The 60,948-nt window shown below is 40.5% G+C and overlaps 1 protein-coding gene across 1 annotated transcript; it reads left to right on the top strand.

The window, feature by feature from the left end:
• The first annotated feature begins 2,422 nt into the window (after positions 1 to 2,422).
• On the top strand, positions 2,423 to 33,704 carry hat1 (histone acetyltransferase 1). The gene is made up of 11 exons (XM_034186484.1): positions 2,423 to 2,508; positions 4,674 to 4,745; positions 10,782 to 10,857; positions 12,269 to 12,389; positions 26,116 to 26,292; positions 26,477 to 26,598; positions 27,174 to 27,278; positions 27,614 to 27,720; positions 28,875 to 29,026; positions 30,081 to 30,197; positions 33,165 to 33,704. The coding sequence occupies exons 1-11, from the start codon at positions 2,502 to 2,504 to the stop codon at positions 33,333 to 33,335; spliced, it is 1,227 nt and encodes a 408-aa protein (XP_034042375.1). The 5' UTR covers positions 2,423 to 2,501; the 3' UTR covers positions 33,336 to 33,704.
• Positions 33,705 to 60,948: the final 27,244 nt, after the last annotated feature.

Here is a 60,948-nt window from a genome sequence, read left to right as displayed (position 1 = left end):
TACAGGAAAATGGCCAATTTTATGGAAATAAGTTCAGATATACTTGACTGGTTAAAACCCAGTGAGACATTTTCTTTGTATGCCTTACACACTGACACTACAACAAAATTGCAATTAGAGTCAGGATGGGAAGTGAATGAAGTGCCGATTTTTTCAGCTTTAATTCAAAGGGTTAAAAAAATTCCAGTAACGTTACTGTGATATTCGTGGATGTAACAAGTTGTTGTATTTCTGCAGGAGTCTCTCTTAAGTTTCAACCCTAAACACCTATGTCATTAAGCATTGCCACTGAGCCGAGCACACCTCTACATTTAGGAAATAAATTGACTTGACTGCAACATTCTATTTTCCCCATTTCCAGTATTTGCGGGGGGGAATTGAGTACTGGAGTTTGAAGTTCAGAGATTAAGTAGTCTGTGTTGCCTCCATGCAGACAATTTTTTTGCCTAAGGAATGTAAAAGCAATGGTATTGTTGAGAAAAAGGGATAATCTAGTGCTGACAGTGTAGAAGATGTAAAATTACATTAATTAATGAATTAATTCACGGTGCATCCAGAAAGTATTCACAGCACTTCTCTTTTTCCACATTTTATTATGTTACAGCCTTATTCCAAAATGGAGGAAATAATTTTTCCCCTCAAAATTCTGCTCACAATACCCCATAATGACAACATAAAAAAAAATTAATTTTTGCAAATGTATTGAAAAAAAAAAAGAAAAAGAAATTACGTGTACATAAGTATTCACACCCTTTGCTCAATACTTTGTTGATGCACCTCTGGCAGCAATTATAGCCTCAAGTCTTCTTGAATATGATGCCACAAGCTTGGCGCACCTATCTTTGGGCAGTTTTGCCCATTCCTTTTTGAAGCACGTCTCAAGCTTCATCAGGTTGGTGAGCATCTGTGCACAGCCATTTTCAGATCTCTCAAGAGATGTTCAGTCGGATTCAGGTCTGGGCTCTGGCTGGGCCACTCAAGGGCATTCACAGAGCCACTCCTTTGATATCTTGACTGTGTGCTTAGGGTCATTGTCCTGCTGAAAGATGAACCGTCACCCCAGTGTGAGGTCAAGAGCACTCTGGAGCAGGTTTTCATCCAGGATGTCTCTGTACATTGATGCATTCATCTTTCCCTCAGTCCTGACTAGTCTCCCAGTTCCTGCTGCTGAAAAACATCCCCACAGCATGAAGCTGCCACCACCATGCTTCACTGTAGGGATGGTGCCTGGTTTCCTCCAAACATGATGCCTGGCATTCACAGCAAAGAGTTCAATTTTTGTCTCATCGGACCAGAGAATTTTGTTTCTCATGGTCTGAGAGTCCTTCAGGTGCCTTTTGGCAAACTCAAGGCGGGCTGCCATGTGCCTTCTACTAAGGAGTGGCTTCCATCTGGTCACTATACCATACAGGCCTGATTGGTGGATTGCTGCAGAGATGGTTGTCCTTCTGGAAGGTTCTCCTCTCTCCACAGAGGAATGGTGGTGCTCTGACAGAGTGACCATTGGGGTCTTGGTCACCTCCCTGACTAAGGCCCTTCTCCCCTAGTCACTCAGTTTAGACAGGCGGCCAACTCTAGGAAGAATCCTGGTGGATCTGAACTTCTTCCATTTACAGATGATGGAGGCCACTGTGCTCACTGGGTCCTTCAAAGCAGCAGACATGTTTCTGTACCCTTCACCAGATTTGTACCTCATGGCAATCCTGTCTCAGAGGTCTACAGACAGTTCCTTTGATTTCATGCTTGGTTTGTGCTCTGACGTGCACTGTCAGCTGTGGGACCTTATATGTAGACAGGTGTGTGCCTTTCCAAATCATGTCCAATCAACTGAATTTACCCCAGGTGGACCAATTTAAACTGTAGGAACATCTCAAGGATAATCAGTAGAAACAGGAAGCACTTGAGCTGATTATTGAGCCTCATGGCAAAGGCTGTGAATACTTATGTATGTGTGATTTCTTAGTTTTTAATCACAAATTAGCAACAATCTAAAAAAACAAAACAAACAAACAAAAAAACTTTTTTCACATTGTCATTTCTTAAAAAAGTTTTTGACTTATACTCTGTTGCTACTTATATATTGAAAAAAAAAATCACACATAAATACAACCCTGTTTTCATATCAATATCATTTAAGTTGAAATTCATCACATATTTCATTTATTTATGAATATTTTCATAATTTTAATGCTTTATGCATTACATGTGCCTAAACATTTGTACAATACATTTTGTATTTGACATTATCACAAGAAAATGTCTCGAATATTATATAATATGTGTATCCTTTTTTAATATTTGTATGTAATGTTTAAATTGTTTTTTGTATTGTTATATTCGTTTTTCTGTCAGGACTTTCTTTTGTTCGTGGTCATTTTGTTCAATAAAGATAAAAAAAAAAAAGAGTTCCTTCCGCAGAAACACCCGGAAGTTTGTCTTCAGATCAGTGGATTCTCCGCGTCTTTTTGGCATATCCAGAGAACAACAACAGACACTCAGAAATGGCGGGTGAGTGGTTAAACACATGCAGTAGAATGTTATTCTTAAACTAAATTCAATAACAAGCTAGTGTCACTGTTACTTTTTCCTCTGTGGAATTTTTCAAAGTCGTAACGTTGGTTATCTTTCAGAAACAGAGCCAGCTAAGCTAAGCTAGCAGTGAGAGCTAACAGGGAAGAGCTTCTTGCTAAATAGTTTTGCATCTGACTGACAGGACAGATATTTGTGCTTCTTCATGCGCTGTGGCGACATAAATGTGTTACTGTGAATGGATGTCAGCATGGCTGATTTTATTCCACCTGCTCGAATGAACCAACTGCTACTGCTTTGGCAAATTAAGATGAAGTTATGTTTAATTATGGTGATGGAACAATATAGTTGACTTACTAGAGAGAAGGAAACGAAATGTGTCCAAACTGCAATGACAGACTCTAAAAACCTCAGGAACGGGAGAGATCCCGTTGTCAGCATGGACAGACTTGCTGTATGTGGAAAAAGTACAGAAAAATAAGTAACAGTGTAATATTACAGTAAGAAGAAATGGTTACATTACAAAATGCAATGCAGGATGCTAATATAGAGTTTATGTTTTAATCCATGCGTGGCTTATGTGCCAGTAATCTAAGTAAGTTGGTAAGTGTATCCACATACTTTCAGACACGGTAATGTCAAAACTAAAAATGCCAGCATCTTACTTGCCATGTCACATGTTGCCCTGTAAGAGATGATATGATTAACCTATTATCAGTCAAACCAGATCAGCTGCCAACTACATATACCCATATTATGTAACCACCTTGAATTACAAAGAGGAAAAAGAAAAAACAAAACAAAACACGGTCCGTACAGTCCATAGGCTTGTACTTTTTTTAAACTTTTTTTTAAATGGGTCATATTAAACACATTTTCAGCAACTTAATAGATTGTTTGAGACACAGATTTCTGTGATCCTTTTTGACCCAATTCCAGTCCATCATTGTTGCAAGCTAACCAAAGTGTTACATTCATGCATACAAGTGAAAATGTGGAGTTATTTTTTCTGCAATTGGTTGCTCTCATAAATGCATGTGACAAGAAAATGAAGAATTGTTGTGGCATATAGAAGGGAAAACATTTTATTTTATTAAATGTTCTAAGTCTGTATGTGAGTGGTAATCAGTGACATTTATGTTTGTGTACTAATTGCAAATTGTGTGTATACAAAGTCCTCCTTTGCCCTTACCGGAGCCCTTGTTCCTGTTGTCCTGCCATTATATATGTCCTGCTAACCTGATAGCCTCTTCCAGAATCATCAGTTTCAGCCACGTTTAATAATAATAACACAGCCCTCCTGTATTATAGTTTCAGCACTTTCATTTTGTTGGCCCATACATAATGTGAAAAGTAACAAGTAGTCACAAAGTGAGAAAGAATATTCTTTATGCAAAAAAGATGCACCGATAATCATTTTATAAATATCATCATTTTATAGTCGAATGGCAGCCTTCTGAATTGTAATGCAATTGTGAGTTGCCTAAAGATTCCCACCTCTAGTGTGTGTGAAAGGCCAAAATGGATAGGTAATTAGTAGTTTTTCTGTGAAAAGGTAGCAGTGTGTATCAGGCCTGAATCCTGTTGAGTGACCCTTGTGAGTGCCGTATCCAGCACAGAAAGCAGTGTCATACCTCTGTAGTTGTTGAATGAGACATTCACCCTTTCTTTTCCAGAAAGAGAAGTACCCCTTCTGTACTGTTTTGGGAAGATAACCAGTCTCCCAAATGGATGCAAAGATTGCTTACATTAGTAGGTGAAGAGCATCTCTACCTGCCCTTGAGCTCCTCAAGCTTTACCTACTTGCCTTCAGCTGTTTCGTCATCTTTGCCATCTCACTCAGATTCATTGGTTTTCAGCTATCTCCAGGATTAGCCACAAGAACCCTGATACTGGAGGATGTGCAATGTCTGGCCTGGATGTTGCACATCTTTGTTGCTATGTTCAGTGAGCGTTTCTTTTGCAAATTGCAGTATTGGTCAGTCTAGATCAATCATGATATTTCTTGCTGTCAGAGATTTAGATTGTCACACACTGTTGACATTTAAGTGAATATTGAAGAAAAATAATTTCACAGAACTGTACCTGCTTTTACCATCATTAATGGATCAGTTTATTAATTTGTGTTTTGTGTTTTTCCTCAGATGCTAATATGATGGAGAAGAAACTGGCAGAATACAAGTGCGACACCAATGAAGCTATATGTCTAAAGCTAGGTATATTTATTGTCTTTAATTTCATATATATTGTGAATGAATATGACCGTATTGGTTATTAAAGGAGGTAAGAAATCTTTGAATCCCATAGTGACACAGCAAACTGTTTTACTTGATGTTATTTTTCTTCCTAATCTTAGTTTGTAGTGATATTACCAATTTGTGGGAGGTCTGCAATGAAAATGATTCTTCATATTTGAGAATTGTGATCACTGAGAAGTAGGACAGGTGAATCAGGTTGGATGATGGAAGCAGGTCTTAATATATCTGCCATGCTCATTAGGATGTGCCCTGGTCAAGTGCATCGTTTTGGTCCAGGAAGATGCCATAAAGGAATTTACCAATGTACCCACTTGTAGTTAGACTGGTATAGGCATATTGTCAGACTGTTCACCATTCCGTGAGATAACTCATGATAAGTAGTCGTTGTCAATTGTGCCTTGGCTATTCCATTGAACCTTATATGTAGAGCTTGATGCCTTGAAGGTCTACAGCTTTTCCAGATGTTTGATTCTTGCCTTTTCTTTGAGTTGTAGCATTTATGCCAAGAGTTAGCATTGCTAGCTGTAAGAAACGCCTCGGTTGGCTTTTTGACTGTGACTGGACAAATGAAAGATTCAAAAGACGCAAAGGAGACAATGGCAATTGGATGTTTAACGACCATCAGGTGGAACTCTGAAATATGTAATGTTCTGAGGCTCTGTGAAGCAGTGTTGGACAGCAAGATGATATTCTCTTTGATTACTGTGTGCCACTTAAGAAGTAAAACCAGCGGGATGCAATTGTGTTGCAAGGTATTTATTTATTTTTTGTTACTTAGACCCACATCACACATAGGCCAAATCATGTCTGCATGACACATCCGGCCAGAGTTGGGAAGTGTTGTGGTACGGTCTGAAGACGGACAGACAGCAGTCTCTAAGCAGTCTACATAGTTGGTCCCATTCACTCGGCTGTCACAAGTGTGTTGCACAGTTCAAAACATCCTTGGCGCTGTCAAGATGGGACACCCATCTGACAGTGGTCTATGTGCAGTTTGTGGGCTATCTGATCACACTCAACATATTCTGACGGCGTTATAACAACATTTGAAATGACCTGATCACGGTTGATTGTGCTCTGAGATGGATCAGTCACGGCAAAGCCTGCCGACATGTCCTGCTTGTGCCACATATGTCCACCTCCACTGGATCCCAGGTAGGGCAATGTAAATGTTGATATGTAATAACATACGTGGCACGCATTCATCATGTGCAGTGGATATGAACAGTGCACAATCAAACTGAGCATGGTGTGCCACTGCAGGTCAATTTGTCACGCAGCGCATGCTGCTGCAGACCTGAACAGGCTGTTATATCTATAATCTATATTATTACCTGATCACCATCTAACGCTGTAGGAGGTATGACGTGGAACTTTTTCACCAGCCCATGACATCATTATTAAACATGAATCTCACTTCCAGCACAGTCCCAGGGGTGTTTTACAGCGCTGGGCGGACAGGAGCCAGGGACCACAGCCTGCGGTGAAAAGCCTCTCACCTGGCTGCTATGTACTAGAAACAACCTGCTTCGTCTATCCGTTTGGATGAAGACCACTTTGTCATCCAAGGGTTGTTGGGGAATGGGCCTACCTGTGGGTGCACAGGTGGCTGATGAGACTAATCTGCGTATGGAAGGTGCGGGGACAGTGGGGGCATGGGATGAGGGGGATGGTAGGAGCCTTACTGGCTCTGTCTTTTCTGGCTCGCCTCTTCTGTTCTGCTGCAGCAGTTCTGTTTGCCTCATACAACTGGGCACCTCTGTGGACTGAGGAGTGCCATCTGGTTCGATCCATGGCAGTCACCTCCCAGGAGTCAGGGCTGATGTCAAACACTTTCAGTGATGCTTTCAAAGTGTCCTTGAAGCGTTTCTTCTGTCCTCCCTGGGAACATTTGCCCTGCTAGAGCTCACTGTAGAACAATCTCTTTGGCAGCCGATCGTCGGGCATGCAGGCTACGTGACCAGCCCAGTGCAGCTGGGTCTACATCAAGATGGTGTAGATGCTAGGCATGTCTGCTTGCATGAGTATCTCAGTGTCTGGAATCTTGTCTTGCCACTTGAAGTTGAAGATTTTCCTGAGGTACGTTGTGTGAAAGTAGTTCAGCTGTCTGGCATGGCGTTGGTACACCGTCCAGGTCTTGTAAGCATAGAGCAGTGTAGAAAGCACTACTGCTCTGTAGACCTTCAGCTTGGTCTTCTTGCTGATGCCATTTCTGTTCCAGACGTTGGTGTGTAGTCTGCCGAAAGTTACACTGGCCTTTGCGATTCTAGCATTCACCTCATCATCACTGGTGATGGTCTGGGATAGCGTGCTGCCAAGGTAGGTGAACTTGTTCACAACGTTGAGCTTCTGCCATTCTGTCATGTGACATGCTGTGCACCGATAATCCAACCGGACATCGCAGTTTACAGAGTGCATTGTGCTGCTTATGCTGAAGTGAGAAAAAAAAAAATTAAAGTTCACTGGAAAGGTTGCATCTGACAAATGGTGTGCGCATGGGAAAGGTTGGCCCACTGCCAGCAAACTTTAGCAGCAAAAGGTGTCCAGTGGCTGACAGTGGCACACACATGCACCCCACGCGGCGACTCATTCAGCCGTTATGAACACACACACACAGCTGAGTGATCATTTCATCACCTATTCTACACACGTGCGGTCCCCTGCTGTGAGGTCATTGAGCACTGGGAAAGAGGGGACGAGCGAAGATACGATTGCGTGAGTGAGTGAGTGACAGCACCAATACAGGCTTTAACACATATGGTGTGAGTCTGATCCATACGTTAGTTGTACTCTGATGTCCAGTACCGGCAGGGCCTGTGCAAAGGGAGGACAGAGCGCGGGCTCCCACTCCAGTCCCGTTTGGACATCAGGTAGTCTTCAGCGCTTTTTATGGCCGGCTGACAGTCGTTTGTGCCATCTAACTGTTGTCTAAATATGCCTTGGAAGTGATCATGCAGGTGTGAACGAGGCAGTCTGGATGGGATCCCCCCACAGTCTGCACATCACTTTCCCTACCACCTGCTTCCGGATTATGGCCATTTTTGCCATGTTGGCCTGGTTCCTGTGTATTCTTACTATGTGTGACGGGGGTCTTAGTTTGTCCATTCTGGTTTACACCTTATTAAATGTATTTGTAATGCTGGCTACACCAGTTAGAGCACAACCAGAAAATGGTTGACTGTATATCTCTATAAAATAAGATAAATAATTATGTGGCCTGGATGATATGCAGTAGGGAGAATTGGTATTCATCACTGGATGCACTTCAGCATTTATTTATGAAGATGCAGGTGCAGGCCTGCTTGGATGGGGATCATCTTTCTTTTAATTTGGTTTCTACAAACTGTACATATGCATTATTGCATTCTTTGTCATGTCTTATGTTCTTCTTCTTTCGATGCTCCTGTTAGGCGTCGCCACAGCAGATCAGTTGTTTCAATCTCATCCAATCCTCTGTATCTTCCTCTGTCACACCAACCACCTGCATGTCCTCCCTCAGCACATCCATAAACCTCCTCTTTGGCCTCCCTTTTCGCCTCCTGCTTGGTGGCTCCATCCTCATCATCCTTCTACCTATATATCCTGTGTCCCTCATCTGCTCGTGTCCAAACCGTCTCAATCTCGCCTTTCTGACTTTGTCTCCAAGCTGTCCCATCTGAGCTGTCCCTCTGATATGTTCATTCCTAATCCTGTCCATTCTCATCACTCCCAAAGAGAATCACAACATCATCAGCTCTGCCACCTCCAGCTCTGCCTCCTGTCTTTTTGTTAGTGCCACTGTCTCTGAGCCGTACAACATAGCTGGTCTCACTACTGTCTTGTAAACTTTGCCCTTCACTCTTGCAGATATACTCTCTATTATTTTGGACAGTTGAACCCAAGTATTTAAACTCATCTACTTTCACCACTTCAACTCCTTGTAACTGAACTATTCCACTGGGCTCCCTCTCATTCACTCACTTTCCTGTGTGTTAATGTCAGTCTTGCTCCCACTGTCTTTCATTCTCCTTCTCTCCAGACCACATCTCTAGCTTTCCAGGCTGGACTCAACCTGCTCTCTACTCTCACTACAGATCACAATGTCGTCTGAAAATATCATAGTCCATGGGGGACTCCTGTCTGAGCTCATCTGTCAGCCTGTCCATCATCATTGCAAACAAGAAAGGACTCAGAGCTGATTCTTGGTGTAATCCCACCTCCACCTTGAATGAGTCTGTCATTCCTACTGTGCATCTCACCGCTGTCACACTATCCTTGTACTTGTCCATCCTCACATGCTTCTCTGTCACTTCAGACTTCCTTATATAACACCACAGCTCTTCTCTTGGCACCATGTCATAAGCTTTCTCTAAATCCACAAACACACAGTGTAACTCCTTCTGGCCTTCTCTGTACTTCTCCACCACTAGTCTCAAAGCAAACATTGCATCTGTTGTGCTCTTTCTCATCATGAAACAATATTGCTGCTCACAGATCTTCACCTGTTTTCTAAGCCTATCTTCTGCTACTCTCCCTTAACGTCATGCTGTGGCTAGTCAAGTTTATGCCTCTGTCACTACTGCAGCTGTGCACATCACCCTTGTTCTTAAAAAAAAAAATAGGAACTAGCACACTTTGTCTCCACTCTTCAGGCATCCTCTCACTTTCTGAGATTTTACTAAGCAATCTGGATAGAAGCTCCACTGCCATCTCTCCTTTCCATGCCTCCACTGGAATGTCATCTGGGCCAACTGCCTTTCCACTCTTCATCCTCTTCATAACTGCCCTCAATTCATCCTTGCTAATCTCTTGCACTTCCTGATTTACTCTCTTCACATCATCCAACCTTTTCTCTCTCTTTATTCATTCATTCGATCCTCAAACATTTCCTTTACCTTCTCAGCACACACTCCTCACTTGTCAGCACATTACCATGTGCATCTTTTACCAACCTAACCTGCTGCACATCTGTTCCAGCTCTGTCCCTTTGTCCGGCCAATGGGTACAAGTCCTTTTCTCCTTCCTTACTATTCAACTTCTTGTACTTCTACAGCTTGCTATATGCTTTTTCCTTAGCTTTCGGCACTTCACTTTTCGCGTTAAGCCACATCTCCTTGTTTTCCCATCTTTCTTCATCTCTCCGACTATCCCAGTTCTTTTTTGCCATCCTCTTTCACATGCTTTCCTGGATATCTTCGTTCCACCACCAAGTCTCCTTATCATCTTTCCGCTGTCCACGTTACACCCAGTACCTTCCTTGCCATCTCTCTCACCACATCTGCAGTACTTTTCCAGTTGTCCAAAATTGCTTCCCCTCCATCCAGTGCCTGTCTCACCCACTTGCTGAATTTCACACAACAGTCTTCCTCCTACACCTTCCACCATCTGATCTTTTGTTGAGCACTTTCTTCTTCACCTCTAGATTCATCCTACAAACCACCATTCTATGCTGTCTAGCTACACTCTCCCCAGCCATCACCCTAGAGTCTCCAATTTCTTTTGACTTGCATCTCCTACAAAGAAAGTAGTCCACCTGTGTGCACCTTCCTCCACTCTTATGTCACCATGTGTTCCTCTCTTTTTCACCACAGCCATTTCCATCCTTTTTGTAAAGTCATCTACCATCTGCCCTTCCACATTCCTGTCCTTGATACCATATGTACCCATTACTTCCTCATCACCTTTGTTCACTTCGCCAACATGCCTGTTGAAGTTGCATGCCCATTTGTTTTGTCTTATCCGTCAGTCAAAAATAAGTCACAGCACTACACTGAGTTCTGTCTGTCAGGTGCTATTGTGGTACAGCTCACTTGCATCATATCACAAAGTATAAAATAGGCAGTATTGAGCCTGCTACACCTCAGAGCATTGTTCCATGTTACAACGTGCTCTTATTTAAGAAACTCTGTAATTTTTTACAGTCTCACTTCTGTGGTACATTGACAGTTTGTAATAAAAGTTTTTTTTTTTCTTTTTCATTTGTCACTATAATTGTTTAACCCCCTCCTTTTTCAGTTCGTTTTCCAGAGGACGTTGATGATGATGGTACTACATTTCATCCTGAGTACAGTCACCAGATTTTTGGAGATGAGTGAGTTCTTTTGCTTCAATTTTATTTGTCTACTTGGTAAAGAGAAATGCATATTACAGAAGCTATTGGACACTGTTTTTACTTCTCCCTTGTTTTTGGCTTTACCAGTTAAACAATCAACTATCAAAAATTTTGCTGACAGTATAATTTTATTGTGATGTAACTGTTGTTTCTTGTATGATCACTCTTGGCTCAGTCCAGGAGTTTTAACTGGTCATAATGACTAACAGAAGTGAGCCAAAATTACTTCAGGTAGTATGTTAAAGATGTATGACTTTAATTTTTCAGAAAACTGACAAAAATGTGTCATGTAGGAATCATCGTATTTGGGCATATGGTCAGTAAATGCATGTTGTTGTTATTATATTTATCATGTGACTGAACAGCTGTGGAACGTTTTTCTTTTCACTTGTACAACCAACTTGGTGACTTTATGAGGCTCTGAGATTGAGACAACAGCCAAATAGTCAAAGACCACTTCTTCAGACTTTTATACACCAGTCTTTCCTCAGGCTAAAGATGAATAATTGGAATAGCAATTTGAAATTGTGCAACATTCAACATGTGATTTTTAATTACGCAGGTTCTCTACTAAGTTAGATTAAGCCCTCTCCCAAAGTTTTGAAACAAGGCCAGTATCTTAGATTTTGCTACCCACTAAAGATATTTGGATTTCAGATCAGAATATGGATGAGAAAGTGGTATAAAATGTCAGCATTTATTTTCTGTTATGTTCATCTAGTATATTTACTAGACCGCATATCATTTTGTGTTTGTCATGCTTGTGTTCCAAATACATACTTTTGTTGATCATCAACTGAATTCTGAACATAATTTGATCATAATTAATTAAAACCTATGTTTAAATGTCATCATTACTTTTGAACCACAAGCAAGTTGGTAAATATATTGCTAACTGCAAGCTGGTCAGTTTGGCTAAGCTATATTTGTTCACATTTTGACTTGTCCATTATTTTATTGGGTGTTTCTATTGTAACTCTAACCTCCAGATTGTACCTGCAGTACTACAATTATACTGCAAGGTATATTCTGATTTAGCTTATTCATTCTTAGCCAGTGGTCTGGTATGGATTATCTGTTACTGTGACCTCATAAAACCTATGAAATATAGCTTTATTTTCCTCTGAAAGAAAACAAATGCAACACATACACACAAGTAGTTACACTTTTCAGTTTATAATTCACTTCAGAGATATACACGGATTTGATTCAGGAAGAAAAGTCACTGTCTTGTCTGTGATTGGTCTCCTGTTATGGAATTATCTTGGAGCATATACTCTTAAATTATAAATGTTATTTTTAACATTTTCTCTTTGTAAATCACTGTCCAGGTTGAAAAATCTCACACTTTACTAAGCCATACAATGATTGCAGTCATTCTTTTTCACAGTGAGGTTGCTTTTGGATACAAAGGTCTGCAAATACAGCTCTTCTACACTGCTGGAAACCTGAGCACCCTTTTCAAAGTGAAATATTCTTCGAAAGTCACTGAGGAATTTGACTGTGTGGAGGTAACCTTATGTTCCTTTATTTCAGAAGCTCTGCGTTTTGGTGTTACTTGCTCACAGCGTTGTCAGTCCTGCCGGGAGGACTTATTTCTTTATTTTATTTTTACATTTCTGACCTCAACCCTGCCTTTCTGAGTGTATATAGGCAACAATTTGAGTTGGAATATGTTTCAGCACATATACACACAATTGCTAATCTGCTATACCTTAATCAATGAAAAAATGCACAACTTCATTAGTTTCTTTTCAGATCACCCATTGGTTAATGACACTTTACAATAATTAAATATCTACAGTGAAGGTCAGCTCCTTCAGAATAGCAAACAAAACTTCTCTGCTGTGACATCTTGGCTCAGTCATTAGGCCTCTTGTCTATAGAGCATGTTTATGTAATGACTGAATGAAATGCCTTCATTTAGAATATAGAAAAATCAAAAATTTGATACATGAGAAATGATAGCAAAAGAACACAATAGAAATGATAATGCTACAAATAACATATAACAAATTCCATGTTTGAAAAGGAGCAGAAAAAATATGTTGCTTATTTATTCCTACCCCTTTTTCATCTATTCGCCATAAATCCCGTACCATTCAAAAGCTCAACCATTATGAATATTATTCCTATTTACAACCACATACAACAAAACCTTAAACATTTATCTGACTTTCTATACACTCAGTCTAGTATGTCTATCATATTTCTATATACAGCCCTGTATATTACCTATATAAGCGCAATAAACACCCTTACTTTTTCATATGACTTTAGTTTAAAAAAAAAAAAACTTTTATACGGCTTTTTAACAGATTAATCTTTGTGCTGTGAGCTCCAGCTTTAAATTCTTTCACAGATACTCCACACACTATCCTGGTTGTTCACACAGTTATTTAAAATTTAGTTCTCTTAAATTCTAAATACTTTCACTAAATGTTTCTTGTATATAGTTAGGAAGTAGACTATTACTTGCTTTGAAGATTGTGTGGTATTAAATTTTTCCCAATCCATAAATGTAACATGTTAGTGTGTTCAGTGTGTCCTACATTGTTTACTGTCCTTATGGTTCTTTTTTTGGAGTGTGCATAATGGCTGTAGGGTGCTTTTGCAGGTATTACTCCAGACAGTCACAAAGTATCTTAGATATGGTATCACCATTGAGCAGTACAGAATATATAGCTAATGATTTGTGATCCAGAATGTGCCTTGTCCTCCCTAATACAGCAGTGCATTTTATGAGCTTTGCTTGACTGCCGCAAAACACTCAATATCAGCACTTTCTTAAAAAGAAAAAGCACTTCTCATGGAATTTGTTTCTGTGATGACAATAAACTGTTTGACTCATAATCCCCACAGTGATAAAAGCACTCACCCTCAGTAGCAACATGTTTGCCCAATCTGCTACCACAGATGAGGTTTTTGTTTCTTCTGGGATAGATTTTGTGTGACATATCAGCTGATTGTTTTTTTTGCAGTCTCTGTGCACAAACTTCTCATTCTACGGGGGTCACACGTTTTGCACTTTCTGAATGGTTTCCTGAAAAGGCACTGCAGCAACATGGCATTTTTGTGTAAAGTTCAGAGATTTTCAACTTAACAACACTTGGAGCAGCCATGCAAAAAAAAAAAAAAATGAAGTTGATTGGGGTAAATTCAGATGTGAGGAAAAAATGTCTGTTTACTTGCAGGAGCTTTTGCTGTTATTACAAAGGGTAACGGTTATGTTATTTTCACTGTCATATTGCTTCTTCAGAAAAAATCTATAAAACTAAATATATTAAATCTGCATTTCTATAATTGTTGTGGCAGTTTGTTGATATGGTGTAGTACCTGTTATTTTTAAAAATTACGTTAAATGGTTGTAATGCCACCATGTTACCAGCTGTCAGTTCTACATAGAGTTGACGCGCAAAGCTTTGGCTGTTGGTAGCTTTTATATGTTTCTCATTCTCTGATACAAATTGTGAAAAATGAAATTGTGTAGTTATCCGACACCCACTCCATGCAACAGAGTAGAAATCAGCAAACATCCCATAGGAACACCAGAATTCACTGGGAAGAAGTCTGTCTGCACTCTGCTCAGTCCTCGCAGTGCCTGTGTGCTGGGTCACACTGATTAAAATGTGCCAGAAGGTCATAGTGTTGCAGCTGACATGCCGTCACCTCATTTGTGTTTGACTGAATGCTCGTATATTTGGCCTAAAGGCCATGACAGTATTTCTGAAAGATTTTCCAGCTTGAACTAAGATGAAAGGCACTGTATTGCATCTCTGATTTGTGTCTGTACAGTAAGACTGCAAACTCTGAAGACTTGAGCCTTCATGCACCTGTTAAGGTATCAGTACCACCATATGCCAGCATCTAATGAGCCATGTGTCACAAAAGTTGTCGGAAAGGTCCAGCCATGCTGATAAATGAAGTGTTGAAAATACAGCAAGAAAAGATTGCACTTTTTCAGTTTTCATTTGATGCAACTTTTTGTTTTGTTGATGTTAACAGAAGCTGATTGCTTTGGAGACTGTTGCAGGTTTCTTTTTTTTTCTCACCAACTGGAGTAAGTCAGAACCAGTCTCTGGGTGGTACCATTATTCCAGTAAGGGATCTCCTGTTTTGTCAGACTAATCTCACCTCTGCATGGGTCCTTGTGCCCCTACACTAATCCCACTCCTCCCTGTCTGAAGAGTGGGGCTTTAAAGGTTTTGTGGGAGGGGTCGAACATCAGGCATTGATTTTTAGTGGTTTCTGTGATTGAATCAGCAGGAGGAGTAATGTGAACCTGTTGGATATCATACATATATTTCCAAGAGTGAAGTGTACTGCCGAGGACAAGAAAAAGCCCCCTCCCAAATGTAATGGTGAACGTATTTTTCATCTATCACTCGGCTAATGACTTAACAATTAGTTATAGTTGACACGTAATCAGGATGTCTGAAGAACAACTGCCGTGGGACCTGCTGTTTTCTGAGCTGAAGGAGGGGACAAGGCCCTGTGGTCGACTGCATTTTAAGGACACGGTAAAACGTTGTCTTGGTCAGACGTTGGCGAAAGACCGGGTTAGATGGCAACAGTATTGAGGGAAGGTACCGAAGCAGTTCACAGAAACTGGGAAATCTGAAAACGAAAGATGGCGACGGCATGCCGCTGACTCAACCAACCAAACATCTGGAAATGAACTCTTAACTGTTTTTTTTTTCCAGAACATTTGAGCTGTATTTTCGAACTTTTGAACAGTTTTTTTTTTTAACATTTTGTACTTCTAGTCCTCTTTTCTGTCTTTCTCTCTTTTCTCTTTTGTGGTGCAGTATTGTCCTAGTCTGTAATAGACTGACTGACAAGTAATAGTGTTCCTCTGAGTGCTCCTGCACAATATGGCTCCCAGTAATTACTATTTTCTTTGTTGTTTACGCTTATTATTTTTAATATTGACTGAGTTACTTGACATATAAAATGTCACAATGGTAAAAAGAAATGTTTTCCCTCATTTCAACAGCACTTGGTTACTGTTTCAAATGGCTTTTTTTTGGACTGTCCTGTTCACAAATCAAAACATGTTCAATTTATAGATACATAAGTAAAGCAATATCAGGTCACATTTCATCTACTCAGTTTTTGATGATTTCTTGTTTTTTTTTTTTTTTTTTTTCTCAGTTATTTATGAGTGAGTCTGTAAAGAGCTTCCACTGCATTCATGTTTAAATGTTTTTTTTTTTTTTTTTTTCTGTGACAACTATTTCTTAAAAAAAAAAAAAAACTTTTTATCAATGTAGTATACATAGTTATTCCTGTGAGGGCCCAGCCACACGGCACATGACGATAGCTAAACGAAGGGAAAAAAGTCACAAGTCGTTGAGGAAAAAGTGGACGAATGAGCCGGCACTTCTCCCATCACCGAAAAGTCTGCGAGTCCAGAGCACATAAGCGAACAAAACAAAACCGAAACTAACAAAAGAAAAACGAAGCGAACGGCGACCTTGACACTTTAAACAAAATCAAAACAAAACATGCACTATGACGTGACTTGACAGCGGGTATCAGACTGAGCACCAGCCTGTTATCATTTCTGCAGCCAGCGTGTGGTGTCTGCAGCCCCTGCATGTGTGGGATCTGGTTGTCTTGACAACAGGTTTGTCTTCACAACAACGTGTGTGTGCATGGATAGTTAAAGTAGTTGATAAACATCCTTGCCGCTATTGTTTCTGTATGAAAATGTTGCTGTTGTTCCACATATGGATGAGTCACATTCAACTTGTTGGATCTTTAGTTATTGATCCGTTCAGATATCATCAATGTTCGTGCAAGACGTCGGACTTGGGAGGTTAGGCGGCAATCAAAGGGAACGCTGAATGTTCAGGAACTATGCAAATGAGGAACCGTCAACACAGAACGCAAAACGGAATATGACCGAATTGAGGTTGTCGTCAGGATTCGTTCACATTTTTCAACAGTTTGAAAATTCTGACAAAGCACCAGCTACAGGAACAAAGCTGGACGACAGTTAAACAATATCTCTGAAAGTCAATGTAAGTCCAGATTTCTTGTTTTGTTTTGGCTTTGGTGTCCTTCGCTAGTACCGTGTGACCGGGGCTTGACGTAGCCAATGCACAGAAGGGTTTACATGCCTACATACCTTGACTTTACATGTGATATATAAAGGGCTGAAACGATTAGTCGAGTAACTCAAATAATTCAAATACAAAAAATGTTTGAGGCAAATTCTGTGCCTCGAAGCACCGTTTAACGTTGTAGTACATATGCCAAGCCTGTGTCTGGTGCTATAACGTCCCCAGAAAAAAACAGAAGACTAGAGCATGCGCGTAAGAGCGAATCAATGTTGCGCCGAAAGCTAGTTTTCCAACGTGTCACAGAGTAAAATAATGCTTTTTAAGAGAAAGAGGGTCCACGCTGATCATCTGAAATAGCTTACTTTGCAATTAAAGCAAAGCAGTGTGTTTGTCTATTTTTAAAAAACATGGTTTGGCCCGCTGGCTGTGCTCCCGTTCGCTCTATGTGCACTTTAAGTTAAGTTTTCATCGACAGGGTGCAGAGCGGATTTATCAGTGTGGCTTTTGCAGAAAAGCTGCATTCCAGAGCCCAGTCTTTCACAGGGTGTGCTCAGGTTCATGTGCAGCCTGACAGACTGCGCTTACGGTCTGGTGTCAGGGGAGTGCTGAGCTCCTGACACCGGGAAAGATCCAGAACTTATAAACACGTGAAAAAATAAATAATTACCCAGGAAAACAGGAAGGGATACACTAACTTTGACAATCTACTTGACGGTGCAGTAACATTGTGCCATTACTTAGGGAGAGCCCTGGACTATTGATGTTGTTTAAAAATGCAAAAAGTACTCTTTATCCAATTAATTGATAGAATACTCGATTACTAAAATTATCTATAGCTGCAGCCCTAATATACGAGGTCTGTCCAAAAAGTATCGGACCTTTTTTATTTTTTGCAAAAACCATATGGATTTGAATCACGTGTGATTGCATCAGCCAAGCTTGAACCTTCGTGCGCATGTGTGAGTTTTTCACGCCTGTCGGTTGCATCATTCACCTGTGAGCAGGCTTTGTGTGAGCAGTGGTCCACCCCTCTTGTCGGATTTTTATTGCGAATAAATGTCTGAACGATTTGGAGCTTTGCTGCATCAATTTTTTCCAGAAACTGTGAGAGACCTCCAGGTTGTAACCATTCGGAAAATTAATATGGCTTTCAGGGACGATTTTATGGGGATTACACAGATTAAGGAGTGCTCCAGCCGGTTTAAAGACCGCCCACAGCTGCTGAGAGCGCGCTGCGCTCCGAGCGCCGATTGACAGGCTCAAACCCCGCTGAAACAACCAGATCATTTCCAACGTGAAGGCTTTGTTGATCCGGGACATCGTCTGACTTTCTCAAAAAGGCAGAAGGCGTGGATATCAGCACTTTTTTTGGCACATTCTACTGTTACAGGAGTTTTTTTTCATGGAAAAAGAAGCAGAGGATTGCCCCACCGTGCCGCTCATGGCTCGGGACAAAACCACCTCCGTGTTGGTCTCACAGAACGGCTTTCAGAAGGCTTCCGGTTGCTTTTCAGTCGTGTGAATATCCGAGAAATTGAGCATGAGCTGGACATGCCCCAACATGTCCTGTGAGGCTTCATCACGGCGTTGCTTTGCGCCATGCGGCTCTGTCCTGACGCGCGGAATTCCTCCGCACGTCTGTCTCAATGTGCCAAAAAAGTGCTGATGTCCACATCGTCCGCAATTCCTGTGCTAGTCAGATGACATACCGGATCAAGACAGCGTCCAGTTTAGAAATGAACAGCACATTCCACTGTTACAGGAGTTTTTGTCATGGAAAGAGGAGCGGAGGAATTCCGTGCGTCGCGGCAGAGCCGCATGGCACAAAGCAACGCCGTGATGAAGCCTCACAGGACATGTTGGGGCATGTCCAGCTCATGCTCAATTTCTCGGATATTCACACGACTGAAAAGCAACCGGAAGCCGTCTGAAAGCCACCTGAAAGCCGTCCTGTGAGACCAACACGGAGGTGGTTTTGTCCCGCGCGGCACAGTGGCGCAATCCTCCACTTCTTTTTCCATGAAAAAAAAAAAACTCCTGTAACAGTAGAATGTTCCGAAAAAGTGCTGATGTCCACGCCTTCTGCCTTTTTGTGAAAGTCAGATGACGTCCCGGATCAACAAAGCCTTCACATTGGAAATGATCTGGTTGTTTCAGCGGGGTTTGAGCCTGTCAATCGGCGCTCGGAGCGCGGCGCGCTCTCAGCAGCTGTGGGCGGTCTTTAAATCGTCTGGAGCACTCCTTAATCTGTGTAATCCCCATAAAATCGTCCCTGAAAGCCATATTAATTTTCCGAATGATGTCCACCTGGAGGTCTCTCACAGTTTCTGGAAAAAAAATTGATGCAGCAAAGCTCCAAATCGTTCAGACATTTTATTCACAATAAAAATCCGACGAGGGGGGTGGACCGCTGCTCACACAAAACCTGCTCACCGGTCGAATGACGCAACCGACAGGCGTGAAAAAACTCACGCATGCGCATGAAGGTTCAAGCTTGGCTGATGCAATCACACATGATTCAAATCCATATGGTTTTTGAAAAAAATAAAAAGTTTCGTTACTTTTTGGACAGACTTCGTATATGCTGTGATCTTAGCGGAGTGGCTGGATACCCAAACTGCAGCACTTGAGAAGCTGAGTGGGGTATTGGAGTGTGTGGGTTTGCGATTGTCCTGGATGTATTCACTCTGGGCCCAGGTGCCTTGTACTATGCCTGAGCATGAACAGTTACTTAAGGAGACTAAGATGGGGAGTATCGCTTGCATTGTTAGGGAACATCATCTACGACATTTTGGCCATGTGGTGTGTTTGTCTGTGCACGATACAGTTTTAAACAACCCAGTCATTGGGCGAAGGCCGTGGGGATGTCAACGCTTCACTTGGCTGTAGCAAATAGATGGATAGATGGATGAATAGATGTGGGGATGGACCGGATGTCTGCCTGTATGGTTGTCATCTCAGACCCAAGGTGGTTCTGTAGTTTGGTGGATGTGGCAGTGTGCAGCACCGTTGCATGCTACCTGACCTGACCTGACCTATTGTAGCCAAGCAATGACAATACCTAATAACGGCTGATGTGGTGAAACGTTGGAATCAAATGACTGTATATTGTACATATTGGTGTATCATGCACCATATACTCAGCAGTGAAGTGGTACAGTTCACATACAGTTAATATTACTTCTCATACAACGTACACGCCAACAGCCACTATTTTGATTTAGAACCAAAAAAGGCAGTAATTGGTTTTGTTTGTCTGCCCCTTTGAGTTTTCACAATGTGTCACCGGATGCTTTAAATATTTCTTTCTGTTTTCAATTTAACAAACATGCAGAATGAATGAAGTAGTTAGTGAGGGGCCCTGTTGAGGTCATAATAGAACCTACAAAACACCTGGATTTTCAGAAGTACACAAATTTTAAACAGCCTTGTTCAGCATGGGAGGTATTTTCTAAGTGCACTGATGAACACTGTATCTACGAACATTTTTGGACACAAAAAAAAAAGCCCTATATTAAAAATAAAAGTGTCATTGCACTTTTGGAGAACATAGTTTGAAGAGTTACTCATTTCTGATATTCAGCGTGACATGATGGCTGGCTGATTGTCTGTGTGCCACTACTTACTGTGCAGTGTTGACCCGTGAGAGTTCACCTTGTTAAGGGTTTGAGTGCAGCTGGTGCAGAGTTAGAGAGCCAGGGAGCAACAGAGTTCAGGCTGCATCTGAAGAGTGTTTGTCTCTGAGTGCATGTGGACTGCCGCCGGGGTGCAGTGCAGCTGGTGAGAGAAGCGAGACGAGGGGAGGGACTGGTAGAGTTCATGCAGCTGCCACTTTGATACAAGACTCTCATCAAAAAATCACCTTCTCCCCTTTAAATCAGCCAAAAACTCGGTGCTGCTGGACTCCTCACAGGCTGTGCTGATTTGGGCCAGACTTGCTGTCAGGAAACTGCCAAATGCTTGTTGTAGTTAGAATCTGTCCTTCATTATTTGGCTTGTTCCTAATCAGCATGGATGCATATGTTACAAAATAAGCCAATATTTTAAGAAAAACACTGACTTTAAAACAGAAAGGTGTTTTGAGGAAACGTTAAGCTTGACATACAACATAAACCAGAGCAGTGCACAGACAGTAACCATACGTATGTTTAACATATGTGGTTTGAACATGCTGCAAGATGTACGCAGGATACAGTTAGCAGTTAATCACATGAGCTGTTTATTGTGAGCAGGAACACTGTATATCTATTTCATCACATTTTTAGCAGGGCCAGCGGAGGTGTACGCTCTTACAATTGCCTTTGTCTCTGTGTAATTGTTGTGTATATATATGCATGTTGTCGGGTAAGGAGCAATCTGTAGACCTGGGTTAGAATCCTGCACATGCTACCTGTTTGTGTCCTTGGACAAGACACTCTGCATTGTCTCAGTCCACCCAGCTGTGTATGCATATTGGCCTTGGTTGGTGAAGTAACCTGCATTGGACTGGTGTCCTGTCTAAGGGGAGTCGTAGACTTTCATCCAATTCACTCTACAGAATCTGGAGATAAGCACTGCACCGACCCATTGGGCCTATTTTAGAAATGTTTGCTTAGCCTAGGCAGGTACATTGGGCTTATGAATGAGTACGATTGGTTGATGATAAACATCAAAGATGAAGCGCAGTGTTATGCCTTCAAGCTAATAATATATATATATATATATATTTTTTTTTTACTTGACTCTTTTAAAACCTCATGTAGTATTTTCTATACACGCTTGATACTTTGAATTGTGGGTGTTGCATTGCTGTGCTCTGGTCGCTTTTTGTCTCCTGAAAGCTTACTTTAGAAACTTAATAGACTTTAGAATGGACAAGATGATGTGTATTATACAGCAGCCTTTGTCTGAGAAGTTTGGAATTTTCATGTAAAATGTAATTTGTAATTCTAACCATCTACGTATTTTTCTTGCCTCAGAAAAAAATGAGCCTAAATAAATTTTTTACTAATACACCATCACACATACGCCGATTGAGACCGAATGGTGTCAGAATGACATTATCGGGCCACAATTGGGAAGTATTGCTTTATGCGGCTCATTTTTACTGACATTATCTGAATGTTTGTCTGTAGCTGTGGCCCATGAATATAAAACATTTTAAACACAACTAATTAGATAGTTTGTACTCCCTTTGTGTTGATTGTTTTAAATCAAAGACATTAGCTAAACGTTCTAAAGGTATATTGTAAAGTTACATTCATGCCAAACTAAGATATCTATTCTGCATGGCTGTACAATTTAGTGTCTAGTATGTAAGAGAGCAGTTGGGACAATGGGACTTGTTTGTTCTTGGCCTTTTAAGTATGCTTCTTGTTCCTTAGAAATGTGGTTGAACAGTTACAATGGTTAAGAGGCATTCAGCTGCAGGTGCATTACTTCCACTTGGATATTAGCTGATGTCTGAAAGGGGGGGGAATTAGCAGTATGTTGTATTAGCCCTTTGTAGTGCATTTTGCTCAGGCCTTCTTCATTTCCCAGTTCTCAATGCTGAGCAGCAAGGGTCTCTGTGCAGAAATAATGCCCATCATATGTAAATAGTGTGAAAGGACTGCTCAGCAAAGTGTTCTCATGTCAATCCTTGTGGAAATGGATACAATGCAAACATTACAGCTGAACAAACTACACGTTTCACTGAGTAAAATGTCCAAGGGTAGGGCCTCTTTGTCTCTAAAGCTCTTTGAAAATCTAGGGCCAAATTCATTTGATTGGGTTCACTTGGCAGGATTAGAGGAGAGGCCTCCATTATGAATGCCCGACATTTGTTAAGTCGAGATCAATTCATAAGATTTTATTGCCCAGTGAGAAGCAGAATTGTGTTATTGTGGCAACTTCATCACATATTCATGGTTTAACATAAGTAGTAAATGTACTGATATAAGTGTTCTCTCGGCAGGGAAGGAGGGGGCGGGAGGTGCTGCGATCTCTGCTCAGCTGACACTTTTAATTGCCTAATGGATTTCTTTTCACAAGCACAACAAAACATGTACTTTCACTTTTATTTTACTAATTTATATCAGTGTTACACTCAGCTAATTTAATCAAAGCAGTATTTCCATTAATATGTATGTGATTATTTTAAATTAAAATCTCTGTTTATTGAGAAACTAATATACATTTTAGTGGTTAATGCTTCTCTTACCATAACTATAAAAAAATGCATTCAAAGTGGATTTTTTTTAGGGCTGTAACAGTGATATTACTTGCTATTGATATGGATAATTATTTGATCATTTTACAGTCCTGGTCCAAATTATTGGCAGCCCCGATTTTCAGGTATAATGTCAGAATATTTTCAGAAATGTATGCAAAATAACACATTTTTGAATAATTAAAATATTTAAAAAAATAGTTATTGAACAATAACAAAAATGCTTCATATAGTGACATAAAATATACAGGCATAAACTGGACCCTGTACACAATCATTGGTATCTGTTTGTTGAATGTAATTTATCAAAATATAAGACTCAGCTGTTCTTAATTGTCAGTATTCACATGACCTACATTAAACAATGAGTGGTGGTATTACTGCATAATTGTTCTTTACAATTGCAAAGACAAGAAAGCCATCTAAGAGAATCAGAAATGGTATCATAAAAAAAAAAATCACAGTTGCAAAGGTTACCAGCCAATACCCGTTTCAACACTTTGTCATATAGTTTAACAGTAATAAGTGTTAAGATGCTTCCAGGATGCGACGCAAAAAAGAAATTCAATGAGAAAAATCTTTGAAGGTTGTCACTGGTTGTGTAAAGAAGAGAGAGAAATGTGTAAGTCATGTCTGGCTGCTTTCACACCCATCTTGTTTGGTCCGGACCTCTGAACTTTTCAGTTTGGCTCGAACCAAGCAGCAGATGTGAAAGATGCCTCGGACCACGGTCTGGACGAAAGGAACAAAATTTGTCTGACTAAAAATGGTAGTCTCAGGCCAGATCAAAGTAAACCATGATCTGCTGCGTTCGTAATACGAGAAGGCTTTGCGGGTAGTTCAGACTTTCAGATTAATTACAGGAAGTTGTGGCAGATTATTGTAACCTGCTTCATTGCAAAACAGACAATAATTTATAACTGATGATGCAACAGTTTTGGCATTTTGCTCAGCATTATAGTAAAATGGTAAGGTTTAGCTCCGATGGTTGCTTGAAATTGTAACTTTTTGTGAGGCTAAAGCTTAAGTGGTTAAAGTGTTGGGCTTGAGACCAGATGATCCTCAGTTCAAATCCCAGTCTGACTGGAAAATCACTAAGGGCCCTTGGGCAAGGTCTGTAATCCCCTAGTTGCTCCCGGTGTGTAGTGAGCGCATTGTATGGCAGCACCCTCACATCGGGGTGAATGTGAGGTATTATTTGTAAAGCGGTTTGAGCGTCTGATGCAGATGGAAAAGCGCCATATGAATGCAGTCCATTTACCATTTAATTGCTCTCTAATATCACACAAATTATTCATGCATATCTGATTAAAACTGCTTGACTCTGCACTTAAATACTTCTGCTGTCACTGCTTGGCTTTTCTCATTGTTAAAGATGAAACAACATCCCTTTTGTCCTTGTTGCTGCGCCAAGGTGTGTAAAAGAATTTGACATTTTTTACTTTTTACAGCAAGTGGTGTCACATGGTACTGGTAACTATGATTGTAGTTGCAACAAAAGGAATATGTTCATTTTTTTTCTCATTCAAACTAAACTGTCTAAAAAACTGACAACATGGTCAGCATCAGACACACACATCTACAAACCAATCAGTGGCAACAAGTACACGGATGCAAAGCCTACATAGATGATGTCATGAATAGTTTTTTCGTATGAAGGCAACATTGCAATGTGAAACCAAACTAACTAGACAAAATGTGAAAACATGAACTTTAGTTTGGAACTTGTTCCAGACTTTCAGGTGTCAAAACACCTGAAAAAGGTCTATGCACACATGTAGCAATTTGTGGTGGTTTTAGCCTGTACTGTACATCAAGGAGGACATCAGTATTGAAAGAAAGTCGTAAGAAGGCAAGATTCTTTCAAAACCTCCCTTACCAAAAAATAGTACTGATAAGTATATAAAAAGTAAACTAGAAGTATACTTGAAACATACTTGCATATACTACTTTTTGGTAAGGGCTTTCTTATGTAATAAACAGTTTTTCTGGGATAATGTTCTGTGGGCATATGAAATCCAAGTCAGTGTCTCTTAGAATGTAGCACATCTGTTTGTTTAAAGGTGACAAAATGAATCGCAAAAGGAAAACACCACCCTAGTACCTACAGTTAAACACGGTGGAAGTCGTATCATGTTGTATCATGCCTACTTTGCTGCTTCTAGTGCTGGAGACATTGAAAGTATCAAAGGAATGATGAAATCACAAGTTTACCAACTAGGGCATTTTAGAGCAAAATGTGTTGTCCAGGATCAGAACACAAGGGTTGACAAGAAGGTTGTGATTCTTTGAGCACAACTACTACCCAAATCACACATTCAGCAGCACAAGAGAATGGTTGAAAGGGAAAGCATGGACCGTTTTAAACTGGGCAGTAATGAGTTCTGACCTAAATCCCATTCAAAACCTGAGAAGAGCTGAAATCTGCCAGTGCAAAAAAGACTCCTGCTGTCTCAAATGAACTTGAACACATAGCACTGGAAGAAGGGCACAAGAAGTATCTCAATGGTGACAAGAAATGTTTAGAGGATGTCTTTGTCAAACATTCTGCAATCAAACATTAGAGAAGAGAGCCAATAATTCTGTCCAGAGTACATTTTGTAGTTATTTCACTATTATGCAACTTTTGTCTTGGTTTTATTTTTTTGTGGCCGTGGACATTTTTATTAATTATTCCGATTACACAGAATTGGTTCATTTGCATTTATTAATGAAAATATTTTGTCCTAAGTGGTTGAATTTGAGGGGTGCCAATAAGTTTGACTTGGGCTCTGTCACTTAGTTTGCAAAATGGTGGAAACTTCATAAGAATTTTCTTGTTGAAAAGAGATGCGCAAAATAATTCTCAACACAAACTCATGTCATAATGACAAACTTGCAGTTAATTGATTAATCATTTCTGTCCCACTGCAGGATATTCCTTTATCATGCTGACATGTTTTGTTTGTTGTGTTACTGAATTCTTTTTTTCTTACCCAGCCAGATGATATTGAAGGAAAGATAAGGGAAATTATTCCAGCTGGGTTCACATTCAACACTGATGACTTCATCTCGCTGTTGGAGAAGGAGGCCAATTTCAAGCCCTTTGGCACCCTGCTCCACATGTACAAAGTTCACAGCGAGGAAGCGGGAGAGCTCACATACCAGATTCATAAGGTGCACACTGTGGCTACTACTTCTGCAAAGCATCTTCTTACATCTTAAGTTTTTAGAGTTGAAGTGTAATGTTTTATGCAGCCGGATTGGGTTCCGTGTAGTGCACAAATCTCAGTCCGAATTGACAGGCAAAGCTGCAACTTTAAACGGGTTTGTGCATTTGTCTGTGCTTTCTCTACATCAGGCTGACGTGACCTGTCCGGGATTCCTCGAGTACCATGAGCGCCTGCAGACCTTCCTCATGTGGTTCATAGAGACAGCCAGTTTCATTGATGCAGATGACGATCATTGGGACTTCTTTCTTGTGTGAGTGCCTGCTTTAATTGACATACCCCACACACCCCTTTCCCGAATCCTTTATTATGCCATTGAAAAACAAAGCTCTCACCCCCACCACCATTTTTTTTTTTTTTTTTTGGAAGCGCTTGTGACCAATTACCAGGCCAGTTTGTTTCTCCCATAAGTGAATGGTTGATCAGGCAAGAGTTTCTTTTGTGGCCAAAAGCCCTTTTTATTTTTTCCAGGGGCAAGAGCTGAATTGAATACTGTTGTCTTTTGAAACGCTGAATAATAACTTAACAGTAAAAAGAGCCTCTGCCAATGTTTTCTTTACTCTGGCACCTATTAATGCTGACAATGAGGAAAATGGACTGAAGTGATTTTGAGGAGCTCAGTCCCTCCTCTAACCTCTCCTCATCCTCTAAGTTGCAGTACTCCAATTAAGTACATAATGTATTCAGGTTGTAGCAGGTGTACCAATCGGGTCTGGCAGCTCGAGCATGCTGACACTGGGGGGGTGCATGTGAACAGAGAGGCTAAAATGGACACTGCTTGGGAGTGTGCCTGTAATTGACCTGTTTGCCTTTGTGTTTTCTCTACAGATTTGAAAAGTACAATAAAGACGGGGAGACTCTCTACGCAACTGTTGGCTACATGACAGTTTATAATTACTATGTGTACCCAGACAAAACCCGACCACGTGTAAGGTAACTGCTGGGGCAGCACGTGTCTTCCTGTTCTTTTGTATGAAAAGGGAGTGGAAAATTATACATTTCTTTATCCTCATCCCAAAAAGCCCAAATTACCGGCTTATATAGCCAACCATTGAAGCAGAATTTGTTTTATTACAAAACCAGAGTGATTTGTATCTGAAAACAGCTTTATAACTGTGCACTGGATATTTGATTCACAGAGAAACCATATTTGTAATTACAGTACATCTGTTGGTGTGTAGAATTGCTGCAAATATTCCACATAAATTTGTGATGAGTCAGATTTTAGCAAGAAATGCATGATGTGTGTCTGTTCTTTAACTAATCAGTCAAATGCTGATTCTGCCACCATTCCAAGGAGAGGGGCACGGAGCTCAGCTTCTGGAGGCCATACACAGGTTCTACTGCACCCTGCCAAAAGTGCAAGACATTACAGGTAACATCATATCTTTATTGGATTGTGCTGTGTCTTAACGATTCGGCAGTTGTTACATTTCCCCACAAGGTTTAAAGCAGATTGCAGCAGTTGCTGCATATGGGGAGGAGTTCATTTGAAAGACTGACGTGTATACCAGTATGTGCAAAGGCTCCACTGAAGCAGTTGATTTGGATGGAGATGAAGGATGAATACTAAAGAGGCACAGACAAACCCTTTCTAAGGGCCCGGTCACACGGCGCACAATGATAGCTGAACAAAGGAAAAAAGTCACAAATTGTCGAGAAAAGGTGGACAAATAATCCTGCACTTCTCCCATCACCAAAAAAACCTGCAAATCAAGAGCGCATGCAGGAACAAAACAAAAGCAAAACTAACAAAAGAAAAATGAAGCGCGTGCCGACCTTGATGCTTAAAACAAAATCAAAAGGAAACACTCATGATGAGCGTGCGTGTGCGCACAGCCATGGCTGAAACGGCGTGCGCACACGCACCTTCCAGCCACAAACGGCTGGAACGTGTGTATATAGTTAAAGTAGTTGATAAAACATTCTTGCCTCTATTGTTTCGGTATGACAATGTTGCTTTTTGTCCCACACATGTACGAGTCACGTTCAGTTCATCGGATCTTTAGTTATTGATCCGTTCAGATATCGTCAACGTTCGTGCAAGACGTCGGACTTCGGAGGTTGGATGACAATCAGACAGAACACTGACGGTATGGGAGCTACGCAAAGGATGAGGAACCGTCAAGACAGAAAGCAAAACGGAATACGGACGAATTGAGGCTGTCGGGATTTGTTCACATTTTTCAACAGTTTGAAAATTCTGATGAAGCGCCAGATACAGGAACGAAGCTGGACGTCGGTCAAACGATGTCTCCGAAAGTCAAAGTTCAGATTTCTTGTTTTGTTTTGGCTTCGGTGTCCTTTGTCAGTGCTGTGTGACCGGGGCTTAAGAATGAATGGGCAGGGATTTCCGACTAGCAGGGTCATCTGGCTTTATTATTTCAGGACGCTGTGCTCCGTACATATTTAGACACATTCAGATTAGATCAGAAACAGAAAGATGCTGTGTGCGAGAGTTTTAAAACATTATGGATTATTTTGAAAATGTTAATTTCGTGTGTGTGTGTGGTTGTTGTTTCTCTGCAGCTGAAGACCCCTCTGAAAACTATGTGAGGCTCAGAGACTATGTGCTGGTGAAACTGTGTCAGAACCTGCCATCCTTTGGTCCAGACAAGCTGCACCTCGGTTTTTCGGCTGACATGGTTACAGAGGCTCAAGAAAAGCTGAAAATTAACAAGGTGTTGTAACGTGAGAAGACAGTGCAGCCTGACAGCCTTTCCCCTCAGTAAATATTTATTTCCAACATTTTTAGCAAGGGGCATAAGAAGTCTATCTCCATCGTGATTTTAGTACAGATCCAGACACACAGCGGAAACGTATAGAACGTACAGAAAACTTTATAATGACACGTTCTCAGCCCTCACTGAGTATTTATGTCTGTACTAATGTTGGTGTCCATGTCAACGTTATGAATTGTTGGCAAAAATACTCTTTACGTGTTTCAGTACCATGGACAGCGACTGGTATGTTTCACAAAGCCACAGACTGCTGGGAAAGAATGTCCAAATCACACATAGACTATGTCAGTGAAGTCTCTTCTAGGTTTAATTAAGGTGTTAATATGTCAATGCAGCTATTACTACATCTTTCTTAAGTTCTTACTGCCGCCTGATTCAACCATGTCATCCCTACATGCTTTTTGAACGTTTGACCATGTGTTCCATGTCTATTGAAAACATACCATGTCCTAAACTGTTTCTGCTGTGTTCCTACTGTGTTGTAAATGTTCTTGCTGGTTCCACCAAAATTCTTTGCCGACATAGTGGTTACAAGACTGAGTGTGACAGGGGTTCAACAGATTTATTCGTAAATTGGTGTGTTTGAGAACTTCCCACTTTTACCAATTTTCTTCAACAAAATTTATAAACGTTTTATACCTCTAGTAGAAATCATGTACATAGTTTGCTGTCATCCACACCTACGTTTTCAGGAATTGATTCAAGTGTTCATTACGATGAAGCAGTTTAAGTTTGAAAATCCCACATAAATAAAAATAAATATAATATTTCATAATTATGTTGACAACCTGTTTAACTGTACAGTTTCAATTATAATATAATTCCAAATTTATTCATGTACCATAATGATGTAGTAAAATAAGAAAAGATATTCCTTTATCAGCCCTGTAGTGGGGAAATATGCAACTATCATAAAGCTCACTCCAGGAAAGCAGTGTCAGGCTGCTACGGGAGCCATTGTGTTACAGTTGTGTTACATCTGCCTCCCTTTTAGAAACATGCAAGACGAGTGTACGAGATCTTGCGCCTGAGAGCAACAGATATGAGTGATGAAGCAAAGGCCAGAGAATACCGTCTGGAGGTGAAGAAGAGGCTCTTTGGCCCTTACAAGGTGCATTTTTGACCATCACTACTTCAAACGTTACCATAATGGTTAATGTGGAGGGGGTCGTGCATGCATTGTGACTGTAAGAAAGCTTCCTGTGAATTCACAAATAAAACTGAACATCAGTGTGGCTGTCCAACAAGCCAAAAATGATCACTGTGCAGCCTAAACTTGATTTACTTGGAGCTTCTTATTGTCACTGTTTATTATGCTACCTTTCAAAACGGCAGAAAAATTGATCTTCAGTCTTGTGAAAATAGAGGGAATACTAGTGTCTTATTGTTCCAGCCACAATAGGGCGCGCCAGGCGTCTGCGGTTTTGCTGCTGTAGAAGCCTTTTCTATTCAAGCAAATGTTATTCTGGATTTGCATTTCTTTGGAAAAAATCATCTTTGTGAACGTGTGTGTGTGTTTGTGTGTGTGTAGCACTTTGTCAAAAAGCCTCAACTGTTCAGAAGTGTGTAGTCTCCTTATTGCACTGGTTTTTAACCTTCATTTGGAAATTGGTCGAATTTTATCAAATCGTTTTTGTTGTTTTCTCATGAGTTTTGAGTTTCAAGGATTTGGTGGAGCAGACTTGAGTCTGAACAGAATATCACAGGTTTATTTGATTTTGTTTCATAGAACTTGACATTGTTCCATGCTGGATAGAGCTGTGTGTACACCCTACTACATCCGGCTTGCTGGTGACATTTCATATTTGAGCTGCATACTAACCATTAGAAAACTTTCTGTCAGCAGCGTAACCATGCGTCTGAAGAAAAAATGGTAGTATGTGATGAGGGAAAAGACCTCTGTGGTGAAGAAGTAGGAATTCCTTTGCAGAGTGGTTGGAAGAGATCTGGTGGCCAGATGCAGACGGTTTTTCCTTCCCTGAGGAGATTTGGCGTGTATTTAGAGGCCTCTCCTGTGTGAATCAGAGAAGGATTACATGTTTCTGCTGTGCTCTGGCCTCTGGGTTCTGTTACTCAAACTTCTCAGTGACCATGTCTTTGTGCATGTGCAGCAATTTTCATGAAACAGTTTGTGCTGAAATAAATGTGCCATTTATGTGTCTAAGTCCAGCACCTTTCAGCACCCCAGCAGACATTTACAAATGTTGATTTCTTGTGATGTATTATGTCATGGGTTTAACTTTTTGCTTCATGAAGAGCAAATAAATACTTTAGGTTTGACACATAGAATTTGCAGATTTATAGGTGGTTAGGAATCTGTTTGCTCTGGTGTTTATTATTTATTTGAAAAAAGGATCAAGATTAAGATCCAGCCTTTCAGCGACTTCCTTGACTTGGCCATCAGAAGTTTGTCTGTACATCACAAAAATGTTGAACTGGTCGAGATGTTCACTTATCTCAACATTGACGTTCATGATTGACATCAAGCGATGCCTGAGCGGAGGTCACTGGAGAGGGGTATTTGGAGATGCCATTATAATTTATGATGTGGGTGCTTCCTGTCTCACTGTATGGTTGTCAAACGTTGATGTTTGTCAGTGATCTAAGGCCAAACACATTCAGTTGGGGTACCACTGGAATGACTGTCAAACCCATTGTTACTTGGGGGGGGCGGCGGCAGTGACAAGTATCACTTGCATTGTAAGGGAGCATCAGCTATGACATATTGGCCATCTGGCCCATTTCTCTGGACATGATCCAGCTTGAATGTGCCTCAGTGTTGAGGATCCCAGCAGCTGTAAAAGGCCAAGGGGGTGCCCACATTTCACCTGGCTGTGGCAGATGGATGGTTACTTGGAGCATTTGTCTACCTAGGTGGTTGCTCTCCTGGATCCATGGTGTGGCTGATGTTGAGATATACGACATCAAAGTATTCTCCCAGACTTGAGTACAAACAATGCAAACTTGTGGTCAGTACTCCCCGCTGTTGGCTTGATTTCTTCAAAATAAAACAAAATGAGTGCAAGTTGGAAAAAATTTTTAGTTATGTAATATTTGACACATGCATTCCATCAAATTTGATTTAGTTGTCAGTCATGTGTTGACATAGAAGCAACTTTGAGTAGGGCGGCGGGGCAGGTATCATTTTGAGCTTGATCGCACATGGCTGCCAGTAATCCCGAACAGACTACGTCAAAGGCCAAGTGATGGAATACATTTCAGATATTTGCTGTTTCTACACAACTTCACAATAAAATGCTAATAATGTTTGAGAGAGGGAGTAAATCATCTCTGGGCAAACTGTGGCCCTTCAGGCCCGTGCTTAAGTGAAGCAGATGAGGGTTTTTTTTTACTCCTCCCGCATGTGACGCCAGTCCATTGCAGGTTACTTCCCCAACCAAGACCATTTACAAATGGGTGGACTGGCACAATTCAGAAGACATGTCTTGTCCAAAGGTCACAGTTAGCCTCAAGTGGACACACTTGGTCTTCAAGGTGGTAGTTAAACTTCTATGCCACATGTTAATAATGTTAAAGTCTCCACTTTCATGGTGGCTTATACTCATTAGTTCTGTTAGTGTTCCAACATTAGCTTCAATGTTGACGTTACCCTTTTCACAATAACTCCCTTTACTGTGTTCTGAGTGCAGCTGCTATTGGTCTGATGTGAAAATGCTTTTATTGTGAAATACGTTGAAGAGACTAGGAATTGACAGTTTGCTGACAGACTTGTCATTCACCCTCCCAAAGCTATGGAAGGGGAAAACTGCCCAATTTTTCAAGCGTGTGCTAATTATTTTTTCCCCGACTAATATGGCCAAAACTTTTCCAGTCCTTGGTGGTGGGTAATAAGTTCATTAATGATGGTTAATAAACTATTTATCTTCATAGCCAATGGTTGTCCTCTATGCCAAAGTGTACACAGGTTGTATGAAACGTCAGAATTTTTTATGGTCATATTTGTGTTTTCTGTGTTTTTTGATCAAATACAAGTCCTTGTGTTGTGCTTTGAAGCTTCAAGTGTGATCTTGAAAAGATATGCATTTACATGAACCATTATGCTTTTTGTTGCATGTAGAAGAATCAGCGGGAGCTGGCCAAGATGAGGAAGTGCTTACGGCCAGAGGAGCTGGTGTCCCACATGAATCAGATGGACACGCAGAGTCAGCAGGAGGAGCTAGAGAAGAGTTACCAGGTCATCGTCGGAGAGTACAGGAGAATCCTGGAGAAGATCGCGGTGCAGGCCTGATCAGGCTCGAGGTGTTGCCGTTGGCGTGACGACCATGCCGTCCACATGCAGGTGGAGCCGCCCCGTCTGTACAAAGCCCACATACACAGACTGATGCATTGAAATCTGTTTTAACTGCAGAGTTTTTACACATCACATGTAAGAGGTTGGATTTTTTTTTTTTTTCCTCACTTTGCTTCCAGCTGGGAGGGAAAACGTAATCGCTTCTGTGTGAGAATCAGTGGTTCTGTGTTTCACCAGTGATTGGAAGCTCATGACCATAAAGAGAAATGCTTAGTCTCTGTGATGGACATTTCTTAAAGTTTGAGAGTTGTGAATGTTTTGAAGCACTTCAGACTGAGACTTAATAAAAAATGTTTTGTATGTTGCTTAAATTGTTAATATTTTTCTATTCCCCATGGTTTATAATCATTTAAGTCACAAACCTCTATATAAATGACACTTCAAACCCACCACATAAATGAGTTCACTGTGCCATAATGTCTCTGTTGGGCTACATGTAAAAAATTCTCCAGTGTTTTTTACTGAATTTATTTTAGCCGTAGTAGGCATGTAATTTTTCCAGGCAGCCTCTCATGGTTAATGCAACTTCTGATTGCCATTGATGTTGAGTGTTGAGCCTAATGAGTATTGTGGTTTTCAATTGAAAACCTTTGTGCCGCAGTATTGGCCCTGCTTGTACAGATCACTGTGATGAATACCAATCATACTTTATGATACTTTAGCACATAGCCACTAAATGAAGGCTGTTAGGTCAATTTTCAATTTTTTTTTTCTGCTCTCCCATCACTTGAAGTGAGACAAAAGCTGTCAAACCCTTCACCAGCTATAGTTAACTCATTGAATCTGCTTGTGGAAGGGGCCTAATCCTACTGTAGTTTTCTGTACAGTTTTTTGCATTGTGCAAACACACACACGCTGTTATTTTAGGCAGGTGTTTATGTGATGTCTCAAACATTTAGTGGCATGTAATAATTAAATAGTCATTATCTGTTTTTATGTCACTGTGCTGCTTTCAGGTATCACATATCTGTTGGACCGGTGGAGTCCAGCAGTTGTGTAGAAGTGGTTTTGACATTGTGCAGGCGTAGAGTTTTCTGAAGGTTGTGGAAGCCCTTTTGCTCCTTCAGACCACACAGTTGTGTTTACACTAGAACCTAATTATTCCCCCACAGTTCGACCATTGACTGTTCTCGACCCTCCTCTCCTGCTGCACCTGTCTGGTCATACTTGGCAAAAATAATGCTCGTTCTATTACGTGCATATTGCACAAAAGGTTGTGGGTTTAATTTATCGATCAGTGCAGTTTAAACTGTTATGACATATATTGAGCTAAACTGTTCCTTTTAATACCTAAGACATCTAAATCTGAATAAAAATAAATCTTGTGTGAAAGTTCGGAAGTCAGATAAATGTGCTGTCGTCTCGGACAGCTAGACTATTTTTCCCACTTGTATTCACTCACGGGGCTCTCATGGATCACAAAACCCGTAGTTTGGGTCAGATCACAATTTTTAAGTGGAGAATCAAAAAGAAAAAAGACAAATACTTTGTTTTCAATTTTTTAAAAAGAGCTTAATGAGCAATGAAACCCTTTTGCCTGTGGCCCTGAATAAAAACAAGGTGTCCAATGTTTTACATATTTTAAAATAAAATACTTAATTGTTGTATTAATTTGCAACATGAACAGTATCAGTGCATAAAATGTCTCTCAAAATCATGAAAAGTAAAAAAAAAAAAAAAAAAAAAAAATGGAGCAAAGCTCTGTTTATAACTCCAAATTCCTTCAAAATGATGAGGATATCCACAGTGTCTAGTGCGCGAGTAACTACTAATTTTATTTAAACCCTTCCGAGATAAATGCATTAGTAATATCCACTGATCTGAATTTACTTTGCTTGATAGTCCTCCTGAGAAGGTGCTCGGGAAAAAAAAAAATCACCAATACCTATTTTCTGGAGCCATGGACTTTCATCTAGCTCAGCTGCACCCACATCTCGAGCGTGATGCTCAGTTCCGTGGGCTCATGACTGCACAAGGAAGAGACGACTGACACTTTGTCCTCAAGTCCTGATGTTTTAAAGAGATTTTCATCTTTGAACCCAGAAATATATTGAGGCTGATTAAATATGATCTAAATGCGTATAAATTACAGGAGGAACAAAAATTGTAATTTTATAGGCTGAAGATATGCACCACCACAAATACACAAACGTGTGTGTTTGTATTGAGATGTGGTTATTCTGACCAACGATTGAGTTGCAGTGAATTGAAATGTATAGAAATGCACTTTCTTTGAAGGTGTGACGGGGAATTCATCAGTTGGCCTTCTTTTGTGGCGGGGAATCGGCCCGTCTGTTGAGTTGTGTCAGAGCAGAAATGTGGGAGGTTGATTTATATCTGGAACCTGTATGAGTTTCAATCTCTCATTCCATATTTTCATTGAAGGAGGATGAACCTCTGTGAATGCCGACATTTTTGTCCTTTTTGCTGTCTTGTTTTAGAATGTTTAATCAACCGGATAACTGTCTGTAACTTGTCTCAAAGTCTGCAGAAAGCACCGGTGTTGTTAGTCTGTAAAATGACAGCAATATCAAGCATGACTTGAATATTTGGTTTCACCTGTTGGCATTTCTGCTACTGTTACCTCATGGTGCCTCTGAGTTTCCGCACGGAGCCTGACAGACAGGGCGTTTGGACTGGAGCCGAGCCGTACTGAAGGACCTGCTGAATATGATACCTGTGTGGAGGAGCTCCAGCGTCTTCGCCTCCAGGTTCCCAGAAGAGAGCGATGCTGGAAAGTTAGAGGGCCCCTTCAACCGCTGCTGATTTCCTTATCGTGTTCCCAGTTCTTTTGTGTTCCTTGGTTACCCGCATACCCCGAGGCCGCCGAGCCCTCCTCCACTGTTAGTGAACCTGGCTGGTGCCTTTCTTTGCTAAATGACTCCTCTTTAAGATAATGTTTGATGTGCTGACAGCCAGAACCAAAACAGAGTCAAAGAAACAGAGTTTGACATCTTTTAATTGTCTGCCAGAAAGCAGAGATTGTGGTTCTTGGACTTCTTCAGATCATGCTGCTGATAGGGTAATTTGCTCAAGTGAGGGATGTCATGAAAGTGCTGGTGTTGATAGCTCAGTCCTCGAAGTCGCCATATAATTTTGGTTCCATGCTGGCAAAACAAGATTCTCTCACGTTACTGAACTTTGTTACTGTCAGTTATCTTTGGCGTCCACAAATATGAGGCAACAGCAACAAATGTAAAGATTTTATTTGCAAAGCTGGCGGTAACGGTTCTGAAGATTTTGTGTGTGTGTGTGTGTGTGTGTGTGTGTGTGTGTGTGTGTGTGTGTGTGTGTGTGTGTGTGTGTGTGGGAGGGGGTTTGTGGGGCATAAACACGCACATATGCATTTCTTAAAAAATTAAAGTACCTACAATAGGTTTTTAATTCACACCATATGCAGCAGGTAGAACTAACAATGCCCCTTAATCTTGCTGACAGGACACAAATGCATATTTGGAAATTTTGGGAAAATTCACAGATGGAACAATAACTTTAAAAAAAAGTCAACAAATGGTGCAGCTATTGAGGCTGCTTCTCGATTTCAGCAGATTTTTGTGCTTACATTTGTTGTTCAAATCCCGGTAGCTTACAAAGGTTACCATATTAATTTAGAAAAGGTACATGTGGGGAAAAAAGTACATGCTGCATTATGTGAGGGTGATTCTTTAACTAGGGGCACTATTGGCCTTGTAAATGTAATTTCCACCACGCCATTGCCTTACAATATAAAGCGTCTTGGGGCAACTGTTTGTTGTGATTTGGCGCTATGTACATGTGCTCTGATGTCACTGTTTGTCTCCATAGAAACTACCCAAACAATCTTTCATACAAACTGTTTAAAGGGACATTACCGTGTTGTGGTGGAAATTATGGCAATAGTGTGGGACAACTACATTTTGTTTAAAAAAAAAAATCACAACAGTTGTATGACGTTGAATACCCCAGTTATGTTTTGATTATTTTACTGATATTTTATTCAGAGATATTTTAAAACATTAGAAAAAAGGTTTCTTTACCATTCATTTTTATCATTGAAGATCAAAAGTCTGGGTATGGGACAAGCACAAAACGGCAATATTTGCATATAATGATGCTGAAAAAAGGTGAAAAAGTCATCATAGACTACTAGAACAAATTTCTTAACACACTTTTATTGTAAAGATAACTATAAAAGTGTGAAATTTCCCCTTTTTCCTGTTTTTCATACAATATGATCAAAGGACATAAGTGCCCGTAGTCTAAGAATCACCCGTGAATGGTCTTGACTTCCTGAGTTGTGGGCCGTGCATAAACGACAAGTCATGGGTGGCACCATAGTGCCTGATCCATTAGAATGGAACTGGTGCTGAGAAACATGCAGAAAATAAAAGATTTTGAATGGGAAATGAAAATTATTCTGGTGGGGTTATGTAAAGGTACTAGGGTGGGGGAGGGTGTAAGAGGGGTAGATGAGGTGCATTAAAGCAATACGACCTTTCAAATTTCACAAAACTGACAAAATTTAATTTTGAGAAATCTAAGCATTATATCGTAGGTTTGTTTTTGTAAATTGATGCAAAATTATAACTCATTTTAATAAAGAGAACATATTTATCTGAGGGGAATTCCATGGTGAATATTGTCTTTTCCACCGTCACCATTGTGCAAATGAATGGCTGGAAGAAGCGCATGTGCACATGCAAGGTTTTGAGATTACCCCTGACTTGACCCACTTGTTTGATGCACAGTCCCAGTGGGGCACGCCAACATCCATAAGATTCCTGCAAATCAGTTCAGAGGCATTATACAGTAGTGTTCAGAATAATAGTAGTGCTATGTGACTAAAAAGATTAATCCAGGTTTTGAGTATATTTCTTATTGTTACATGGGAAACAAGGTACCAGTAGATTCAGTAGATTCTCACAAATCCAACAAGACCAAGCATTCATGATATGCACACTCTTAAGCTATGAAATTGGGCTATTAGTAAAAAAAAAAGTAGAAAAGGGGTGTTCACAATAATACAACCCCTGGCAAAAATTATGGAATCACCGGCCTCGGAGGATGTTCATTCAGTTGTTTAATTTTGTAGAAAAAAATCAGATCACAGACATGACACAAAACTAAAATCATTTCAAATGGCAACTTTCTGGCTTTAAGAAACACTATAAGAAATCAGGAAAAAAAATTGTGGCAGTCAGTAACGGTTACTTTTTAGACCAAGCAGAGGGAAAAAATATGGAATCACTCAATTCTGAGGAAAAAATTACGGAATCATGAAAAATAAAAGAACGTTCCAACACATCACTAGTATTTTGTTGCACCACCTCTGGCTTTTATAACAGCTTGCAGTCTCTGAGGCATGGACTTAATGAGTGACAAACAGTACTCTTCATCAATCTGGCTCCAACTTTCTCTGATTGCTGTTGCCAGATCAGCTTTGCAGGTTGGAGCCTTGTCATGGACCATTTTCTTCAACTTCCACCAAAGATTTTCAATTGGATTAAGATCCGGACTATTTGCAGGCCATGACATTGACCCTATGTGTCTTTTTGCAAGGAATGTTTTCACAGTTTTTGCTCTATGGCAAGATGCAGTATCATCTTGAAAAATGATTTCATCATCCCCAAACATCCTTTCAATTGATGGGATAAGAAAAGTGTCCAAAATATCAACATAAACTTGTGCATTTATTGATGATGTAATGACAGCCATCTCCCCAGTGCCTTTACTTGACATGCAGCCCCATATCATCAATGACTGTGGAAATTTACATGTTCTCTTCAGGCAGTCATCTTTATAAATCTCATTGGAACGGCACCAAACAAAAGTTCCAGCATCATCACCTTGCCCAATGCAGATTCGAGATTCATCACTGAATATGACTTTCATCCAGTCATCCACAGTCCACGATTGCTTTTCCTTAGCCCATTGTAACCTTGTTTTTTTCTGTTTAGGTGTTAATGATGGCTTTCGTTTAGCTTTTCTGTATGTAAATCCCATTTCCTTTAGGCGGTTTCTTACAGTTCGCTCACAGACGTTGACTCCAGTTTCCTCCCATTCGTTCCTCATTTCTTTTGTTGTGCGTCTTCGATTTTTGAGACATATTGCTTTAAGTTTTCTGTCTTGACGCTTTGATGTCTTCCTTGGTCTACCAGTATGTTTGCCTTTAACAACCTTCCCATGTTGTTTGTATTTGGTCCAGAGTTTAGACACAGCTGACTGTGAACAACCAACATCTTTTGCAACATTGCGTGATGATTTACCCTCTTTTAAGAGTTTGATCATTGTAGATGAACAGCATATAATTTTTTGCACCTGCATATAAGTTTTCCCCTCTCCAATCAACTTTTTAATCAAACTACGCTGTTCTTCTGAACAATGTCTTGAATGTCCCATTTTCCTCAGGCTTTCAAAGAGAAAAGCATGTTCAACAGGTGCTGGCTTCATCCTTAAATAGGGGAAACCTGATTCACACCTGTTTGTTCCACAAAATTGACGAACTCACTGACTGAATGCCACACTACTATTATTGTGAACACCCCCTTTTCTACTTTTTTTTTTACTAATAGCCCAATTTCATAGCCTTAAGAGTGTGCATATCATGAATGCTTGGTCTTGTTGGATTTGTGAGAATCTACTGAATCTACTGGTACCTTGTTTCCCATGTAACAATAAGAAATATACTCAAAACCGGGATTAATCTTTTTAGTCACATAGCACTACTATTATTCTGAACACTACTGTATGTCAGGGGGAGGGTTTGAACTGGGAACCTTCTGCACTGAAACCAAGTGCACTAACCACTTCACCACCACCGCTGCAAGTACTCATCTTAAATAAAAGTCCAAATAACTCATTGGACAATAAAATGTCATTAAGGAGTTAAGGAAAAATACATAACAGATTTTTTTTAACCAAAACATTAGAAAGAGGGTGGTGGTTGAGGTATTTAAAAAAAAAAAATCATATTTTTTTCTTTGTGTGTGTGTGTGTGTGTGTGTGTGTGTGTGTGTGCGCACGCGCGCACTGGGAGGCACTGTCTTCGACCATAAACTTATCAATCACCCTTCAAGTTTTTTGTCATGTTAATACGGCTAATTTATGACATTATTTTTACTGTCTCCGTCTGCTTCTTGTTGAGGTTTTTGTTTTTAAGACACTAAATGACCATGTGCTGCTGGAGTCGTCATACCACATGTAACCACTAAAGCCTGGAACCTGCAGTGACATTTGGTTTTCATTTCCTCGACATGGAGCGAGTACTGTAAAGTGACATAACACGGACTTCAGGCTGTTTGTTGAAGTCTGAGCAAAGTTACTATAGATTTGTCATGTGTCCTTTTAAATCAACCTGGTCTTGTGAGGAATCATTGTTGCGAATTAAGATGGGGAATATTCATGTGTTTGTATATTGCAAAGCATGGACAGTTTATAAGTGCAAGATTTTGTAAAAACCAACAAGAAAAAAAAGGTGCTAACAGGAAGCCTGTATTTTTATCTGCACATGAATACCTTCCTTGATTCGCTGTTATTTCTAAGAGTCCCTTTCTTGTGCTGCAGGACCTGCCTGAGTATTAATCTTTTAAATGAGCCATGCTGTGGACTTGGATGGACATGTTATTGCTCGATGTAGTTTTCTCATTAAAATTGACCCATTAGGCTGTAATTGATGCTGAGGTCAGGCCGGAGCCAAACGAGAGGGGAGTGAGAAGTCAGTCTTAGATGGTATCAGGCCGCGGAGACAGGAAGCCTCTGTGTAATCTTGTCAGGTTGGAGATTGGGGCTGCGATCAAATCGACTGGGCTTGACTGGCCGGCTGCAGCTTGTGTAGCTACTGAACACCTGTGAATCTGACCGGGTGTTGCTTGGATTTAACCTGGCTACAGTTTGGAATATTTTCAGCCACAGTTATGATTTTGATGACTGTAATAGCATCTGAGCTAGAGATTATAGTGTAGATTATGTAAAAGCCAAAGGAAACAAATTGGCAGAGAACAAAATACACTTTCATTCTGAATGGAAACAATTAGACTGTTGTCTAATTTTATTCCATAATTAGAACAATATGTATTTATAGCAGTCGTTTTAGAGAAAATGCAATTAAAAGCATGTCGCATAAAAAGCTTACGGTGTCATGAGGTTACTGGGTGGAGGAGTTTGGTGATGCTGATACCTCTGCAGAAGAACAAAGGTTCACGTCTTTCAGATCCTGCTGCTTCCTGTCTTACTGTGTGAAACTTCAACTCAGGGGTGCACATAACTGGTACTCATGGTGCTCCTGTGTGCTAAACATCATTGAAGCACAGCAGAGGGAAACACTTTTCCAACAATCTGTCATTGTTTTCCTCTTGGAGTTCTTCGCTTGTGTTTTCTGCTGCACATCATTTATTTTTAGCATGCATAAGCACCATGAGTACCAGTTACAGTATGTGCATGCCTCCATACTGTATATCTTCTGTCTGTATATAGAGATATATTGAAATCCTGGCATCACAAATTTTGGGGGGATCTGATCATTGGTGACCTAAGGTGATGACTTGATGTCCTTGATAAGAGGTATTTCTGGAGATTCTGCCTGAATGACTGTGTATCAAACAAGTGGTTATTTCGGGAGACTCGGATAAGGCTACTTGCATAGTGATGAACATCAGCTATGACATATTGGCCTTTCTGTGACCATGAGCCAGCATGTAGATGCCTCGGTATTGAGGACCCCAGCAACTAAAAAATGCTTAAGGGGGCACCCACATATCACTGGCTATGTCACATAAGTGGTTATTTCAGGGATGGACCGGTTATGTGCCTGGGTGGTTCCACGGTATGGCGGGCGTGGTAAAACTCTACGCCTGTGCACACTTGCATACCTGACCTTCTCTAGGCTACCACTTGGATATGTCTGAAATGAGACCTCATGATTCTAACAGCCCAAATGCTCTTTTGAACAACTAATATTATTGCATGATGGCCAACAATTGTGCAACTGGATAACTTGTAGAGCAGGTAGCACAGTGGAATAAGGAACTGGGCTACTGCTGGAGGTTTTCTCACTTCCCAGTAGTTTAATGTGAGGAGTGAACTCAGAAGACACAAAGACTGACAGGAAACAGACTTCAGTTTTAGTTGTCATATTAAAAGATGCCTTCACTGAACAGAGTTGCGACGACAGCTTGCATGTTGCCCTCACCCTGCGCTCTTCCTGCCTCTTCCGCCTGCACTCGACCCACACCCAGGTGGCTGGGCCGTTGCCCTGAGTGTGGATCAGTAAAGTTATGTGATTGGTTGAAAAATGTTGTATTCTCTGACTGCTGGTGTTGTATATCTGAACTGGTATATGTAAAAGTAAAACTGTTCTGTCTGTGTAGAGTGTTCAGCAAAAGAACAGTATGCATCATGGCGTCCCAGAGGAGATATGAAATTATCAAATGGACCAAGGACATGGCCGTGAGACATACTGTCCAACACTACCAACCTGCAGGTGTTGGATTCCTTGTCATGTTGCCTGTCTGTGTCTGTTGACAAGACACCTCATCTGCATGGTCTTAGTCTACCCAGCTGGAAATGGGTACCAGCTTTTGCATCATTCTTTCCAGGGGCAGCTGTAGTGTCTCATCCAATTCACGCTACGGAATCTGGAGATAAGCACCGGTGATATGAGGATTGGTGCTGCTTTGTCAAAAATGCTACTGTAGCACCAATTGATAGTAGAGTCCATCTATTTGTGCAACCCTATCAAAAAATCAGAGTGGTAATTATGGGTACCATTTCCAGTGCACAGCCGTGTCGCATAAAGGTTTAATTCAAAATGTATTACGAGCTTTATTTATTTAAATTACAACCCCAATTCCAATGAAGTTGGGACATTGTGTGAAATGTAAATAAAAACAGAATACAATGATTTGCAAATCCTCTTCAGCCTGTATTCAATTGAATACACCACAAAGACAAGATATTTAATGTTCAAACTGATAGACTTTTTTGTTTTTGTGAAAATATTTGCTCATTTTGAAATGGATGCCTGCAACACATTTCAAAAAAGCTGGGACAGGGGTGACAAAAGACTGGGAAAGTTGATGAATGCTCAAAGAACACCTGTTTGGAACATTCCACAGGTGAACAGGTTAATTGGAAACAGGTGAGTGTCATGATTGGGTATAAAAAGAGCATCCCCAAAAGGCTCAGCCTTCACAAGCAAAGATGGGGTGAGGATCACCACTTTGTGAACAACTGCGTGAAAAAAATCCAACAGTTTAAGAACAATGTTTCTCAACATTCAATTGCAAGGAATTTAGGGACTCCATCATCTACAGTCCATAACATAATCAGAAGATTCAGAGAATCTGGAGAACTTTCTACACGTAAGCGGCAAGGCTGAAAACCAACATTGAATGCCTGTGACTTTCGATCCCTCAGGCGGCACTGCATCAAAAACCGACATCATTGTGTAAAGGATCTTACCGCGTGGGCTCAGGAACACTTCAGAAAACCATTGTCAGTTAACACAGTTCGTCGCTACATCTACAAGTGCTAGTTAAAACTCTACCATGCAAAGCGAAAGCCATACATCAACAACATCCAGAAACACCGCCGCCTTCTCTAGGCCCGAGCTCATTTGAAATAGACAGACGCAAAGTGGAAAAGTGTGCTGTGGTCTGATGAGTCCACATTTCAGATCATTTTTGGAAATCATGGACGTCGTGTCCTCCGGACAAAAGAGGAAAAAGACTATCCAGATTGTTACCAGCGCAAAGTTCAAAAGCCAGCATCTGTGATGGTATGGGGGGGTGTAAGTTGCCCATGGCATGGGCAACTTACACATCTGTGATGGCACCATCAAATGCTGAAAGGTACATCCAGGTTTTGGAGAAACACATGCTGCCATCCAAACATCTTTTTCAGGGACGTCCCTGCTTATTTCAGCAAGACAATGCCAAGTCACATTCTGCACGTGTTACAACAGCGTGGCTTTGCAGTAAAAGAGTGCAGGTACTAGACTGGCCTGCCTGCAGTCCAGACCTGTCCCCCATTGAAAATGTGTGGCGCATTATGAAGCGCAAAATATCAATCAATCAATCAACTTTTTTCTTCTATAGCGCCAAATCACAACAAACAGTTGCCCCAAGGCGCTCCATATTGTAAGGCAAGGCCATACAATAATTATGAAAAACCCCAACGGTCAAAACGACCCCCTATGAGCAAGCACTTGGCAACAGTGGGAAGGAAAAACTCCCTTTTAACAGGAAGAAACCTCCAGCAGAACCAGGCTCAGGGAGGGGCAGTCTTCTGCTGAGACTGGTTGGGGCTGAGGGAAAAAACCAGGAAAAAGACATGCTGTGAAATATGACAACGGAGACCCCGGACTGTTGAACAACTGAAGTCGTACATCAAGCAAGAATGGGAAAGAATTCCACCTACAAAGCTTCAACAATTAGTGTCCTCAGTTCCCAAATGCTTATTGAGTGTTGTTAGAAGGAAAGGTGATGTATCACAGTGTTAAACATACCGCTGTCCCAGCTTTTTTGAAATGTGTTGCAGGCATCTATTTCAAAATGAGCAAATATTTGCACAAAAACAATAAAGTTTATCAGTTTAAACATTAAATATTTTGTCTTTGTGGTGTATTCAACTGAATATAGGTTGAAGAGGATTTCAATCAATCAATCAATTTTATTTATATAGCGCCAAATCACAACAAACAGTTGCCCCAAGGCGCTTTATATTGTAAGGCAAGGCCATACAATAATTACGTAAAAACCCCAACGGTCAAAACGACCCCCTGTGAGCAAGCACTTGGCGACAGTGGGAAGGAAAAACTCCCTTTTAACAGGAAGAAACCTCCAGCAGAACCAGGCTCAGGGAGGGGCAGTCTTCTGCTGGGACTGGTTGGGGCTGAGGGAGAGAACCAGGAAAAAGACATGCTGTGGAGGGGAGCAGAGATCAATCACTAATGATTAAATGCAGAGTGGTGCATACAGAGCAAAAAGAGAAAGAAACACTCAGTGCATCATGGGAACCCCCCAGCAGTCTAAGTCTATAGCAGCATAACTAAGGGATGGTTCAGGGTCACCTGATCCAGCCCTAACTATAAGCTTTAGTAAAAAGGAAAGTTTTAAGCCTAATCTTAAAAGTAGAGAGGGTGTCTGTCTCCCTGATCTGAATTGGGAGTTGGTTCCACAGGAGAGGAGCCTGAAAGCTGAAGGCTCTGCCTCCCATTCTACTCTTACAAACCCTAGGAACTACAAGTAAGCCTGCAGTCTGAGAGCGAAGCGCTCTATTGGGATGATATGGTACTATGAGGTCCCTAAGATAAGATGGGACCTGATTATTCAAAACCTTATAAGTAAGAAGAAGAATTTTAAATTCTATTCTAGAATTAACAGGAAGCCAATGAAGAGAGGCCAATATGGGTGAGATATGCTCTCTCCTTCTAGTCCCCGCTAGTAGTCTAGCTGCAGCATTTTGAATTAACTGAAGGCTTTTCAGGGAACTTTTAGGACAACCTGATAATAATGAATTACAATAGTCCAGCCTAGAGGAAATAAATGCATGAATTAGTTTTTCAGCATCACCCTGAGACAAGACCTTTCTAATTTTAGAGATATTGCGTAAATGCAAAAAAGCAGTCCTACATATTTGTTTAATATGCGCTTTGAATGACATATCCTGATCAAAAATGACTCCAGATTTCTCACAGTATTACTAGAGGTCAGGGTAATGCCATCCAGAGTAAGGATCTGGTTAGACACCATGTTTCTAAGATTTGTGGGGCCAAGTACAATAACTTCAGTTTTATCTGAGTTTAAAAGCAGGAAATTAGAGGTCATCCATGTCTTTATGTCTGTAAGACAATCCTGCAGTTTAGCTAATTGGTGTGTGTCCTCTGGCTTCATGGATAGATAAAGCTGGGTATCATCTGCATAACAGTGAAAATTTAAGCAATGCCGTCTAATAATACTGCCTAAGGGAAGCATGTATAAAGTGAATAAAATTGGTCCTAGCACAGAACCTTGTGGAACTCCATAATTAACCTTAGTCTGTGAAGATTCCCCATTTACATGAACAAATTGTAATCTATTAGATAAATATGATTCAAACCACCGCAGCGCAGTGCCTTTAATACCTATGGCATGCTCTAATCTCTGTAATAAAATTTTATGGTCAACAGTATCAAAAGCAGCACTGAGGTCTAACAGAACAAGCACAGAGATGAGTCCACTGTCTGAGGCCAGAAGAAGATCATTTGTAACCTTCACTAATGCTGTTTCTCTACTATGATGAATTCTAAAACCTGACTGAAACTCTTCAAATAGACCATTCCTCTGAAGATGATCAGTTAGCTGTTTTACAACTACCCTTTCAAGAATTTTTGAGAGAAAAGGAAGTGCAAATCATTGTATTCTGTTTTTATTTACATTTTACACAACGTCCCAACTTCATTGGAATTGGGGTTGTACAAGCAAGGGTGTGTGTATTGTCAGAGCACGGGAAGCACATATTGACACATATTACATTTTTGCATATGATTTGAAAGGGAGCACATTTTTTATAGACCGTATCCCCTATCAGATAATGCTCACAGTAAACACATTTTATTTTATACGTCCACTCACTCCATGTGTACTCTTAGAACATGGGGAGCATGTTTTGAGGTACGTTTTTACATGTGATTTCCAAGTAAGCATTCCACAAAGTTACTTCAACAAGGCTAGAAACATATCTTAGAAATATGGGTCTGTGCAAAGCAACAAAGTATTACATCTCGATAGGGAGCATTGCTCGACAGAATACCGAACCAACAGATGACAGGGCCCATATTGTATGAATAACTCTGAATTCATTGATAGTTTTTTTTTTTACTTAAAATATTTTTTATGAATGGCACTGAGAGCTGCTAAAGGTTTGTGCTGAGTTCTAAATGTATTTTAAAACCTATTTCTGCAAACTTGTTTTATGTCTCCATGTTCCTTATGAAATATATATTTTTACTTCCGCCAACGAAGTTGGGTGGAGGTTGTTTTCACCCCTGTTTGTTTGTTTGTCTGTTTGTGAACAGTCTGTAACTCACAGTTTTTCATATACGTATTGTTGTGAAAATTTCACAGAGGATTCATATCCTGATGGGCAAGAACTGATATAATTTATAATATAATTAATATAATTTTCAAGGTCATATGTCAAAGATCAAAGCCAGGAAAAATCTTGGAAAATTGGAAAAACATTGAATGTTGTTGTTGTTGTTGTCCATTCGGCTGCTCCCGTTTTGCGGTCGGGGTCACCACAGCGGATACAGCCAGATCCGCATTGGTAGTTGGCACAAGTTTTACGCCGGATGCCCTTCCTGATGCAACTCTAGTTTTACCTGGAGAAACACACACAGCCGCTGGTGTTCCAAAGAGGTCTCCCATCCAAGTACTAACCAGGTCCCGCATTGCTTAGCTTCTGAGATCTGACGGGATCAGGCTGACACAGAGCAGATCGGTTGGAAAAACATTGAATGAATTTTCAAAAATTCATAACTCTGTCAAAATAGATTGAATTTCTTTCATATTTGAGAGTGTGATGTAAAATGGTATCGTTCATGGACAGATAGTTTGATCCGGATCTGATCTGTTTTATAGCTACTGTGGCCATTTAAATTTAACATTGAAAACCACATTTAATATATATTTGTACATTATATCTTAATTAAACGTGCCCCGATCAGACTGGCACCGACTATCGCTTGACAAAGTTTGATCCGGATCTGATCCAGATTGTGGATTTTGTGGACATTTGAATTTAATATCCAAAAGCCAATTTGGCGTACAGTTTGCATTATATCTAACAAAAGTGCCTCAATCACTCTCATTTGTGACAATGAGGTGCAAACTGGCACTCTCAATGAATAGACTAAGGTTGATCCGCATCAAATCCATATTGCGGATTTAGATATTTAACATTGAAAAGCCCTTTTGATCTATATTTTGTATTATATTTTAACTTATGAAAGGTCACGTCTAACAGGACTTTAACCTTGAAAATGTTTTCCAAGGTAAAAACTGATGAAATTGGAAACTAGTGTTGGCGGAGGTTTTACAAGTGCTCAAGTTTCATATTCTTTTGTGTTGTCTGATACTTAGGTGTGCCACATAAATAGTTATGAATAATAATCATAAATTATTTAAGTGGTTTCTGTATAAATTTAAGCTAATGTGATTAAACTACAACAACTTTTAAAACATTTGCTAATTTGAAACAGGTTTATGGCATAAACTAAGTTCAAATTGACTTCATTTTAGGTTAACGTCTTTGACATTTCGTGAAAAGAAAACGCATGCTTACCTCGCAGTAACTTGTAATTAGCATTTTGTTCACTTTTTTGACATGTTCTACAATAAGTGTTTGAGGTTAAACGCGTTTATGGGAATGAGACTTAAGAGGAATGAGACAGTTTCAAATTCTGCTTTTATTCTCAGTTGCAGCTGCTACAAACCACAAAAAAGTGATTAAATTATTAGTAGCGGCCGAGGGGCAGACTGACTGGGAACTTTATATTTCCTGATGTGGCAAACGTTTGAAGGTTTAGTATGAAGACATGCAATGAGGAGAAGCTTTGGTCTCCAATTGCCGCACAAACGCATGATGACAACAAGCAGCAGCAATGTTCATTAAGAGTATTTTTGCTGCACCAATGGACGTAAACAGAATGAGAACTGTTCAATAAAACTCAACTCTATGTAGGAATCAGAGGACGGTGAGAAAAGTGCTATTACATTATGTATGTGTCACTCACAGTCCAACAACTCAACGCTCCGAGGATGTCAGTTTGAAACGCTGCAAAGCTCTCACGGTGTTTTCTTGTAGCCGAACCCAAAGCTTACTAACTAAATGGGAATGCTGCACACAGACACGCTGACATTTCCCAGATGCTCTCCGCTAATTAGGGCCAAGTATTCCCCCCTCACTCGGAGTGTGTGAGAAACCGTAAGTGCATCACTGCTCGACCTGTGAGACCTAAGTGCCGTGTTTGTCCACTGAACATTTGGACATAAAAGCAGATTCATCATTTGCTTTGGAAAGCAGGAACAGAAAATTGTTATTTCAGCTTTCATACAAAGAAAAACGTCACCTTCTTTTTTTCCTACCCTCAGTTTTCTTTGATGGATATTGTGAGGGAGGCCAGAAAAATAAACAACTACCAAACAAACTCTAATAGGCTATAAACACAAGCTTGAGTTTTAACTAGAGGGTGAATTCTTAGCTAATATTAGTTAGCTGATTGTGACTGTAGGACCTTTGTGGCTGGGACGGCGGTGGGATCGAACCCAGATGGCTCGCACTAAAGACCGTTCCTTTACCAGGTCAGCCAAAGGGGAATTCCCTGTTAGCCAAGCTAGCGGGAATGTCTTTTCAATCAGGACCCGGGACCTTCATCCCGCTACATATCTCCCCACCATTTTTGACTTAGTCCCGAAGTCACAGGTACATTTAAGCATGTTCTGTGACTACCCACATCCTGTTCGTGACACCAGATTGTGACCGTAGAACCTTTGTGGCTGGGACGGCGGTGGGATCGAACCCAGACGGCTCGCACTAAAGACCGTTCCTTTACCAGGTCAGCCAAAGGGGAATTCCCTGTTAGCCAAGCTAGTGGGAACGTCTTTTCAGTCAGGACCCGGGACCTTCATCCCGCTACATAATGTTAGCTAAGGCAAACATTGGCTTTAGCTAACTAACATTAGCATTCAAATTAACTTAAGGCAAGAGTTAGATACTTCACCTAAACCTAAACTCACCTAAACCGTCATCGTATAAAACAGATATTCGCACTCACCAGGCAAAAGCAAAAGTCCTGATGCTTTTGTATGGTTTTCCATGTAATAAACACCGTATATAACAGATTTTCTATAAGGGATTTTTGCTCACATCGGACAAAACATCCTGTCTGATCGCAATGCATTTTCATTAAAAACCCGTCACATGTACCGGACAGAGACTGTACTAGATGTGCCCAGTAACAGAGGTATGAAATTAAATTTAGCACTGACACTCGCCGATTCGAGGAAAGTGGGTATCATATTTCCGTGATTAAAAGACAGGGCATTTATTTTTTTCAATCAGTGCTCAGACCCGGAACTAAACGAGGCAGGGCATAATTCAAGGATGGTGATTATTAACAAAATGCTGCTTGTTGCCTGCACTGTAATATGTTTCATGGAATTAAATTATTACACATACCGTTGGTTTGGAGTTTGATGATTGTATGAAGAAGTGGAGCTCATTGAGGGACAAATTAATCCAGAAAAAGCCGCTGTTCCTGTGGGAAATTGCATAAAGACGTGACGGAGATGCACACGTTAACGTCATTGCATGGCCACAGAGTTGTAGAAGTATAAATCAAGCTTTATGATTTTAAGGTACCTGTTGTGGGCTGGGGCGTTTGGCTGGCTTTGTTTTTGTTTTCTGTTTCTCCCACCAGGTGGTATGCATTCAGGACTGAGTGGCTGAGCATTAGGACCTCACCCTGAACACCTGAGGCTTGTTTTCACGTGCAGGTCATCAGGACTCACAGCTGTGGTGTATCTGTCTTGATCAGAGCTTGCTGCATTTAAACCTTGAATGCACAGTGTGTGATTGCCAGAGACTCGACCTTGTGAGCAGACGTGTGAGATCGACGTCAGGAGAACAATCTCACCATTACGGACGCAGAGACCGCTCCAGGTTTGACGCCACAGTCTGTGAAGGAGGATTGGGTGAGGTCTCATGCTCTTCAGCACACGTCCTGAGGTAATTTGGTTTTGGTGACTTTTATGAAGTAATGACAGTGGATTTGGTGTCCCTCACACCTTGTTATATTGAGCTGTCACGTTATGCTAATTGTCTAATCAGCTTCTGCTGCAGTGGAGATTTGAACTGAGTTGTTTCGTGCCTGCAGGGTGAGAAGCTGATATATATTTAAGCCAGGAAGTGTTTGCTGATTGTGTGCACCTTTTGAGCTGTGTCTCTCTGGGTGGAGAGTGTTGGACTCACCTCATGTTTTCTTTCTTCACAGACTCGGTTTGTCGCGGCCACCTGGGGGGTGTCGGCGGGGTCCCTGGGTCCGAACTGCTGTGGCTCCGGAGTGTTTGTGCTGCTGAGAGCGCGCCGTGTTTTCACCTCACCAGACCACGGACATTTTGGTTGTTTATCACTGCACTTATTATGATTATTAAATTCTGTTTCTTTTGAACCGTGCTCTGCTTATTTCGTGCTGGGTCCTGTCAAACTCTGGGTCGGTGCTCCGACCGCGTCTGACACATAACAGTACCGCTGCAGCTGCCTTTGAAAAAAGAGTGACTCGACCAAATGTAATCTTTTTAATGCACATAATGCCCGGCGCTTATTTAAGGTAGGCGTTTATTTTTTTAGACAAAGTTTTGGCCTGGTCATTAAATGAAACAGGTCCCGATTCAAGGTCAGGCGTTTAATTAAGGAAATACGTAAGCCTAATTGGTGCTGGGGATTACCTGTAGATCGTTCAGCACATCCTGACAGTAACTACTCGGTTACATAAATACGACAAATTTTCTGACAACGCTTCCAGTGATGTCCCAGAGAGCACTGCGTAAGTTTCTAATCAGCTCATGGCATCTTGGTCTTGGATTTAGCTTCCTTGTATCATAGATGCTTTTTTACTAAAAGTTAGTGGAGTCTTTCAATGGAGTGAAATGTATGGAATCAAAATGTGGGTTAAGTGCAACCAATGTGCTTGAAAAACAACATAAATCATACAATAATCAGTGCCATTCATTGATTTGATTTTCTATACCCGTACTCCAATTAAGGGTCATGGGGGGTGCTTGAGCCTATCCCAGCAGTCATAGGTGTAGGGTACAACCCGGACAGGACGCCAGACTATTGCAGGGCCACAGGCTATGTTTTTTTCTATATATAGACAAACAAACTCACTCACACTTGCATGTGCCCCTACGGTCAATTTAAAGTCATCAATTGGCCAAACCTGCATGTCTTTGGAAGTTAGAGGAAACCAGAGCACCCGGAGGAAACCCACGTGAACACCGGGAGAACATGCAAACTCTACACAGAGAAAGGCCCAGGTGGGAAACAATCACATGACTCTCAGTGCGAACCACTAATCTGTTGTGCCACCCAGCAATCAGTGCCATGTGACATACAATCCACCAATCAAATGACATGGCTCTATTTAAGTGCTGTATAATATCCTTTGGCTTGTACCATGTACTGGATCAATGCAATGCCAGCAGTGAGACAGATGAGTGCGTCATCTAAATGGTATGGCCCACTTTAAGACGATCTGAAATCGTATTACAAGATTTTGACGATTACAAATATAAGGGTACTTCAAAAAGTTCTCTGCTCACAGAGAAAAAAAAAGTATCTGGAGGGTCACAACATAGTTTTTACCTCTTTTTGGGGTGGGGCAGCAGACGGGGGGTTATAAATGCCTACACATAGTCTCAGGTGCTTTGACTCCTGTAGCTTGTTGCACTTTATATACTGTTTTTGTACTACTTATTTATTTACTTGTGTCGGTGCTGTTTTTATTCATTGACTTATTTTTTAACTTGTGTAACTTTTATATGTTTGAATGAGAGCCACGGACGCCACACAATTTCCCTCGGGATTAACAAAGTATTTATCTATCTATCCAAGTCTTAATTGGGAGGTCAAACACCACAGTACTCCCCATAATTCAGACATGGTTTTAGTGGTCTAAACCTCCACTAGTGGTTGGAGAAGATGTTTAAAACTACTCTGTCTCTTGTATTATAAAAAAAAAAAAAAAAACATAAGAGAATGTCACTGTAGAATATGAATCCAGAATTGAACATTTTAAAGGCTTCTTTATCTCTGACACATTTTGGCTTTTGTCTCCAGTTATGTATGTTAAGTGTGAAATTAAATAGAGAGGGTCTCCCTTCATTATCAGTCTGAAAGAAAGAAATCAGATGGAACTGATTATCTGGATCAGAAACATTTATATAACGCCTGATTATTTGTAGATCCTTGTCATTTGATTGGTATTTTGTATGTCACGTGACTTTGACCATTCGTCCCATTTGTCATTGTGCTCCATTTAGTGTGCAATTTTGGTTCCATATGATTTATACCATTGCATGCTGTGACCACCGCACGTGCACACAAGTGGCGACAGCACATTAGCAGCTTATTGACAGTTGCTGCTCATTCTTTTAACACAAAAGAAAAAATTAATCCAGTACATTGTAAGCCATCTGGAGGCATTTGCAATATTCACTGGGACGTATTTAGCTAAAGTAGATGAGGAGCTCAACAAATTGCTATTGCAAATTTTTGCTGGATTGAGAAAAGCAGAAGTACACGAAGAAGTCAGTACACATCATGAACTATGAACTACATCGTCAGGATGGTTTTTGAACTATCTGACTGTTTTTGCAAGTTGACTGAGAACAATTTTGGATTGGATTGCTATTTAAATTTCATGTTGGAGTGTTTGGAACCTGTTGACATCAAAGAACCAGTGACACACATCAAAATGTAAGTCCCTTTTCTCTTGGTTATAAATGAATAAAATATAAACTTTTTAAGTGTAATATAAAACAAATAATGATTTTTTTATCGGTTCAGTGGTATGAATATTTTATGATGATCGCCTCATTGAATGGAACATTCCATCTTTCACCTCATGAAATATTTATCCCATCGCACTCATAAATATTCATTATTTCTATAATATGCTGTATCAATCAACCCACTGTTTTTATCTTGGCATTATAGATGCGATCTAGGATGGCTGCCAAAATGTCAAAATTAGTCCTACCGCTCATAAAGAATTCCATTAAACTAAGAATCAGAATTTGGTCTGTGATGTTGACTAATGCGAGCAGACACACAGAGCTGATTACAGACAGACTGCAGTTCAATGCCTATATTTATGATTCATTGCACAGCAGGTTGCTGTTTAATTGTTCTTTCCTCTAGTGAGCAGTTAACCGTCCACACATTATTAATCTGCTACGGTCACCATTTATTATTTATTACAGATTTTAAAATTTATCCCTATGTGTACCTACAAGTTAGTTGAGACACTTAAAATGAAAGGTAAGAAAATGTAAAAATTCAGTGCAGCTGCCTGCAATGCGTTTTTCACTTTACTCAACTTTAAAATGTTAGTTGCAATGTCTACAGGTTAAGTAAACTCAAAAATACCTGTGCAGTTTATTTTTTATTTTTATAGTGTAGGTCTAAAATATTCTCCCACCTTTCAGTATGCTGCCCTACCGGGAAGTGAAACCTACAGCAGTCCTTCCCCCTTTCCCAATCCTGCATTGTGGCTCTGCATCCTGGCTCCTGTCCACGTTCTGCCACTGTGATGGGGAAGGTCACGACTGCGTCTGACCCCGGGCCTGCATGTTGGATGTTGTTATTATTAGCTCTGCGCCCTCCGGGCAGGCGGACCCCAAAGCAGGAGAAACTGCTGGGCTCTGGAGAGGCTCTGGGGCTGGGGAACAGCTGTGTGGGTTAGAGGCTGCTGGGGCCCCACAGTCCCCTGAGAGCACCACTGCACTGGCCCACCAGGAGGTATAATCTTTTTTTTTTTTTTTAAATATATGCTCCATGCGCAACTTCAGCACACACTGCTGCACATCAAGCAAACCTGTTGCACACAAACGCTGGTGTTGTTTGGTATTCCCATCAGGAGGTGAACACAAATAACAGGAACACTGACATATGATGTAACAAATGACAACAACAATCACAAATACAACAACTCGAGTTCAAATGCTGCAACATCTATATGATTCTTCAGTTGTAACAGGTGCATCCGTAAATGTATCAGCTCCTGATGTATGATAGAGGTTTTGCTCTTTCCAGTCACCGAGAACAATTAAGCCAAAACTATTTTTTTTAAACCAGGTGGGAATATAGTTGCATATGCTGTACTGTGCAGTAGGTTTAGGGACATTTACTGCAACTATAACAGCTATATATATGTATATATAATATTTACGTACAAATATCGCTTCATAAAATCACTTTTGATCTTAAAAATACATATTTTTAGGTGATCTCCAGTTGAGTTCATCCAGTGGGTAATTTTTTATTATAAATTTTTTTTTTTTTTTTTTAGTGCACTGTATTTTATAAACTATAGGTCATACGGTAGTATTAGTAGCATCTGTCAATAAATGCATCATGAAGAGGAAAAAACATATAAGTGAGAACAACAAAGCGGATTTAAAAAAAAAAAAATCAGTTTCGCCGCTCTTCCACCTTAATTCTGCCTATTCTTGGCAGTTGTCACGGAGGCCTTCAAACTGTGTAAATAGCTGTGGAAATTGTGTGGCCTTTGACTGTCTCTGTAATTGCAAGCCTCTTGGAGTATTTTGCTTGGCAGTCTGAGAGGTTAATCCCAAAAGGATTGAGGCCTGGAGCTCATGCCTGACTGGCAGAGGAGTCGTCAAAGATTCACTTGTTCATCTTCCAGCCCGGGCAGCACGAGAAATTCTTTTTGTAGACTAGAAGGGCAACTGATGCTTTTAAATTCAAAAGAATGTGCAGATTGGATCCTGGCGTCGTATCCACTCTGTCCACACCTGGGCAGAGCTCCAATACCATCAGCTGTAATCAAGTGAAACAAATGACTAGTTTCTCCAACATGCATTATGTCACAATGACATGAAGCTGTAAAAATGGACCCAACGCTCAATTTATTGTTGTGCAAATTCATGCATAGTTTTTATATTTAATTATTGACTGATGCAAAAGCAACACTTGAGTATAACCCAGGTCATTTGTGCAATTCAGCAAGATAACATTGCTGATTTACAAAAGGTCACTTAAGGTGCATAATGTTTGATTCACCTCATCAGTATCCAAATGTTTCCATATATCACAGTGATATGCCTATTGCAGTGAAAAGGTCTCAGGTTGACTTCCGACCCAGTCCTTTCTGATTTCTGCATGTTCTCCATGTGCCTGCATGGGTTCTCTCCAGGAGCTTCGGCTTCCTCCCATTTCCAAAGTCATGCAGGTTCGGGGAATTGATGATTTTAAAATGTCTGTAGGTATGAGTAGAAGTGTGAATGTGTATATGTGTCGACCCTGCAACAGACTGGCTGCCTGTCCAGGGTGTACATCGCCTCTTGCCCAGTCACCGCTGCAATAGGCTTCAGCCCACCTAAGCCTTAACTGGAATAAGCAGGTTCAGAAAATGGATGGATGATGGCTCTGCTCATTTATTTCATATTTCTGCTGTTTCATCAGTACTGATTCAGTTTTCTTCTCTCTTTCAAAAATACATAGTTAAATCACAGACCCAGATGCCTATAACTCCTTCAGAGCCTTGGTTCTTGCACATTTACTTAGTTTTTGAGAACTGTCTACTCGGCAAATCCATACGGTTTCTCTTTCTTAATGATTTGAGGTAAATAAGTCCAAGACACATTCAGTGACTTAAAAATGTTCATATCACCCCTCCCCCGACTTGTCTAAAGAAAACTGGCAGTAAAAGTGATAATTTACAAGTAAATTCATAGTGTAGTATTATTGGTATTCACGTTTATGCAAATGTCAGAGTAACACTCATGTTCTAACATATACTCCATATGAGGCACCCATGATGCAAATATTAGAATCACCCAGAACTCAAAAATTAAGGTCACCTCAGACTCATTTGTATTTAAATTTATGCAAATCTTGTAGAATCACAGCACTCATTGCAACATCTACACCACCAGAGGTACCCATGATGCAAATAGTATATAAACCAAAACTCAAAAATGAAGGTCCCTCAGGCTGATTTTTATTTAAATTTATGCAAATGATGAATAATAACAATACTCATATTGCAACATCTGTATAACATGAGATACCATGACCTAAACTTTAAAATTAAAATGGTAAATGAACTGCATTTGTATAGCGCTTTTCCATCTGCATTAGACGCTCAAAGCACTTTACAATAATACCTCACATTCACCCTGATGTCAGGCTGTTGCCATACAAGACGCTCACTACACACCAGGAGCAACTAGGGGATTAAGGACCTTGCCTAAGGGCCCTTAGTGATTTTCCGATCAGGCTGGGATTTGAACCAATGATCCTCTGGTCTCAAGCCCAACGCCTTAACCACTAGACCATCACCTCCCTAATTAAACAGAACTTAAAAAATTAACACCCCCTTTGACTCATTAGTATTTAAATTTATGCAAAACATGTATCACAACAAAACCCATGTTGCATCCTATTCCACATGAGGGACCCATGTGAGCCTATCACCACTCAGTACTCCTAAGCTATATTCATACCCTACAAATCATGTTACCCTAAATCTAACCAACTCGTCTACTTTCTCGTCTACTCTGTTGTTAATGTCGTGTGTCTAACATGTAGTAATCTCGAGTTATCATGTTCACAACAATGTCAGAAGTGAACAAAATAAGGTTGAACTGGTTATATCTTACACTTAAAGAGCTTTTGTATTTCAAATGGTGACAGATCCATAATGACGTTCTACTTTGGACCTAGAACGGTGGAGATGGAGATGTGTGGAGAAGCAATGGGTGCAGTCTGACCTGTCTGTGATGATGGATGGTGTTGCCATATGAAATGGTCTGTGCAGATGCAGCCTGTGTCGGCGTCACAACAGAAATGGTGGAGAAAAGACAACATGCACATTTTCCTCCATGGATTCTCACATTGTTCTCACCAGCTCTGCTCCTCTGGGCCTGAGAACTGCTCTCTGTACCCCAGACAAAAGTACACAGGCAGAAAAGAAATAACCAGGCACAATAGCCCTTTATGTAACGCTGTCAAGTCGTATTGATTTTGTCGTATGCCTGACAGACAACATAAATCGTTGCTTCATGTCACGTCAAGCCAAGCCTCAGATATCGCGTTGCCTCTGCCGCTGTGAAGAGACCTTCACTGTAATAATTTGTGTGAACATTTTAAAACTCGCTTTTGCACGCTGACACATGCACAAAGAGAGAATTGAAAGTTGCATCTTTCCTTCAAGGCTGTTCAGACTCAGGATGGATGGACTAAAGGATTCAGGTGCCAGATTGTCTCTGTGCTTCTGGAGAATAACTATTACTGTTTTATCCAGTGGTGGCCCAGTTCAGCTAATCAAGTAACAGCTAATTGGCAAAGTTAACTTCTTTTTGTTAGCAGATTAGCTTTTCAGGTAACTCTGAAAAACATTCGCAGACCAGTTATTGTCCACTAGCATTTGTTTTGCTAACTATAAGTCAGCTAATATTTATTTTGGAAAAGAGTTTAATGGGCAAAAATCCTAAAATCATACACATTTGTTACTTTTGGAGCTTATACGCTAAGTCAACAAGCGAAATCGACACTGAAACAAAGGCATCTTTACGCATCACCTCGAGGAGATGGAAAAGCAGGAAGTGAAGCCACAGTAAATACATTATTTACGGTAGATCATTAAAATTATTTCCAAGTGTATTAACTTCAACTTTTTTTTTTATATAGCGCCAAATCACAACAAACAGTTGCCCCAAGGCGCTTTATATTGTAAGGCAAGGCCATACAATAATTATGAAAAACCCCAACGGTCAAAACGACCCCCTGTGAGCAAGCACTTGGCTACAGTGGGAAGGAAAAACTCCCTTTTAACAGGAAGAAACCTCCAGCAGAACCAGGCTCAGGGAGGGGCAGTCTTCTGCTGAGACTGGTTGGGGCTGAGGGAAAGAACCAGGAAAAAGACATGCTGTGGAGGGGGGCAGAGATCGATCACTAATGATTAAATGCAGAGTGATGCATACAGAGCAAAAAGAGAAAGAAACAGTGCATCATGGGAACCCCCCCACAGTCTACGTCTAAAGCAGCATAACCAAGGGATGGTCCAGGGTCACCTGATCCAGCCCTAACTATAAGCCTTAGCGAAAAGGAAAGTTTTAAGCCTAATCTTAAAAGTAGAGAGGGTATCTGTCTCCCTGATCTGAATTGGGAGCTGGTTCCACAGGAGAGGAGCCTGAAAGCTGAAGGCTCTGCCTCCCATTCTACTCTTACAAACCCTAGGAACTACAAGTAAGCCTGCAGTCTGAGAGCGAAGAGCTCTAATGGGGTAATATGGTACTACGAGGTCCCTAAGATAAGATGGGACCTGATTATTCAAAACCTTATAAGTAAGAAGAAGAATTTTAAATTCTATTCTAGAATTAACAGGAAGCCAATGAAGAGAGGCCAACACGGGTGAGATATGCTCTCTCCTGCTAGTCCCCGTCAGTACTCTAGCTGCAGCATTTTGAATTAACTGAAGGCTTTTTAGGGAACTTTTAGGACAACCTGATAATAATGAATTACAATAGTCCAGCCTAGAGGAAATAAATGCATGAATTAGTTTTTCAGCATCACTCTGAGACAAGACCTTTCTGATTTTAGAGATATTGCGTAAATGCAAAAAGGCAGTCCTACATATTTGTTTAATATGCACTTTGAATGACATATCCTGATCAAAAATGACTCCAAGATTTCTCACAGTATTACTAGAGGTCAGGGAAATGCCATCCAGAGTAAAGATCTGGTTAGACACCATGCTTCTAAGATTTGTGGGGCCAAGTACAATAACTTCAGTTTTATCTGAGTTTAAAAGCAGAAAATTAGAGGTCATCCATGTCTTTATGTCTGTAAGACAATCCTGCAGTTTAGCTAATTGGTGTGTATCCTCTGGCTTCATGGATAGATAAAGCTGGGTATCATCTGCGTAACAATGAAAATTTAAGCAATACCGTCTAATAATACTGCCTAAGGGAAGCATGTATAAAGTGAATAAAATTGGTCCTAGCACAGAACCTTGTGGAACTCCATAATTAACTTTAGTCTGTGAAGAAGATTCCCCATTTACATGAACAAACTGTAATCTATTAGACAAATATGATTCAAACCACCGCAGCGCAGTGCCTTTAATACCTATGACATGCTCTAATCTCTGTAATAAAATTTTATGGTCAACAGTATCAAAAGCAGCACTGAGGTCCAACAGAACAAGCACAGAGATAAGTCCACTGTCCGAAGCCATAAGAAGATCATTTGTAACCTTCACTAATGCTGTTTCTGTACTATGATGAATTCTAAAACCTGACTGAAACTCTTCAAATAGACCATTCCTCTGCAGGTGATCAGTTAGCTGTTTTACAACTACCCTCTCAAGAATCTTTGAGAGAAAAGGAAGGTTGGAGATTGGCCTATAATTAGCTAAGATAGCTGGGTCAAGTGATGGCTTTTTAAGTAATGGTTTAATTACTGCCACCTTAAAAGCCTGTGGTACATAGCCAACTAACAAAGATAGATTGATCATATTTAAGATTGAAGCATTAAATAATGGTAGGACTTCCTTGAGCAGCCTGGCAGGAATGGGGTCTAATAAACATGTTGATGGTTTGGATGAAGTAACTAATGAAAATAACTCAGACAGAACAATCGGAGAGAAAGAGTCTAACCAAATACCGGCATCACTGAAAGCAGCCAAAGATAACGATGCATCTTTGGGATGGTTATGAGTAATTTTTTCTCTAATAGTCAAAATTTTGTTAGCAAAGAAAGTCATGAAGTCATTACTAGTTAA

The sequence above is a fragment of the Thalassophryne amazonica genome, chromosome 14, assembly GCF_902500255.1.
Source record: "Thalassophryne amazonica chromosome 14, fThaAma1.1, whole genome shotgun sequence".
Lineage (NCBI taxonomy): Eukaryota > Metazoa > Chordata > Actinopteri > Batrachoidiformes > Batrachoididae > Thalassophryne > Thalassophryne amazonica.
This window is presented reverse-complemented; position numbering and strand designations above follow the sequence as displayed.

What these genes read in the sequence shown, in the direction of transcription:
- hat1 (XM_034186484.1), top strand. An exon ending in AGCTATATGTCTAAAGCTAG is followed by an intron (nt 4,746 to 10,781) that starts GTATATTTATTG and finishes CTCCTTTTTCAG; the next exon opens with TTCGTTTTCCAGAGGACGTT. An exon ending in AAAAGTGCAAGACATTACAG is followed by an intron (nt 27,721 to 28,874) that starts GTAACATCATAT and finishes GTTTCTCTGCAG; the next exon opens with CTGAAGACCCCTCTGAAAAC.